The following is a 72089-nucleotide window of genomic DNA, read 5'->3' on the forward strand; positions in this document are numbered from 1 at the left end:
TTAATTCATAAGGTTAGGTTGAGGCAGAGAGAGAGAGAGAGAGAGAGAGAGAGAGAGAGAGAGAGAGAGAGAGAGAGAGAGAGAGAGAGAGAGAGAGAGAGAGAGAGAGAGATTGATTAGGTTATGTATTCTAATAAAAAGTGTCCATCATATCCACCAATCCTTGTCTCCATCCCATCCTCTTTCTACATCACTCCCTCTCTCTCATTTTCTATCTTTATCTTATCTCCATCTCTCTTTCTCTTGTCCCATCTCTCTCTCTCACACTCTTTATATTGTATCCCCTAATTTCTCTCTCTCTCTCTCTCTCTCTCTCTCTCTCTCTCTCTCTCTCTCTCTCTCTCTCTCTCTCCATCCCCCTCCCTCTTTCTGTTATCCCCCCCTCTCTCTCTCTCTCTCTCTCTCACACACACACACACACACACACACACACACACACACACACACACACACACACACACACACACTCTCTTTCTATCATTTCCCCATTGGGTTATTTGTCCATATAGACAATGCAATTAGGACTAAATAACCCAATCAGGTTATACAAAACTCGATCAGGTTATTGAAAACTATAAATAAAATAACTTGTCAATGATTATTATGTTGTTTCAATGCAGTCTAGGCTAGATTCTACTACTATTCACATGTATTTGTATACCTAGTATGCGAGTTTAAGGTTTTTTGTGTGTGGAAATGCTAAATTTGATATTTTTCATGTGCCAACATCTTATTTTATGTTAGTATCTTATGATTGAGCATAAAATAATAATGTTAGTATCTTATTGTTTATTTTATTCATGTTATTATTTGTAGGGTAATTTGCATCTACAATCATGGGAAAGAACACAAGAGGAACAATTGAAAAATGAGAGGCAACAAAGGCAAAAACAAGGGAGCATATGAGGAGATTATGTGAAGGTACATCATCAAATGTTTCCAATGCAAGTGATGAAAATCTACTTATTGATATCGATGTCGAAATGCACCTAATTTGACAAACAAAAATGTTCAACATACCCCAATTGAAATGATTATGACAAATACACTTACGCCACCTGATGCTCCTAATGTGACATCTCAAGTTGAAATGATGAATGCACATGATGTAAGTAATGAAAATATAGAGAATGGGTGTACATCAACATTTCCTATAATAATTCCTAAAAAACCAAAGTTTCTAATTGACATTGATAAAAATATTTTGAAGCCAATGCATTATAAAATGTTAGAAAAAAATTGTAGGAGAATTGTTCGAAAGATTTGGAATAACTATTCTGAAAATTTAAATCAAAGTAGAAGATGCCAAATTCTTGTTGAAATGGTTAAAAATTTAAATTTTAGAGGGACAATGAGAATTTTGGGGTTAAGAACATTTAAAAATAGTAGTGAAAGAACCATTGTTAGAAATCTCTTTGATGCATACAAATCCATTGGTTCAAAAACATGTACTAATGATGCTAATACAAATCGATGGGTCCTCACATCTACCATAATGGGAAAGGAAATGGAAAAAACTCGTATGGTAAGAAAAACATGTAAATCATTAAGGATAAGTAGAACAACGTTAGTCAAAGCCTTAGTAGAATTCTAATGAGACTTCTTTTTGGTCATTCCAAGACAGACTCCCACATAAGGATAAAGTTACTCTTGATGCACTAAGAAAATTAATAGAAAACTTTTGGCATGACAACATAAGGGATTCACCAAACCAAAAAGATATTGTCAAAAGACTATTTGGAAAAACAAACCGTGAACCACATGCAAAAATTTATTTTGGATATGATTCAAACATAATTTTATGAAAGGTTTCTTCAAAGATTTCCTCAAATTAAAACCAGCCAAAGGTTTTTTGAGATGACAAAACCATTCTACATTAAGATAAATCATATACACACTACATGTTGTTGTAGGGTTCATGTTAAGTTTTCTAAGCATTATGATGTTTATCATTATGTATGTTGCACTTTGCATACTAATGAAATATTGTAGGAATGTGGTCTACAATTACCTCCTAAGTCACTAAGAGAATTTATTGTAAGTGTACTATGTAAAAAAGATGATGGGTGCATTTATTATAAGTCCATGTGTTTGAAAGGTTTTTGCCCTCAATGTGGTGGTTTGCAAAAGTTGCATAGATACCTACATCTAGATAGCACACATAAAATTGGTAAGACACTAGTTTCTCTTGGAAAGTAAAAATTAGTTATATATGGTGTTAAAGATGGAAAATAATTAAAGAGGTGTGAATTAGTGAAAAGTGATGTATGCGTAGCTACTTTTATGAAATTATTTCAAGAAAAAATAGTTTATGACTACATAGGTCATACACATAGAGCTAGATGGTTAGATGAGCAATTCAAGTTGTGTTAGGAAACTTTTCCCTTGGATACAATTGTGTCAGTTGTTAACTTCACTAAAAACTATACAATAAAACCTCAAAATGAAGTGCAACCAATGTATTACAACTCTATACAAGTGTTAATTTTTGTACACATAGCATTTATTCATGTACATGATAGCTCAAAGGATGATAGAAAAATATTAAGAGAGTATCACTTCTATATCAGTGATGATTGAACTCATTCATCAGAGTTTGTGCAAGGATGTTTTAGAGTTTTCTATGACAATTTGAGGGAAGAGATGAAAGATACAATCAACACATTATATGGCCAAACAATTGCACTGCACAATTCAAGAATGCAAGGATGTTCTATTGGTTGAGTAGGATACATGTGACAAGTGGAGTGCAATATTTTTGGAATTTCATTAAGGCAAGACATGGAAAGGGAGAGCATGATGGTGTTGGAGCATGTGTGAAAAGAGCCCTTAGTAGAGAGGAATTAAAGTATGAAGGTGGCAAAATATTAGAAAATGCTAAAACAATTGTCCAATGGTGAAATTCTATGATGGGGCTAGGTAATATAGGTAAGTCTATGGTTTCTGTATATTTTTGGTTGATGGTGAACTTAACATTGAAAATTTGCAAGATCATTGTAAACTTATAGGATCAAGTGAGATGCATTCATTTCAAAGTTCAAATGCAGCATCACTAGGTATTCATACTAGAAAAATTGCATTTTTTTTTCTCTTTGTGTATGCATCATTTATGGGATGAATGTGAATCAAAAGAGTGGGTTGACCAATGGTTTTGTAGACCTTTGCATCTAATTGATTCATATCAACTTCCTACAACACTACAACTCAACCAAGTTGAAACATCAATAGATTTTGAGCATGTATCTGACCTAGTTGAACTAGGTACTAAGTTATCAATTTAGTACTTGGTTAAAATATATTATTTTCAATTATTTTTATTATTTTATCCTTCTATATAATGGAGGTCATGTATGTATGTAGTTATTGCATATGAGAATAATGATGAAGGAACATGCTACTTTCTATGTTGGTTTATTGAGCCCAAAAAGAAATTGATAGTTGTAGTCATTGATGGTAAGGATATTGAGTACCCAATAGGATCAGTCGTTATGATAGGCACATGACTTAGAAGGTAGTATATTTTTGTCCCACACTACCATGAATATCTATTTAAGTCAATTTATCATGTATAATGTATTGAAATTCTGACTTTAAATTGTCTTTACAATTAAATGTAGGTACCCTATCAAGAAATCTACCATGTGGTTATTTGAGGATTTTGAGACACACAGACATATTCTTCATTACTCTAACCTTATTGTTGCAACAAATATTCAATTAATACCATATCATGGTAGGCCTCTTAACAAGAAGTTGTGGAAAGTATGTGAATCTGATCACAAGGAAATACTTGATAGAATAAGGGTTAGAGATGATCTAGAAGGCTCCCTTGATTGATTGTGTGCTATATAGTTGAATCATTCTACATATGGTAGAATATTTTTGAAAATTTTGTATATATGTTATGTGAAATGTTGCAACTTCGCAGTAATGTGCATATGTAGATGCCAAATTTTGTATTTAAAAAAGAGAAGACATCTAACATGTGCATCTTTCTATGCCATATTTTGTATAAAAATATGCTAAGAAAATGTCACATGTCCATATTTAGATGCCATATTTTGTATACAAAAAAGAGAAAGAATGTAACTTGTGCATATTTCGATGCCATATTTTGTATAAAAATCTGATAATAGATGTCACATGTGCATATTTAGATGCCAAATTTTGTATATAAAAAAGAGAAAATATGTAACATGTGCATATTTGTATGTCATATAATCATTTTTTGTTGGTTTGATGATATCCTTAAAAAAATATTAATTGTCTTCAACTTATATGGATTTAGTTAAGATTGGACTAGGACATATTAAGTAACCTAATACCTTAGTTGCCCATCCAGAACAACTTTTAACCTATTCAACAATTTTTGGCTCATTGAGCAACTTTTTACCAACTTAGGACCAAATCAACAATTTTGGTTTTTCATAGCAATCCACATCTATTCTATTAGCTCTAGTTGGTTGGGTTGAGGCTAGGACCAACCTTGTTTTAGCCACAACTTCCCTCTAATAGTATCGACCACAATGAATAGTATTGACCACATACAATCCAAGTGCTAATGCGAGCTCAACCTTGAAAGATCACTTTCTAAGACATCCCGACAACACATTAGAATGACAATTGCCATTGAACCATTCCCTATGTTATGCTGATCAAGTTGCAAAGAGGCGACCTTAGGGAGCTCCCCTAAGCACCATCAAGCTATGATATATTTGATCAAACATTTCTCTGAGCTCGTTCAAGGTATTGATAAACTGTCAGGTGCTACAGGATTATGTTATCCAGGCCTACAACAACACATCTTAGTTTTTAGAGATTTGACTTTGTTTGGATTTGGCATTTGTATCTCACCTATTGTCAAAAGTTACAATGTTGCTTAGTTAAAATGAGTAAGGTTGTCTTTGTTTCAAACTATTGGTCCTAGGATTGAATCGTCTACTCCATTAGCTCTAGTTGGTTGGTTTAATCCTGGAACCAACCTCATTTCAGCCACAATGTCCCTCCGACAATATCAACCACACTAAATGGAAGCATCCCTATGGGTCTCTAAGCACCATCAGGTTGTGATATTTGATCAGGCATTTCTTTGATCATACAAGGTATTGATAAATAGTTAAGTGCTACAAGATTGCATTATCTTGGCCTACAATAGCCTATCTCAATTTCTAGAGATTTGACTTTGTTTGTTTTTGGCATCCATATCTTGCCTATTGCCAAAAGTTGTAATGTTGCTTAGTTAAAATGAACAAGATTGTGTATATTTCAAACCACTAGTCCTAGGATCAAATTGTCTACTCCAATTGGTCAGGTTTAACCTAGGACCAACCTCATATCAGCCACAATGTCCCTTTAGTGGTATCAACCACACTAAATGGAAGTGCCCCTAAGGGTCTCTAAACACCATTGGAATACAATCTTTGATCGAATGTTTCTTTGACCTTGTGCAAGGTATTGACAAACTTTCAAGTGCTACAGGATTATGTTATCTAGGCCTACAACAACCTATCTTATTTTTTAGAAAAACACCAATTGTTTATGATTAACACTATGAGTTGGATGTCAATCACCTAATTGTCAATAACCTTTTCTAGTTTATAGGCCTTCATCTCTAAGATCTAATTTCCAAGCAATTAACCTTCTTTAAGAGAACCAATGCTTTGATACCAATTTTTGATAGATGGAAGTATAAATAGGATAACAAGATACCGAAGGGGGAGGGGGTGAATCAAAATCTTAAGCACTTTTACTTTTCAAAAATTCATTAACCAATTGTCTTATGCATGTAACATTTGTAAGAGTAAACTTTCTTTAACATGTTAATCTAATTTCTATCACATGCATGAAAATAAATAAATAATACAATATTTGTTACCCAGAAACCCTCCAAGGTGAAGATAAAACTAGTGTGGGGATGACACCCACAAATCTTCATTAATACTATAATAAAGTTATCCTATTAGGGTTACAATGTTTGATCATAATATATGATCTACCCTATGAGGGGTCTGCCTTGTTAAAAGAATTTGAGAATGTTAGATCTCACCTTGTTCTAGAGGATTTATCACTTACAACAAAGTAAGAAATCTGTTAGGATATTTACAAATATTTGTTAAGACCACTTTGTTAAGAGATTTACCCTAATTCAATTTGATTAAAATTGATCTAGTACTTGGTTCTCAATATGCTCTATAAGCTATTTTCAAGTCTTCTCTTTGCAAACTGATCCTCTCCTCTCTTTCGATAAAACCTTTCTTCCCCTTCACTACATTGATTATGTCACTTTCTCTACTAAAAGATAAATGAACACTTCCATTGACTTCTAATTTTATCTTAATTCATTCACATATCCCTTTTCTTACTCTCTTTTCTTTGATCTAGGTTAAAACCTTCTCTATTTAAACAATTTTATAAAGAGTTTTCTAGATGCTTCCATATTTTTCCTCTTCATCTAAATTGTTTATCACTAAACATAGGCATCTATGATCCATATTATAAACACATAGAACTCTTTGTAACAATATGTAAAAATATTGAATGTTTCTTCCATGTTGGCTTCAAAATGATTTATGTGAAATTCTATATCATTTCTGACTTTTATGTAAACTCTCCATCACTTGACACTTACTATTTTTTAGTACTTAACATTGCTAATGCTCAGTCTGTATTGTTCTTAGCACTTACTAAGTAACTCAACACTTATATTCTTGAACTTCTTAGTAGGTGTTGAACTTAGCTTGTATAGAAAATACAAGTAGTGAATGCACAAAGTTGGGTCACAATTCCACGAAAGTCAATTCCATGGAATGAGACCTCTTTAGACTATAATGGTTTGGGTGCCTGATCCATATTCAAAAATTAGGCACTTGATTTTTGAATACGGATTGGGTAGCCAAATGGTGATTGAAAAATATGACACTCAATTTTCAAAAAGCATATAACCCATTTTTTGTGTGGGTTTTATGTCATTTTCATCTCATTGTAGAATGTGAGCCCGATTTATGCTTGGAAATGAGATCCCATTTTGTGTTTTCTACTAACCCTCGACTATTGATTTTCACTCTACCAGGTGTTTTACTTTGTTTTCTATTATTTTATTTCATTGTTTTTAGTTTTTTGCTTTATAATTCCATCAATTTATTGCTTTTTTCATGTTTACTTGTTTTGTATATGTAAAATTCTGTACATTTCCATTTTTAATAGTTTAATATTTAGATTATGATTAATTTAAAATCTTCACAAATTAAAATGTCATATTTTTTGATAGTTAGATGTTCATTTGAATTTTTGTTTTGTAGATGGTTCATTTAAAAATTATTATTTTAGATGTTTCGATGTATTTAATTAAAGTTAAAGTGATGGATGATTAGATAGATGCATTAGATGTTTAGATTGTTTAAACGTGTAGCTAACCATGCAATCCAATTTTAACTAGAATGATAGTAAAATTGACCTTAATTGATGTACATCGTAAGTAAAACCTACGTAATGCACATAATCTAAAACCCCTACTTCAATCCTACATCTAACTCTAAACCTTAAATTCCTAGCCTAAACCTTAAATGCCTAGCTCTAGATAATAAGTTAAGTTTCAAACCTTATATTTGTAAGCCTACCATATAGACACTAAATTCTAAACATAAATGTAAACCATGTGATTTTAGCTACCCATATCCATACCCTAATAATAAACCTAGAACCAAGTTTAATGAACTCATACCCTAAAATGTTATTTCTAAAACTTAACCATGTAACCCTAATCTTGTAGTTTAAGGTAATGTACATGTATGATTGAATTTAATGCAAGTTTAATATTTTATGTAGACATTAAATTTATAAAAAATGGTAAGTGTTGCAGTCTCTCAATTATTCACATATGTTGACATGTAAGAATTGATAATGTTATATATGGAAAAATCAAGTTAGAATTTATTTTAATTTTTAAATAATAAATTATCAATCTTTATGTATTAAAATAAATTCTAAATTCAATATATCAAATAATAGAAAAAGTAATTTACCTATATATCAAATGACCTTGATCACAAATATGAAATCATAATGGTAAACAAGGTACAAAATCTTAATAGTAATCATGACATAGACCTAAACCATTATCCTAAGCCTAACACTATTAAAAATCATAACTTCAACCATGAAACTAACTATATTCCTAAGTCTAACCTCAACCTAACCATAACTATACAATACAAATCTAAGCCCTAAACATAAAACTAAGTATAATGTGCTCCCTTACCTTAAAACCATAATTTTAACGATTCATGTAACTCTAATCCTAAGATCAACTCTAATCCTAACATTAAGTAAAACCCTAATCATAAACAATAATAACCAAATCCTTAACACAACCTTAGCCCTAATTATGACATAAACCTAGACTCTTAAATTTTATTTGTGATTTGCAATAACTCATGTTTTCCTTCCAAATCAAATGTAAAATTTTAAATCCCCTACTCCAAATTATGTGTTATCATATCCATTTATTATTCCATTATTTAGTTAGATAAATAATACAACATTTTTAATAATTTAATGGCCATATCTTTTTTGATAAAACTACACACTAGTCCGTATTAACCTTGATGTAAAATCTCACTCTCACCATAATTCTAAGCCCAACCCTAACACTAATTAAAATTTTAATCATTATTTAAATAATGAGAAACCTAACCCTAATCATTAATTCCAAATCCTAATACAAGTATCCTAATCCATTTCCTAAATGATAAACCTAATCCTAAACGTTAAACCCTAATTCTAATTATAACTTCAAATCTTAAACCTAACACTTGAACCCTAACCCTAACCATAACAATAACCATGATGGAAAGTAATCTTAATCCTCACCATAATTAAAAATCCTAATCCTTAAAGCTAACACATGATCCTAAAATATAAATCGTAATTCAAATCCTAATTTTTAAACACTAATTCTAAGTGCTAAATTCCAATCTTAAATTATCATCCATAAATCCTAAACCTTAACCTAAACCATAATTCTAAATTCTAATGCCTAATCTTAAATATTGCTACTCATCTAAATAGATTTCTCTTATCAAATGATTGGAAGTTGAGTTGCTCAGATATTTCCTCAGAAATCCTTACATTGCTAGGATTTGATCATTTTCCTATATCTTTAAGCCTCATTTGCAATAACAAATGTTTGGAACAACACTTTCATTCTTCATTCAAATTTGAAAGTATGTGGCTCTGGCATCCAAAATTTCTACATAGTATCCAATAGTAGTGGAATGAAGTTCCTATGGAAGGTCTTAGAATGCATCAGTTTGCTATGAAGCTAAAATATGTCAAATCCCAAATTAGAATCTAGAATCAAAAGGTTTTCAAAAATGTGTTCCACCAAAAGGCAGAAGTCAAGGAATAGTTAGAAGAAGTATATAATTAGATCATCTAGTAGGGAATGAATGAAGAAACATATTCTTCTCAAAAGAATCTACAATCACAATGGGAGGACCTGTGTGCTAAAGAAGAGATGTACTGGAGACAAAAATCTCGAGAATTATGGCTCCAAGATGGAGACAGAAATATAAAGTTTTTCCATCCTTCAGCTAAGCAAAAAAGAATTAATAGTACAATATTCCATATCAAAGATGCTACCTCTGGTGATCTCCTGTCCAATGAAAATCTTATTAGAAATGAAGGTGTCAATTTTTTTAAAAACCTTCTTGTGCCTGACGTTTTTCCTAATCCTTCTGTATCACAAGTGGATGAACTTCTTGACTCTATTCCAAAATTGATTACAAAACAAGACAATGATATTCTGATGGCTCCCTTCCCTATTCAATAAATTCGAAAGGTTGTATTTTTATTTCTACCTGACAAATTCCTAGGTCTAGATGGTTTTACTGCATTGTTCTACCAAAGTTGCTGGAATATAATTGGATGGGATTTATTGGCGGCTGTTGAAGAATCTAGAAGATCTAAACATATGTTGAAATATTTTAACACTACCAATATTTCCATTATTCCAAAAATTAAGGATCCCCAAACTTTTGTAGATTTTTGATCAATTTCTTTATGCAATTTATCCTATAAGATTATAACTAAAGCCATATATCTTAGGATTCAACATCTTATTCCAAGTATTATTTCTCCAGAACAAGGTGGATTTGTCTCGGGAAGGGAAACCATGGAAGGGGCTCTCGTGGCTCATGAAGTTCTCCACTCTATTAATTCAAGCAATTCTTCAAACTTTGTTATTAAACTAGATACGATGAAAGCTTATGATAGAGTTTGTTGGAAATTTTTGCTTCAAGTTCTTGATAAAATGGGTTTTTCAAAAAATTGGTGCAAATGGATTAAGGCATGTATTTCAGGAGTTTGGTTTTCACTGATCATTAATGGTAAGCTTGTGGGTTTTTTTCCTTCTACACAAGGGATTAGACAAGGGGATCCTTTATCCCCAGCCTTATTTATTATCATGGCTGAAGTGTTTAGTAGGGCCATTTCACACCAACATGTGTTGCAGAAATCGAAAGGAGCTCTTATTTTAGGTACAAACATATCTATTACACATTCTCTTTTTGTGGATGACACTCTTTTGTTTGGGTTGTCAGATGTCCAGGAAGCTCGCCATATTCTTTATACCCTTGATCTCTACTCAGATGTGTCTGGTCAAGCTATTAATGCTCAGAAATCCAAGATTTATTTCTTCAATACTAAGAAAATGGTTTCTGACAAAGTTAAACAGATCTTGGGTTTTTCGGAAGACTTTCTTCCCTCAGTATATTTGGGTATTCCTTTCTTCATGGGTTCAAATAGATCTTCATATTGGTCTTTGATTATTCAACGTATTCAGAGTAGAATTGCATCTTGGAAAGTTAGATGGTTGTCACTAGCCAGAAGAATTTTGTTAATCAAATCAGTTCTAGCCACAATTCCTAATTATTTCATTGTTGTCCTCAAGATCCCACCTAAAGTGTTACTTACAATTCAAAAATTGATTAAGGGTTTCCTTTGGTCGGGTGATATGAATGAATCTCGTAAGATTCCACTTATTTCATTACAAGATATGTCACAGATTCCAAGTGTTGGAGGGGTAGGAATTCATGATCTATCTATTAGAAATGAAGCATTTGGTGGGAAATTGATTTGGCACATGTATTGTAAGTTTTAGTCTATTTGGTGCAAAATTATGCAGCAAAAATATCTAGATAAAAATGATCCTTCTAGAATCCTTACTATTTCAAATCCTCCAAAAGGCTCGGTTATTCAAGATTTCATGATAGCTTCTCACAAAATCATAGAAGACTACATCTCTTGGGAAGTCAATAATGGCTTAAATATTAATTTTTGGAATGATTCTTGGAATGGTCAAATTCCACTTTCTAAGAGTGCAATCTCATTGAATGTTATCCAAGTTGCTAAGCTTCACTGGAGATCCCAATTAAATCATTATGTGGAATATGTCTATGTATTTCCAAAGAAAATAGTTTGGAAGGATCCCACTAAATTACCTCTGTCACTTCAAGAAATCACTCAATTTCAAAATATTTTGAATTCAAGGCAAGTTTTTTTTTTTCTGAAGTCCAACATTAGATTTTTTGGGCTCTAGCTAAGGATGGAAATTATTCAATGAAAGAGGGGTACAAAATTTTACAACATAATGGTTTGAATAAACCTACTTCTAGATCTTTTTTATTTTGTTGGAATCCTGTTGTTCTTCCTAAAGCAGGTTGTTTCTCATGGCTAGCACTTAAACACATGATTTTAACTAGTGACAGATTGAATAGACTACATGTTGCTCCTCCTTTTAAATGTGTTCTTTGTGAGGAACAAGAAGAAACTATGGATCACCTATTTGTTACATGTTTATTTGCTTATCAATGTTGGTGCTTTATTTTGAGTAAACTTAATTATCTTACTCCTTTGCCAAACAATCTTTGGGATCTCTTTCAAGCCTGGCCACTTCTTTATCAAAAAGCATTGTTTGCAAATCTTTGGAAATGCATACCAACCTTGGTAGTTTGGGCTATTTGGTGGGAACGTAATAAGTGTTTTTTCAGAAAGGAATGCCTACCATTAGACATTGTTTTGATTGGTATTGAAAAATTAATCTCAAAAGTGACTAATTCCAGTCTAAAAGTGATTAAATTCAACCTGATTGTGACCCATTGGGATTCCCAAATTGTCCAACATTGGAAACAAATATTCATACCAAATGGGTGGAAAATTAGCTACTCACCCACATATCTCTTACCTAGAGAGAATTTTTGGAGACCCCCATCATATGGTTTTTGGAAGTTGAACTTTGATGGAGCTTCAAGAGGAAATCTAGGTCCATTGGATTTTGGAGCATGTATTAGAAATCCCTCTGGTCAGGTTGTGGCCATCACAGTTTCTCCTTTTCCCATTGATACTAATAACATAGCGGAGGCTCATGCCCTATTGGTCGGGCTTATTTTAGCTAAACAAGGCTATTTCCATAGGTTACATATATAAGGGGATTCTTCAATTATTATTGATGCTTGTATCCATAGGTGCATCATTTCTTGGAAACTAAAATATGTTCTTAACCAAATTTGGAGACTTCTTGATGAATGTTTGGATATTTTCATTTTGCATATTTATCGAGAAGGGAATAAAGTTGCAGATTTTTTATCAAATTTGGGTTGTGTTGGGGTTATTGCCTCTACTTTTCATCCTTTACCTTTTATTGAGAAACACAAGGTTCTACAAAATCTTATTCAAGATGACTTGGAAGCCTCTACCTGTTCGGCATCTGAAGTTCATACTTCAGGTGCTGAGTCCAATAAGAAGGTAATTGATGCTGAGTAATGCGGATTAATATCAAATGTTGAGATAGTCTTTAGGTGCTGAGCAGAGCAAGCTATATTTAGGTGCAGAGTAAGCTATGTTTTGGCACTGAGTAAAGAAAAATTGTATCAGGTGTTGAGTTGGTCAGTACAGAGATGGTTGCCGAGTTCAACAAGAAGGTAATTGAAGTGGAGTAATGCTGATAAGTATTAGATGCCTACGTTTAGGTGCCGAGTGAAGCAAAATTGTATTAGGTGCCGAATTGTCTAGAAAACATAGCTGATCCTATTCTGGTATGAATGTAATATATGCTGAGTGAAAAATAATAGGTGCCAAGAATATTTGATATCCTTTAGGTGCCGAGTTAAGGTGCTGAGTTTAGCAGGATTGTTTCAGGTGCCGAGCAGAGTAGATTTTTTCAGATGCCGAGTCAAGGTAATAAGTATTAGGTGCCAAGTTGCCCTAGAAATAGAGTACAATTAGAAATATAGTGATAACCAAGCAAAGCAAGCTCACATTTCCCATTTCAAATTGTAAAGCATTCATCAACTATTTGTACACCTTTTACTCAAAGCTCATTAATGTCGAATTATTTTATCAGAAGCATTTATGATGACACGACATACACAATATATTTTGAGTGTTTCAAATCTATTTATTCTTTGATGACATTTAATTTTTGTTATTGTGATTTGATTTCCTCATGTGGCTAAATCCAAGTCATTAAAATGCATCGTCATTAGTACTCTTTCCAGCTCTTTCAAGGACATTTTTTGTGCGAGCATAGATGGCTTATATCATGTTGCACTATGTAATTTATTGCATGAGGAATGACATCTTCATTTATCTCAACCTTCAATTGTACATATATGAAAGAGTTCGATTCTGTGATCCATGTTCATGTTTGTGTTACAAGATGAATTATGGGTGGGATATTGCTCTGGCTTGTGAAATGTGTCACAAATAGCATTTTGTCATCATGCCAAAGACTTCTCATATCTGCTTGCCACCAGCATTGGAGGAAACTATGTTATCGAGTATTATTACGGATGAGGTGTTGAACCAAATGTTTTTAATTTATTCACTCATAGTCCAAAGAGCTATTCGGCATATCATTGGTGAAGAGTTTTTATATCCTTCAACACTTCTATTTTTCTACCCGTCTCAGCTCATTTCAATTTTCCTTTCCAATGCTATGGATCTCCTGTAGTCTCTTGAAATGCTTCAAGCTTTGGCCCATAAGGTAATCTAACCTCACTACTTGGTTGATAAAAAATCGATTTTGGCTTTGAAAAAGTATGGCTTATGGAATGGAGTGGCATTAGTTGGTGGTTTGTTCTCACATTTTCAACTTCTGCACAAACATGAATTTTATGTTGTTTTTGAGGCACTTAAGCAAGCTATAGACACTAACAGTTTCATTTATTTAAAACATGCTCTGCCACCTGAACCAAGATTAATGGGTGTTCAATTGGTAGAACAAATAAAGATAGTGGGTCAGGCTATGATTGATTTGCAGAAGGAATCTAATATTTCAAACTCGAGGGGTATGAATGTAGCTTCTGTGCAGCCGATTGAACATAATTTTTCGGATTTAATTGATGAGGTTAACTCAGATTTGGATTCGATTCATGGCACTTCAGAGTTATGTTCTAGCTAGGGACCTCTTCCTGGTGAGCTAGGGTCAATTGAAGGTGGATTTGTGTCTGATTAGGAAGATTTGCAAGATAAGTGCTAGTTGCTAGGATAAGCTTTTCATGAAGATAGTGCTTGGAAAAGACCAAAGAAATCAATGTCAAGGCACTCTTTGGTTAATTGATGTGTGATAGTTGATACAACCTTTGTAATTATTTGCTTAAACTATATAAATCTATGTATATATTAAGGATGATTCTGGGTTTTCTTCACTGATTCTTTCCCAGTTGACCTCGTCGAATCAGAATTAATAAAATATTATAGTGGCTTGCCACTTTTTCTTTAAAAGAATAAAATAAAAAATAAAATCTTAAATGATAAGCCAAAATACTAGCCATAATCCTAGAAATTTTATATTTTGTGCCCTGATCATAATGTTAATTACTTTACCCTAATTCTAAATGGAAAACTCTAAATCCTAACCTAAACCACAATCTTAAATGTTAAATCGTAATTGTTAATATTGAACCTTAATCAGAAATGCTAAGACATAATCCTAAACATAAATATAAATGTCAAACACTCATATTAAATCCTAGAAAATACATAGCATAATCCCAATCATATTTCTAATTGTGATGTAAACTCATACCATAATCTTTAGCCTAGCCCTAATTCTAAATGCCAAACGATGATTATAGATACTAGACCCTAATTGCTCAATAATTGTCCTAAATGCTGAAATCTAAATTACTAAACACTAAATCCCAATCTTAACCATAATTAAAAATCCTAATCCTTAAAGCTAGCATGTGATCATAAAATATAAACCCTGATTCTAATCTTAATTTTTAAACACTAATTCTAAGTGCTAAACTCTAATCTTAAACTATCATCCATAAATCCTAAATCTTAACCTAAACCATAATTCTAAATTCTAATGCCTAATCTTAAATGATAAGCCAAAATACTAGCCGTAATCATAGAAATCTTATATTTTGTGCCCCAATCATAATGTTAATTACTCTACCCTAATTCTAAATGGATAATCCTAAATCCTAACTCAAACCACAATCTTAAATGTTAAATCTTAATTGTTAATATTGAACCTTAATCATAAATGCTAAGATATAATCCTAAATATAAATATAAATGCTAAACACTCATATTGAATCCTAGTAAATACATACCCTAATCCTAATCAATGATATAAACCCATACCATAATCTTTACCCTAGCCCTAGCTTTAAATGCCAAAATATGATTATTAATGCTAGACCCTAATTGCTCAATAATTGCCATAAATGCTAAAATCTAAATTGCTAGACACTAAATTCCAATCTTAACCATAATAAAAAATCCTAATCCTTAAAGCTAGCACATGATGCTAAAATGTAAACCCTAATTTTAATCCTAATTTTTTAAACACCAATTCTAAGTGCTAAACTCTAATCTTAAATTATTCTTGATAAATCCTAAATCTTATTTTTTAAATTTAAATTTAAGTTGATTTATTAATAGTTTTTTGGAGTATTATTTTATAATTAAGCTTAAATTTGGTTAAGTTAACTTAAGTGAACTTATTATTTTAGTAGTGTTTACTTAAGTGTTTAACTTTATTTTAGTGTTAGTGTTCTGGTTCTATTTGGTGTAGATTAAGATTAAATTAAATTTATTATTAGAGTCTGTTTTTAGATTTATTTTTTTGGATTAATTTAGATTCCAAGAAATGACATTTAACATTCACTTTTATTTAGTCTTCATTTTCAATATTATTTAAGATGATATTTAATTTCATATAATGTTAAAGTAGGTTTTGTTTACTATACTTTGTAGAGTTATGCATGTTTACATGATGTCAACAATGTTTCTTTAATCTAAATATATTCTCTCATCTTTTTGTTATATTCAAGTAGTTAAATACATATTAGATGTAAATTGATATGCTTTTAAAGATGTATATTTATATAATTGATATTTTAAATTTATTTTTTAAATAGTAATTTTATGAATTTTTATTTTGTTTACATATATGTAGATTATATTTGATGGATGCACCCTCACCCCACCCCCTATCCCACCCTTGCCTCCACCCCCTCCATCTCTACCTCCACCTCCACACCCACCTCTGTGACCATCTAGTCCTTCTCCAACACCTACCATAGAGGATCTTAGGGAGAGCATGAGGCACGACCTTCATGACCTCATGCAAGAAATTCAAAGCATTAGGTGCGAGGGCCATCACACCTTCCCTATTGGGCATTTTGATAGTGACATCAATAGCTTTAGACTATGGAGGCAAAACATGTGTGCCTTCTATTCTGATGACCTATCATATAAAGAGGTCCATCAACTCAAATTACAAAAAGGACATTTTAAAAGATATTTTATAAACCTAAAGATAGGTCTTGAGATAAGAGATAAGAAACCTTGCATATCTGTTATATATCTATTATATGGTGCACACATCCTTGTCTATCACAACACTTTTGGGAGAAAAAATACGGCAATGTCTATACAGCCACGAAAATGCACTTCCATACGAAGGAGAGGACTTAGTCAATTTTTTAAAAAGTTAGAAAAAGCAATGTAAAAGAAGTGCATTTTCGTGGCTGTATAGCCACGGGCAAAAAATACCATCCAGGTGCCCATGTACTTCCTTAAGAAACTAATGGCTGAGTTTGAAACCCAATTTTTTGATATTAGAGCATTTCAAGAGTTGGTGGAAGGATGCCTTAGGATAGCCTAGGGAAAAGCTTAGTGATAATACAAGGAATCACAAATGTCCTCAGCCTTTTGTTCCTCTACTTGCACCAGTTGTCCCAACACCTCTCCATCATCAAGTAGTGTCATATGCTCTTACTTCATTGAGTTCCCTTTTAGGAAATTTAGTAGGCAAGTGGATGCAGGTGACATATATTCATCCACTTGGACATGTTTGTACCAATTGTGGAGGTATATGCAAAGGCCCCAGGGCAATGCCAATGCAACACAAGATGGCCATGATGTTGAGGGAACTAGTTTTGATTATGAGGCATACACTTCTCATGGTGGCAGTAGTGATGAGATTGATGTTGAGTCATCTTTTGACCTTGTTTGTGGAGAGGTAGAGAGCTAGGAGAAGTAGGTAAAGATTTAATTTTAAAATTTATAGAGTACATTATTATTTTCTTTCTACATATATGCATAATTGTATTAACCATATTAATGTATGTTGATTTTCAATTAACAGAGGATGGATGATACTAATCCTCCTAGGAGATAGTATAGCCTTTTTTCGATACCTTCAAATGTTGGCATCCCTCATACAGTATGGAATTTGAATTACACTATGAATAATGTACATTGGAACTCAACTTTAATAACATGTGCTCATATATTCTTTTTATTTAATTTTGTAGGGATTTTGATTTGTTACATAGTCTGATGCTTGTACATGTCTTGATCCATCAACCACTGAGGCACAACCTCAAATACCTACAGTATGATATTTTGAAGACAAATAATTTGTACTATTTTTTTGTACACATTGTTATTAACTTATCTTCAACTTTGATTAGAATGTATAATAATATATTTTTGTTTTACGAATAGGAGATGGATCATACTTTTCCATATAGGCTCCAATATAGTTTATTTTTGACTCCTTCATCTTTTGCCCATTTTAGACATGTTGATGATCATCATGGTAGCATATCTCTAGACATATTTGTGACACTGGCTACTACTCAAGTATGATATATATATTTTTATTTCAAAAAAATGTAGTGTAAATTATGTACTTTTAAAATTACATACTTTGTAATTTAGGTATATATAATTTTGACTCAAGGTTTATGTATCCATGATTTTAGGACTATGTTGCCATGGGTGTTGCTAGGACTACAGGACTAAGCCAGATGGAGGTACAAACATCATCCTTTTAGGTTAGTATTGTGATTTATACATAGTTCATTATGATCTAAGTTATCAAATTTTTAAAATTTATGTACTCTATTATAGGACCTTGCCATTGCCACACTTGGTAGCTTTGATAGTGCACCTCTTCTTGTTATAGAGGGACACATATCTCAGGTGATATTATTTTGAATAAGTACTCAATATTTTAATTTATTTGCAAGCTAGATTTTGAAATTCATTTTAATTAAGCTTGTACATATTGTCTTCTTAGGATATGACACATGATTCCAACAGTATGCCTTGCATGATGAGACACGTCATGTTACACATGATGATCCATTTTAGTCCTCTTTGCATTGAGTAAAGAGGACTGCAAATCAGATAGATTAGGTCTTTTGGCACCTTTAGATTGTGTTTTATGACACATACTATTTATTCCAATACACTTTGTATTAGCGCGCGCGCGCACACACACACACACACAAAAGCACACACACACACACACACACACACACACACACACACACACACACACACACACACACACACACACACACACACACACACACACACACACACACACACACAAACTTCATAGATCATGTTATGGCATGTTAAACCATGTTATATATGTTTACAACTTAGATTATCATGCTAGTGTATCTAGTATAGATTATTATGTTATCATGTTGTAAGTATGAACCATTTTCTTTATTCTGACATATTTTATTCATGTTATGACACATTTTGTTAGTATATGGTATATCAACAATAATTTTAATGATTTTAATTAGATATAGGATCATTAATTTAAACACGTTTGAATGTAAAAGTAATGGAAAAATATAGGTCATTACTTCAATTGACAAAAAAATTTATATCAAGTGCACGCCTTTAACTTTCAAATACAAGTGAACTCCTATATTTTACACAATTGAACTCATATATTATTTAAAAAAGTGAAGTCATATAAATTTAAAATAAGTGAAGTCATATATATGTAACACAATGTGAAGGACATAAATAGAAGTGAACTCCTATTTTTAAATGTTTACAACATGTTTCAATTTCAAAATTAAATTTTTTCTTGAACACATTTATTCAAATGAGGTCCTACAAAATAAAATTTTAAAAGAATAACACAATTTGAACTATTAATAAAAGCATAAATTAATAAGAGCTATATGTATTATGTAAATATGTGTAATGTATGTACTCACTATATGTAATTGCACAAGATGTTGATGTTGGACCCACCATAAACATTTTAATTTGCATAAGTTCTACTTGAGACCTAAAAAGGAGGTATATAAGTTCTCTAATTTTCTATTGACAATGCATACACACATTTAAATTATATAAATACATATATATAAAAAGAGCACAATAAAGAGAAAACTTACATGTGTGTATGTTTTAGTCACCTCACTGTACCATTTGCATCCTCTCTCTTTTGCAATGCATCTATGATTGCCTCGTGGTCATCCATTGAAATTGTCCATAATACCTTATTGGTAGGTCTCCCTTTGTATCTTTCTAATTTGAAATTCATTCCCACAACCAAATGGGAATAGTGTAAAATCTTCTTTTCTGATTGGTAGTCTTCAAATGTTGGTAAACCATTTCTTCTTATTAGGTATCTATATAGCTAGGTGCTAGCTACAATGACAGACTCAATTGGATACTCAAAACCATCATTATCTACTTGATGCCATATCAATTTTTTCTTAGGTTCCACACATCTAGCTAGCCAATACTTAGTTTGTTCATCATTATCATTAGGTGCAATAACAACATAAACATGTCCTACAAGAGAAGTTAAAGTACCTAAACAATTTAATCACATGTGTGCATAAATAAATAATATATTAATGACATGTAGTTGAAATATATTAATGTCATGTACATAAATGAATAATATAAATTTCAAGAAGCATGATCACAACAAAATTTAATTAAATTGTGCATACTAGGTTGTATGAGGTCTGGTATACGACCATAGTCTTCTAATGCAAATGTAGCATTTGGGCCTTCATTTACTATATCATCTTGAAAATGTGTGTCAATAGGTGCAAATGATTTATATTGTCAATCTTCAACCCATTCTATATTCTTGCATTCTTCCCATTCACCCACAAGACAAAACTAACAAAAAAAAGCAAGCTCCCTAGTCCATATAGTCCAAGTATTAGAATCCAAACTCCTAAATGAATGTCATTTAGCTGACCAGCTAATTGTGTCAAAGTCGTATCTTGAAAAGATATTCTTCTCTTCAGTTAGGCAAAAGAAATGTTTGATTGTAGAGTTTTGACTTGATCCTATGTATAAATATTTGTTACACTATTCCACAATCTCATGTGCATCTTTGAATTTGGCTTTTTCCCCAAATTTTAATTTCTCTCTGCAAAGGGCTCTCTTAACGCATGCACCAACACCACCATGTTCTCCTTTACCATGTATAGCCTCAAAAAAACTCCACACATGTTGGATATTAGTTTGCCTATGTGTCCCACTCAACCAATAGAACATTCTACCATTATTGAATTGTCTAATGTTGTGCCATTTGAATTTGTCTCTCTTTTAAATTATCATTAAAGATCTTGAAACAATATTGAACAAACTTAGATGAATGAAGTTTATTATCACTCATATATAAATGACACTCTCTTAATTTTTTTGATCCTCCTCTATACTATTAGGTGCAAGCCTATAAACAATATGAACATAAATTGCTACTTGCATTGAATTGTAATATCATGGTTGTACCTCATCTTGTGGTGCACATGTGTAGTTCTATTCAAAGTCAACAACTGAAAGTATAGTACCAATTGGAACAATATTCTTACATATGTGAAATTGTCCATCAAGCCACCTAGCATATTAATATTGTTTAACATATTTTGGTGTATCACACTCTTAAAATCATCCATAAATGCATGAAAACTAACTTTGTCTATAACTAGATCACACCTTCTTCCAATCTTCCCTTCCTTTAATGGATATTCAATAGTTTTGGATCTTTTTATATCAACTAATGGTTGTCCAAAGGTAGTCAAAGAATTTTCATACAAACATTCATCTAACAAAGAAAGATTGGCACACATGTCACATGTACTAGAAATACATGCATTGAAAAGAAAATACTGGTCATTAGGTGGCTTACACAACAAATCTCATATAAAATCCTTTCTAGTTTTCCTACAACATTTCTTTACTATGCATGGTACCACGTATAGATCGAAATACATCATAATGGTAATGAAATTGAACATGAGTTTTACAGCAAAATGTGATTCTTTCCTTGTTAATCCATGAATACCATGGTTTACACTTTTCAAAAAATCTTTGTGTTGGAAATATTCAAGATAAGGTAGGTTACTGAGAGGGGAGGGGTGAATCAGTAACTTATAAAACTTTTATCCTATTCGGCATTTTAACTTTTCACCATTCATTCATCTAAACTACTGCATAACTGAAGAAACAAACATTCATTACACATGTACACAAAGATTTGGTGACCCAGAAACCTTTCAAATAGAAAGTAAAATTGGGGTGGGGATGATACACACAAAACTTCAATACTGCAGTATAAAGTTGGCCCAGGTTAAGGCTTACAATGATCACTTCTGGTGATCTGCCCTGTTAGGAGCAAGTAAGACTACTAGATCCACCCCGATAGAGGATTTACAAACATACAGTGAAGTATGCACTCTGTTAGGAGATTTACAAAAAGACTATTAGGTCCACCTAGTTAAAGGATTTATGAATTGATTCACCTATTAGGATGAAGCAGTGGATCTATCTACAACTGTTTTCTGATAAGATCCTTATTGCATTGATCACCTAATGTGATAGGTATAGCTTTTCTGCTCCTATGTTAACTTTGCTGTATTCCCTTTTATTCTACTGTTGATTCGCTTTCACTTTTCTCAAAATATATCAATACCTTCTTCATATGCGAATATTACTCTTATTTCTACACATCATACCATACTATAAATGATATCATAAATTTCATATATACCATTCCAATATTTACAACTACAAGGTCAGCTAAAACATAAGTGAACAAAACATTACTGAGTCGGCCAGATAGTAGAAAACTTGGGTTCCTCAAGCTGACTTGGTGACCTTATGATACTCGACATCTACTGTATTACTCAACATCATCATGCACTCAGTAGAAGTAGAGGCTCAATTCATACTAGCCACACAATACTGCTTGGGACTTGGTAACCATTGGTGACTCGATAGATATAGTGTCACTTGGTAAAAGCTAACTTCTTCATTTACCTTGTTGTGCTCGGTGAACACTGAGTCCTTCATTTACCTTCCTATGCTTGGTGAACACTGATTTCTTTATTTATCTTCCTTTTTCTGGTGAACACTGAGTTCTTTATTTACCTTCCTTTACTCGGTGAACACTGAGTTCTTTATTTACCTTCCTTTACTCGGTGAACACTGAGTTCTTCATTTACCTTCCTTTGCTCGGTGAACTTGAGTTCTTCATTTACCTTGCTTTGCTTGATGAACATTGAGTTCTTCATTTACCATGCTTTTCTCGGTGAACACTAAGTTCTTCATTTACCTTGCTTTGCTCGATGAACACTGAGTTCTTCATTTACCTTGCTTTTCTCGATGAACATTGCTGAACTGCCCATTCACTCGGTAACCTCTAGAATGCTCGGTGAGAACTGTTTACCTGCTGAACTTATAAGGTAACCATTGAATGCTTGGTATATACTATAGACTAAGTGATGAGCTTGGTAAGCATTTAGAACTAAATAATTGTTTGCACTAATGACAAATATATCATAATTCCAACAATCTCCCCCTTTGGCATTAGTGACAAAAACACTTATGAGCCAAAACTTATGTGCAAAATTTGACGTCTTGATTTACATATATCTCCCCCATACAATATGCACATAGTATTTGCAAATATGTTTATCTTTACACATGGCTTCCTTATTTACATATGTCTCTATTTCTTCTTTTGGTACTCTATCTACCCCTTTTTGACAATAATGCCAAAGTAAACAATATGTATTTACATAGAAACACCAAAATAAGAGATAAACTCAAAATGTACCTTGAGAATAAGAGCCAAAGTCTTATCCCAATTTTCTTGCAAATTTTTGCAGGTGGAGAGTGCTATCTAAACTTTAGTTGAAACTTCAATCACATGATCTGCAACTGAGAAATTTTTGTCATGGATCAATGTTTTGGAGTAGGCAATATGTTTTTGCATTGTGTCCATGATAGGAAGAATCATATTCTAAATGTCAATCAATGTAGATCTGATCCTTGCTTCCTCTCTCAACAATTCTGCCTACTTTTCTGACAAAAAATTGATTTTGAGATGATGGGATGAACTTGAATTGGGGTCAAGTTGCAGCATTTGGGTACTGACCTTCATATCCTCATCAATTTTATTCAAATTTTCTTTGATTTCCTTGGTGTACTCGGTAACATCACAAATTTTGGCAAAAAGTGAAGTTACATTATTAAAAGAATTTTCAATATTGACCAAAATTGTGGACAATTCTACTTATTTTATTGCAATATGCTGAGCAATGTGCTCAAGCACCTTATTCTCAAATTTTCTTTTAGTCTTTTCAATCAATTTTTCTTGGCCAGAGGTGTCCTCGTTGAATTTATTTACAACCTCTTCTAACTGAATCAAAATGTGTTGAGTAGAATCTACTTCAACACCTATAGCTTCTGTAATTATATTTTTGTGATGACTGGATTGACCTTGGGAATAGACACAATAGTGGAGATGGAAGGACTAGCAGTGAAAACTGGAATACTTGAGGATTGAGTGCCAATAGGAGTATTTATCGAATAAAAAATTGGAACATTTCCCAAAAATGATGGTACACTTGATAACATAGTATCTGATCTAACTGGATTTGAAGTAGATGCAGATAATGTAGACAAAATTGTAGAACAAGCTGGAATATTTATAATGGGAGGACTAACTGGTGAAAAAATTGGTGCTAATGTAGTTGACAAAATTGTGGAACTTACTACTATACCGATTGAAGATGATGGAGTTGAGGAGGTTGGCTCAGTAGCTGAAGGAGAGGGCTACAGCTCGGTAGATGAAGTGGTAGACACTTCCATTGATGATACCTGGAGCTGTGATGAGGTAGGTGTAGATGATAAATCTGATGTGGATGTTATCAAACCTGCTGAATTGACTCCAAGCTTGATGATGTGACAATTTTAGGTGGAGAGTGAGGAAGGGATGCAATGACTGCTGCTGCAATTTTTACTCGATCATCTTCCTCCTTGTCTTCTCCCATTAATGCATGTAGCTCACCTGGTGAAACTGTGATAGATGGAGAGCCATCAATGTCCTCACTATCACTATTGTCATCATCCTTGATTTCTACTGGGTCTTCACTGGGCTTATGCAGATGATAGATGTTTTTCCTTATGTTTGTAGCATCATTTAAAACATGCTCAATGTCTTTGATCAAAATTAAACATGTGTGAAATCTGATCATCATTTTGCCTTCATGGTTTTTCATTGCAGTTTTTACTTCTGCTCCAGTGAGACTTGGTTGAAGATTCTTCAGAGATTGCTCATATATGTCTTTTACTATTTGGGTTGCTGACTCCCATCTCGATTGCAATCTCTCCAGTAGTTCCTTTGAGATTTCAGAGGTAAGCTAGTCTGGGGAGTATTTTCATTTACCCATCTTGTTTAGTACCAGTTCCTCTATCTACATTTTCTTAGCATCTATTCTAGTTTCAAATTTCAATGCTTTGAAATTTGTGATGCCAACTCCTTCTTCCAATTGTTTGAGCCTTTCCTCAAATGTAGCTGTAGGCTTGACCAATATAGGTTCCTGCTTACCTTTTCTAGTCCTTCTGGTAAATACTGCAGTGGGCTTCCTTTTAGGTTTGGTAATTATTACCTTACCTTTCTTCTTCGAAGGTTCTTCTTTAGTTTCTTGTTCTTCTTTTTCTTCTTCACCTCCTTCTTCTTCATTATCTCCTTCGTCCTCACCTTTTCCTTCTATTAGCATAAGAGGGCCAGATGCAGTTTTCAATTTTGCTATCTTCCTCTTACCTTTTCTTATGGCTTGTGGTAGCTTGATTTCAAGCTCAATTCTGGCCTTTGCTTCATCATAGGTTCCAAAAATTTGTAGCCCTGGGTCTACTAGCTCATTTACCAGTGCTTCTATGATGTCTCTGGCTTCATCAATATTTACCTCATAGGGAAGAGGTTTTACCCATGCAACTCGGGGTCTGACTACTTGGATGTACACCTTATCACAGTCAACCATGAAGCATACATCATCTTTGTAATCTTCAACTAACTTTGGTGGAATCCAGAACCTATTATTCATTCTCTTCTTGAAATCTTTAAAATAGTTGTCCATGATGCTATCAAAATTTTCACCCATCTCTGCTATAAACTCATTTATTTGATATAAAATTGGAATGTCTTTTCTCCATACGACAGTTCCTTTAGATGGAAAGAATTTTTGAATGTAGAAAAATAAACAAATCAATAGAGAACCAAATTTACAAGAGTTTTTCTTAGAAGTCCTTATACTATCCATATTTTTATTCAATTATTTTAGCAATACCTCGGACAGATCAAGTTCAAGGTTTTTCTTTACAACCTTGAGGGCTAAATCCATAGCTTCACAAGGTACACTATTCAATCTACTGGAACTGTATAATTTGTATGCAATTACATGAATGCCGAATCTTAGTTTGACATCAGATAGAGTGTTTACCTTTAAACCTCTACCGTCCCATTCAGTTAGGGTTTTCCTTTGTAACTCCTCCAGACTTAGGTTTTTGGTGGTTTTGGCTTTGTTGAGCATAGGGAGACCCATGATTTTGTGAATCATTTTCTTAGTGATTAGCACTGGCTGCTCTAACCATAATTGTCCATTATGTACCCGAATCAAGATATACCTAATCTATTTGGTTTGGAAGTTTCTCGGCATATGCAAGATATGAGTCAATCCTTTGGTTTCAAGATGTTTGAATTCAGGTTTCAAAGAGCCATCTACACTCATTTCACCTAGGGCACTGTCCATTTCTAGGTTTCTAATTTCTTGAATAGAACATTTGAAATGAGTACGAATATCATTGATAAGAAGTACCTTAGGGGGTATTTGTGATTGAGCTCTAGTTGGGTCAAGTGATTCTGTAATGGTTGGAACAATCTTGGAATTGGGCATTTTCCATTCTGTACCCTTTACTAACATCTCTGAACCTCTTTTTGCCTTGCTGTTATTGGTGCTTATGGATGCCATAGCTGCTCGGTAAATATAAGAAAATCTTGAACAAATCCTCCGCTTGAAATTCGCTTGGAATCACTTGGGATTTTCTCTAGATTCACTGGAAATCTTTTAGCTTTGAGTATTCTTAGGTCACAGTGAAAAATGAAATCGAATTCTGCCCTTTTGATGAAAATGTTGTCATTAATGCTCGATACGAAGGTAGATGAGATGACATAGTGCTTGCCAGTCTATCATCGCTCTACTCGGTAAAGTTTTGCAACTTGGTGATCAAACAAAATCTTTGATACTCCTGACCTAGCTCGATAAAGTCTTTAACCAACCTTGCTTGGTAAATGCAACACGGTGAATGATAACTTTCCTTTGGTTCTTGAACCTGAAATACTGATTTGATCATTTGTACTCTTTCACTCTAGAACTGCTTGAGATATGGCTTGATGATGTAGTTCTTGATTCTTCTTACATCTAATAGGAAATGGTGGAGTCACCCATTTCTTGAGTGACATAACCATCATTTGAACTGTCTTGCTTGGTAGATTTAGGAATCCATTGTTGTCTCATCTGCTTTCGAATGTTATCAGCTTTAGCTTTCTTTTCATCTTCAATTCTTTCAGTATTCATGCAATTCTTGGCTATATGACCAAGTTCTGTACATGTATAACATCTTATTGTTGTGTCTCTTTTCCTTAAGTGATGCCTTGAGCAATCTTTTCCAACATGTCCATATTCTCCAAAATAGTGACATCTGCACCAAGTATTGTAGTCCCATCCAAAGATTGTTTTGACAAGTTGTTCAACTGGATTGAATGATTTGGATCTGCATTGGAATGCCTTGTGACCATGTTTCTTGCATTTGTGACATTTTCCTTAAAATTTTGGTTTTTCTTTGCATTCATTAGCTTTGTGACCATGCTGATTGCAGTTGAAGCATTTGCCATTGAATTTTCATTTTTCATTACTCCAACATTTGTTTGATGTATGACCTATCTTGCCATAGTGATTGCAAGTGGGTCTTTGATTCCCTTGGGCACCTTGTTTGGAGGATTCACCTTCTTCCTTGTATCCAAGACCAGCTTTACCTTTTTGTCTATGAAGATTCTGCTCATGTTGTTGATTCAATTGGTTGATGTCTGTTTGAGATTTCATCATTCTTTCATTGACTTTCCTTCCAGTGATCAAGTCATTTTCCAAGCTTTCATTGATTTGTCTCTCAGATCTCAAATCACTTTGTAAGCTTGCATTGATTTGTCTTTTAGTGATTAAATCATTTCTTAAACTTTCATTCTTAGATCTTAGATTCATAACTTCTTCATTTGCATTAGATAGTTGACCTACAAGATTTTCATGCTGAAGGAATTGATTATTTCTTACCTCCAGGTCTTCATTTGCCTTGTTTCTCTACTCCAAAACTTCACATAGCCTGATGGATTGGATTTCTTGTTCTCTTTTAAGCTTCCTTACTTCTTCCTATAGAGAACCATTTTTGGCTAGGAGTTCCTTGATTGCTTCATTAGCTTCATTTGAACCGCTTGAAGGTAAAAGGTCTTCAATCTTTTCTTCAACATACTGATGATCATTCATTTGTCTTGCAAGTTCCTTCCTTCTTTTTAGAGATTGAGAAAGATGCTCCTTTTCTTCTTTGATTTGAGCCATGGCCATTTCCAGATCTAGCTTTTCATTTTCAGTAGATTTGTCAAGTCTGAATATCTCCATTGTCCTTGATCTTTGCTCAAGCTATCAAAATTTATCCTGAGAACCACAAAGCTCTGATACCAATTGTTGAAAATATTCAAGATAAGGTAGGTTACTGAGAGGGGTGGGGTGAATTAGTAACTTATAAAACTTTTATCCTATTTAGCATTTTAACCTTTCACCATTCATTCATCTAAACTATTGCATAACTGAAGAAACAAACATTAATTGCACATGTACACAAAGATTTGGTGACCCAAAAACCTTCCAAATAGAAAGTAAAACTGGGGTGGGGATGATACACACAAAACTTCAATACTGTAGTATAAAGTTGGCCTGTTAAGGCTTACAATGATCACTTCTGGTGATCTACCCTGTTAGGAGCAAGTAGGACTACTAGATCCACCTCGTTAGAGGATTTACAAACATACAGTGAAGTATGCACTCTGTTAGGAGATTTACAAAAAGACTGTTAGGTCCACCCGGTTAAAGGATTTATGAACTGATTCACCTATTAGGATGAAGTAGTGGATCTGCCTACAACTATTTGCTAATAATATCCTTGTTGCATTGATCACCTGATGTGATAGGTATAGATTTTCTTCTCCTATGTTGACCTTGTTGTATTCCCTTTTATTCTGCTGTTGATTCGCTTTCACTTATCTCAAAATATATCAATACCTTCTTCATATGCGAATATTACTCTTATTTCTACACATCATACCATACTACAAATGATATCATACATTTCATATATACCATTCCAATATTTACAACTACAAGGTCGGCTAAAACATAAGTGAACAAAACATTACTGAGTTGGCCAGATAGTAGAAAACTCGGGTTCCTCAAGCTGACTTGGTGACCTTCTAATACTCAACATCTACTATATTACTCGATATCGTCATGCACTTGATAGAAGTAGAGGCTCGGTAACCATTGGTGACTCGGTAGATATAGTGTCACTTGGTAAAAGCTAACTTCTTCGTTTACCTTGCTGTGCTCGGTGAACACTGAGTCCTTCATTTACCTTCCTGTGCTTGGTGAACATTGAGTTCTTTATTTATCTTCCTTTGCTCGGTGAACACTGAGTTCTTTATTTACCTTCCTTTACTCGGTGAACACTGAGTTCTTTATTTACCTTCCTTTGCTTGGTGAACACTTAGTTCTTCATTTACCTTGCTTTGCTCGGTGAACACTGAGTTCTTCATTTACCTTGCTTTGCTCGGTGAACACTGAGTTCTTAATTTACCTTTCTTTTCTTGGTGAACACTGAGTTCTTCATTTACCTTGCTTTTCTCAGTGAACACTGAGTTCTTCATTTACCTTGCTTTGCTCGGTGAACACTGCTGAACTGCCCATTCACTCAGTAACCTCTGAAATGCTCGGTGAGAACTATTTACCTGTTGAACTTATAAGGTAACCATTGAATGCTTGGTATATACTATAGACTAAGTGATGAGCTCGGTAAGCATTCAGAACCAAATAAGTGTTTGCACTAATGACAAATATATCATAATTCCAACACTTTGACTAATGGTAATATTTAACACCTTATCATCTAAAGAATTTTCGAACAATTTAGTTTGAGTCATGTCCAAAAGGTGTTTAACATGTGGATAATATATTTTTGAGTCAACTCTCAATCTAAGAACATCTCTTGAATTAGGTGATACTCTTGTATTATCATGCCAAAATATTTCAACCAAACTTTTTACTTCATTAGTAAGTTTCATATTAGATCTCTGGAGTCTACCACTAGAAGTCCACAAACTATTTGCTAGATCACATTGAAAGTTAACCCATCTCTTTACAATTCTTTCTAAAGTCTTAGGATTCAAATTAAGATATCCACTTATGTTACTAATCAATCTTTTTTCAATAGTTGATTTTTTAACTAAAGTTGTTGTTATTGCTCGTCATGCTACATACTTATCTTTAGAGTGACTTCTCTTTTCGATAACATCAAAGGCACTAGCAATAGTTGGTACAACTTATTTTAAAGAATGATTTTTATTCTTGGGTTTTTCAAATATTCCTAACCTTTTTATTACTTTTCACATTTTAAATATTTCAATTAGTTGCAACATCAACTAATATTTAAACCCAAATTTCATATTATAAAAAAATATCTATATAATCTATTAAAGCATATGTCCTAATTTGTCTCCATGAAACCAATCCATGAAGATTATTTAGCACATCATTAGAAAAATGATAATTATGTTTACACACTTTAGTATCATTAAGACAGGTTTGTTCAGTACTTGGTGTTTCCATATCTACATTCATACCATTGTCATTCTCAATTCGCATTTCATTTTCAATGTTATTTGGAATTTGAATCTCATTTTCATTTTTTCTTGGTATTTCTTTCAGGGCTTGCATTTCCATTGGAGTTTGTTGTGCATGATAATTTGGCAATCTATTCTCATGATGAAAACCTAAATCATTTAAATTGTAATCTACTTCTACAAAATCACCAATTTCATCATGAGAAAAAACTCAAGAGTTTGGAGAAACACATGTATTGAATGTTTGATTAGAATGTGCACCTGAATCTCCTTGTATTGGGTTCTCTTCTTCAACCTCTTCATCTATCATGGTATCCTCAATGTCTATCTCTTTTGAAACATTTCTCACCTCTCTAATTCTTTATCTTTTCTCTCATTGAAATTGCACTTCATTCTCTTCATTTGTTACAATCTCTTCATTTGTCAGAACTTTTATTTTCTTCTTTCTTCATTGTTTTGATCCCATGTTTGCTCCAATTTTTAATTCAAATCAATAGCTTAAGAATTGTAGAAGATAACAAGAAAAAAAAATAATTGTGATAAAACTTCACTGTTGCAACTCAAAACTGTCATTCAATCATTGCAATGATTGAAAAGTGCTTTGTGGGGCATCTTTTGGGGCCCAACAAGTAATCTAGAATTGGGTACTCGATTTTTAAACAATTGGGTACCCGATATTTAAACAATCAGGTACCTAATTCTAAATTGGGCACCCAATTTTCAAATAATTGAGTATTGAATTGCTTAAATATTAGGTGCTTGATTCTAATAATGACTAAATTAGAACCACGAATCTGACTTTTGAATTGCAAATCGGGTGCCTAATTCTAATGCCATGGGTGAGAATTTCCCTTTGCCATCAGGATTTTCCTTAGGGAAAGGCAGGCCATAGGATTGGTGGGACCAAGTCTATGCCTTTATGAACCAAATTTATTCTTAAGGCATTTAATTGACAATTTTAGGGATTGTCATAATTTTTATACAGTCGTGCCATTGAATTTTTTGACAAAACAAAAACCCATCATAGGTCATACTACTCTAATTTCAAAAATGTAAATTTTATATTGTTATGAGTTCATTTACTATTTTTGTATTATTTATTAATCAAAAATGTCTTTTAAACATAAAATAGTGAGATTCAATAAAAAATTTAATAACTTTTTTTTTATTTTTCATATTTCTTGAATTAATTTACATGTCATCAATCTTCAAACAATTCTTTTGAAGTCAAAAATAAATTTTTATAAATTTTTTAATATTGATTAAATTATGGTGTCTGTACACAAGAGGTTTTATAAATTAGCTTAATCATCAATTAAAAATTAATTTAAAGTATTCATTAAAAAATTTAAGAAAAGTATTCTCATCAATCTTTGGTGTGTTGTAATTTCATTCAAAAGAATTCACAAAAAACCATTTAGCTGTGTCAAATTATGGTGTCTATACACGAGTGTGGCATGGTTCTGAAACAAACATTTTGAAAAAGTGAATTTTAAAGATCCATACCAAAAAAAAATGTATCATATGGGTATACAAATAAATTACATATTCATAAAGGAGATTCCAAGCACTACAATTTTTATTTTTGAAGTTTTTTAATATCTAAATGCCTCAAATTTTGGCATCAATTGACAATATAATTCAAAAATAGGAAAAACACTTCCACTTTTTGGCTAAAAGTGAGACCCAACTTCTTGCACTAACCCCTCGATGACTATTGGTGTAATTAAATATTCACTAATTACAGTTAAGCTTACTTAGGATATGCATTGCATAGTAGTCTGTGATTGAGACACTTAGGAGTTTGCACCTCAATTAAACACATGGGGTAGGAGAATTCCACTCTAGGTGGTCATAGTTGGTATCTCATTCCACCTTTAGTGCACATATCACATTAGCATCCTCATCATCGCACATACTGCATTGCATAATGAAGGATGATCCACCTTTTGTGGACATGTGATTCCACCTTGTGTGGGTGATAACTTATTTTCTCCTTATCGTTGTCTCTTATCGCCTCTCTTATATAAGGAGACCTATTATGTACATTTCAAATCAATCCATTGGATGTCAATCAAGTCCATTATCAATAATAGCATTCATGCATCTTCATGCATTGTCTTGCCATTCTCTTGTGGAAGTTATCTTGGTCTTTCATCTAACCTTGGGGGTGTTGTAGAGTCACCTAAAACTCTAACAGTGACAACACACTTGCTCAGGTCCTATAGAGCTTGGTACATACATACTTATGTACATGAATTAACCTATATAGAGTAGCTTGATCACAGTCATGACCATCTAACTTTTCCTAGTAAATGACTAAGTGTTTAACACTAATAGACAACAATAGTTAGAGATACTAACATTCATTACTTGGCTAATCAACACACATGCATCATGTGAACTCTTTACTTTGAAACTTGATTCACACTTTCCTCTATTTGATATATATTGTTATGTTCTTTTCTTGGCTATCACCTTATATCAATAGTTGTCATCTTCTTCCTTATCCTTTATATAGGCATTGTTTTACCGATTAACCTCATTCATTAGGTTTTTCTTGAATTATCTCGAGCACCCATTCTATAACATGTCAACTTAGATACAATGTATCTAAAATTTGGTAAAATGTTTTATGTATCGTGCTAGCTATAATTCACCTTGAAAATTGAATTTTTCTCAAATCACAAACCTTTCCTTAAATATCTTCAATTAGATCTTACCTAGCTAATTTAATCTGTAGATTTCAATAAAAAAATTCTTCCCTTTCTTAGAATGTTCTATATTTATCCAGCTTCTTTATGACATGCACATCTTTATAACTCATCACCAAGTCATGTAAACAACAATCAAACCAATATTACCTTGTTAAAGAATGATTCATCAATCACCCACTGAATCTCATACACTTAAAATTAATTCATCATTTCATATTCTAACTAAATTACCCACTTTTTCTTTTCTCAACACCACATTCTAAAAATAATTTGGAAACTTGCATAAATTAGTAGGTCAGTGGTTTTCACATAAATGACAAAAAAAAAACCAATCTAATTCTCCTACTTTCCTTTCAGTGATTGGTTTGCTAACCTCATTCACCATCAACACTAGCTTATTAGTTGTAGTAACAATCTGATCTAGAATTTGTTCATGTGTTTCAAAGATGTCATGTGCACTTCTACAGTAATTGCATTTTAATCACCCGATATACTTCCATTAAGCCAATTCAACAAATACATAATCCAATTGAATCAATAGAAACATTAAATGGAATACACAATAATACAAAGATATCCTCTAAGTGTACATGTTTGAAAGGAGTTAGGTTTACCATTGTCACACCTTATATCCATTTGGAGTTAGGCTAATCTAATTTGGGTCCTTTTGGAAGGTTATGCATGAAGGTCTATATTTTCCTTTCCCAAATATACATATAATATTGGGGGATCGATATAAACATTATCCTACATGTATCATTGTGACACTGATTTTTATGTTACAAATATATAGGGATAGATGTGACAAATATATTGTACATTTATGATGAGTTTGATCATTGTGCATTGATTTGGGTTTTTACACCATATGTTGTGCTCAATGCCGGAGGGGTAGATTGATGGATTTCATTGGGATTATTATAGAGGAGATTGCTTTAGCATTAATATTTTTTTCATTGATGTCAACATATTTCTTTTCCTCACAATGTTTACATTTCATTGTGTGGAGAGATTGGATTGATGTGATTTCTTTATTTTAAGTTAGAAAGTGCTCAATTATAGATGGATTAATGGATATATTTATATGAACGCTCTTGGATTGAATTTGTTAATATCAAAATTTTAGTGAGCAACAATGAGCTAGTCAATGTTATGTTTGTATGTCTTTTCTAGTTATTTTGGTAATGACAATGGTGTAGTATTTAGATCAGTTATGCAATATATCTTGTTGCTACCCTAGTGGTATGTTCATGATTCAATATGTGTTCTTATCTAGAGTACTTCATGATTTTGAGACATGTAAGTTATTTTTATTTCATGATAGGTATTGCCTAGCAATGTTCATGATGAATAGTGTATAGTTGATAATGGATTTAAAAACAAAAATGTTTTTGTTTCTATTATGATATTCAATTGTTCTTCTTATTATTTATAAATAGTGTTACATTATTATTATTGGATTGCATTGGCTTATGTGAATGGATTTGGAAGATTTCATGTAGTGTGTTGATGTATTCTTGGCTAAATTGGTTGGTTAGCATTTTTATTTAGATTGGAAGCACATGATCTATAGATTATGTAATGTTGGAGATTATTTGTTTGTCATATCTATCTCCTAATGGACATATCTTGGATAACATTAGTTGTGGAATATTATTTTGGCTATGGTCTTAATCTTGGTCGACTCCATTTATGTTGATATATTATATAAAAGGATGAAAATATTATGTCTTTCCAAGTGAATGATGATGATGAGAGTATGAGATGTGAAGATGTACTTTATTGGAACAATATATTTATATTGACATATATAATTTAGTTCATAAATTAGTGAATTTTCTCCAGAATGTATTGTTGTCCATTTTAGGGTTATTGCCCTTGTTGTATCCTCAAGGTTGTTACCCTCTTGTGTTTTGAGTAGCATGCTCCATACATCACTCATATTTTACCTTTAAAGTTGTTTACATGCTAGTAAAATATCTAGTAGGTTTGACTACCATGATTGTTTATCCTTAATAGAGTATCCACACAAAACAATATTTTGTTTTGTGTGCTTCTTTCTTTTCTTTAATATTTTGAATTAATGCTAAAATAGGTTTTGAGGGGACCTGAAACCCCTTACAAAAACATAAGATATACAACTAGGTTTTACAAGGACCTAAAACTCAAAGTTCATAGTAAAGTGTAAAAAACAAAGTTTATAGGGATCTGAAATCATAATTTAAACAAAATACTAACCCGGGTTTTACAAGGACCTGGAAGTTGGAGTTAAAATTGTAAAAAGATGAAAATAACAACAACAACAAAAAATAGAACCAAAAAACTGACCAGAGACCAGACACCTATAAACCAGACCAACAACTAGATTAGCTCTTTAACAAATTTTGCTAATTTCTTGCCAGGCTTTGTTGTACTCTGAAGGATCTCTTTTTTAGTAAACTAGGAACCTCACCAACTGCCTTCTTAGTACTCTATCTTGTTCTTTTGCTCGGCCCACTAGGGATCTTTTCCACCATAGCCTTAGGAGACACAATCTCCTCATTACTCTTTCCCCCTGAACTAGCAGCCATGATGCATAAGCTAGAAGTCACCATCTCCATTTTTTGCTGGCTGTCTTTGACCAGCTGCCGAAGTTCCATTTCAAACTCTTTTAGTTTCTTAAGAATATTCCCAACTTGATTTTCTAGTTGGGTTCTCTTAGCTCTTTCTTCTTCCAGATCTTTTTGCATTTCACCCATTTTCTTCTTAAGCATGACTATTTCATTATAGAGCTAGGAGTCTACTTAGAGGGAAGCATCCACTTTCATCTTGGCTTTATAAAGGAGGGATATCTTGACCGAGTTAGTTTTATCTCTAATCTCATCACTACACTTTTTACTAGAATCATTGGTAATTTCTTGATTTTCCTTGAGATAGATCTGATTCTTAGAAATTGTTCCCTTTTATTCCATTATCTCCTTCTGATTCTCTTTATTCAGGCATTGGTCTTTAATGACAAGGGCTCTTCTTAGTTTCTATATCCTCAAGACTCTTAGCATCAAAAGCATCCTTTTCAGTGGGAGTAGGATGATCATTCTAGTTCCCCTCGTTCTGCTCTGAGGTTTCAAAGAAATATTTTGACTCCACATTCCTATCTTTACTACTCTCCCCCTCATGCTTAACTGTAGAAATACCCCTACTACCAGAATAACTATCCAGATTAGAGCTCAAATCCCCCATTTTCGTATTATCCTCTTCATCTCCAGTTTTCTTAGACTCTATATTTTCCTTAATACTTTTCTTCTTTTTCTCCCTCTTAATCTCATTCTTAGAACTCTTGCTATCACTAAAACCCTCCTCAGTTTTAACCTTAATTTTCTTAGCACTCATCATTTGATGAGGCTCATTACTGAATGATTTACGCTTCTTCTCTATTAAAGGAGAGGGTTTTCAACTAAAAGAGGGGTACAAATTTTATTGAATACCAGAGAAAATAGAATAAAAGAAGAAACAAAGAGAACTACAGAGGTTTATCCTAGTCCACAAGTTGATCCAGCATTTGAGATAAATCAAGGGGAAGCATCCTGTGATCAGTAATGTTCCAATCCGGCACATGCTTAGAGTCCCATTTAGCCAAACAATCAGCCACACCGTTCCACTCATGAGAGATATGCACAAAAGACACAAAATCCAAAGAATTTCATAATTGAATGATCTGCTGAATAACTAGAGCCAAATGCTAGTCCACATCCACAACCACCTACAAGTCCGTCTCACAGATAATTCTTCTCCAGCCATGTTTTTTTTTTTTCCATGTTGACAACACTGTTACTTCATTATTTTTATAGTAATTTTCAATTAATAAAATAAGCTCCTCATGGAGCACTGGTCTAGATTCCTGCTTCCTATGGGCCTAAAGATTATGAAGTAGAGAGAACTTCAAATAAAAACGGAAAGACATCCTATCTTTATACCAGAAATGGTTTAAATATACAAAATAAAATTTTATGTACTCTTTTTGGTCCTTTGTCAAGAATGAAGTATTCGGAAGTTTTCGGAAGTTTCTTGAAAGCTACATTCGAAATACTTATTTCCTTTCTGAATTTTAACCCACACATTGCAAGATCGGTAATCTCCACTTTGAAATCATCTGTCATATTCACTGTAACTCCATACATAGTAACCCTTTCTTCAGTCCAATTCTTAAAAGAAGTACTCAGTGATATTTAGTTAGTGAATTGTTTTATGGATCATGATTCATTGTAAAATAGATTCACCCTCACCCCACCCCACAGATGTGAGTGTTGTCATGATATTCCAAATAGCATTGGAGCATGTGTTCCAAATAACATTTGGAGAATGTGTTTTACTAGAAGGCTAAAAAGGCCCGATACGATTGAGCACTCCTCAGTTGTTGTACCATCAATTGAGCACGACATTGTAACACATTTTTTAAAATTTAAGAAGGATGTGATAAATGGTTGTTTCTTTTACACAAGTTAGTATTCATTGAAATTAGTCAGAACCACTAGTTGTGGACACGCAGCTCCTATTTTTCTGACTATTGAAAAATGAATAAGGAAAAGCAGCATCAAACAGCAAGCTTGTATGCTGATTGAAATAATTGTTTATGTTTGAAACCTTCTGTTTACAGTTTCTAATTGTCTTCCCAATTTATCTCATTAAAATATAAACTAAAACATTCTCTAATAAACATTAATTGGAAACTATCATTTTAACTCATTAATTGAAAACTGCTTTTTAAAAACTTATAGTACACTCAATCGATGCGTCCATTACCTCTGCGGGTGTGTCTGCTGCAATCTTATTTCAGATATAATAATATAAGTAACCAAGCTTGGAGGAACATAAATGAACATATTTATCTAGGTTTATAATATTATTTCAAATCATCGTGCTTAAAAATTTGGCCGGTACTTTTATCTATGTCAGGAATGGAGGCTCAGAAATCAGGAATGGTTTCGCAGAATAATTTAAATGGACTGACCTGCAAAATTCTAAATAGAAATTGTTATGGTGGTGGCGAGCTTGGTCATTTTGTAATGGATTGCCCCATGAAGAGGAGGAATAATACTGGTGCAGTACTGTTCAAGCCTAAGAACCAACAAAAATATTATTATTTGCATCAGAAATCAAATGTAATGGCAGAAACCAAGCAAATTAAAGAACAATCCAGAGATTTAAAAGAACCCAGGGAATGTTTTGATTCTCATATAGAATATATCAGTGATTATTTCCCACTAACATTGAATCTTCACTTTCTTTCCGTGAGCTAGAAAATGTTAATGCCTTCCATACAGTGGATGGAAATGCAGACTTTAAATTAGATTCTAGTTGGGAACAGATTTTCTTAAAAGATGGTTTAGTGACTGAAAATGTTGAAGTTGGACGTACTGTGGAGGAAAATCCAAGTTTGGAGTTAGACTCAAATTGGGAACATATCAACTTCAGCGAGGAAGATCATATTTAATTCTCTCAAAAAAAAAATCATTTATAGCATTCCTTACATTAGCTTCAGAGCGCTCATTCCATCTTCATTAAAGTCTTAATCTCTTACTCATCATATTGTTTAAATATTCTACACTAAAACTTATAGTAGGTTTCAACTTTGTTAAAAAGTTCAATAGTTCTTGGAAAACTATCATTTAACTTTGAATTTTAGATTAAAGACAATTGGGATAATTTATCATTTAAAACAAAACAATTTAAATGGAAATTTTTAAATGCTTATATACTTTTCTAATGAATTTAAGAATATTTTATAATTTTTGAAAAAATTATATTTTCTAATGAATTAATCTTGTACCAAAACAACTCCTCTAGCACATTCAAATTCATAGCCAATTTATCCTTTAATATATATCAAAATTAAAAGTGTTGTAATGGATTATACTACACTAGCACTTGTCATGGATTAAAAACGTTGACAACCATTATTATCAATAATAATAGATCACAAAATAGAAACATATATAAATCAAAATTCATTTAAAATTGAGAAATATACAAAATTCTTTGTACAATATTAAAATTGATTAATTTAAACACTTGTTTTTTTGGCTGCCAAAATGAGGACTACATCATTTTTTCACTAAGATAAGCTTATACACTACCCACTTATTACAAAGAAAAAAATTGTTTTCCAAGAGGCATCTACAATCGTAAGAAATATTAAAAAAACTCTTTAAATATCCTCTATAAGATAGATATGATCTGTTAATTGAGGGTTACAGATATTTTGAATGTGGTAAAACAAACCCTTGAAGTTTGTAACATCTACAAATTATTTAGAAAATGCATCTTTTGCTTTTTTTTTAACAAAGTTTAATATCAACACTTGTCATGTGGACAATGGTGTATTGTCTCATTATGGATCAACATATTATGGCTTCTGATTGTGGTTATCTTGCTAGCACGCAAATTAATCTGTAAATGAATGCAAAATGCTATATAAATTTGTTTCACTAAAAGAATTTGATTACCTTTCTCTTTATTTGAGCATATAGATTTATTTACGAATTTTCCATGTTGATAATCCAAGTCTATGCGGGGGAAGGTGTAAGAACCATGTCCTACTTGACAATTACCACATCATACAATTGTCAGAATTAACAAAGTAGAAACTTGGTTTGAAAAGTTATGAACCATTCGTTAACCAATAATCGAGATAAACAATTGAATTCTCCATAACCAAAAGTAATTTATAATATTTTTCCAAAGATGCCGATCACTATATCATACATCCATCAAATGTGTAATTAAATAATATATCAAGATCAATAAGGTTCGGTCTCCAAAGCCATTAGACATTGTCCATTTGCTATCTAAGATGGGAGTGTGGCCTAAGCACTTTTACAATACCAACCATGGAGTGTTTAGCTCGTTTGGGTCCTTCTTAACACGAAGAATGCCTTGAACCTAACACAAGAAGCCTAGCAACTTGAAAGAAGAGGATCGGATGGAACTGGTGTAGCTGTGTGATATATTAGTTTACATATATGTGTAAGTAGCTTAAACACAAAATGTGGCAAGGAAAAACATAACAACATATATATATATATATATATATATATATATATATATATATATATATATATATATATATATATATATATATATATATATATATATATATATATATATATATATATATATATATTGTAGAAGAAATCATAGCATGTCTATTCATATGCAAGAATAAAATCTTAGCATATCTACTCATATGCAGAAAAGTAAAGTATGACATAGAAACAAAGTGTGATGTATTTATTCAATTAGAACTAATGGTAAGAGAGAAACAAAGCATAATATATCCATCTCTAACCCTCCCTTTTAAGCCACATTACACCTAACCATGAAGGAGTCTAAAATTCACCTAGTATAGAAATTACATGTTTAAGAGTGCATTAATCCATAGAACCTTTTGCTAACTTAAGGAGTAAGTTCAGTTCAACCTAATACTCATCTACATTTGAGCATTTTAAAAGTTTCCAAAAGGGTATTCATTCTTTGAGTTTCACAATATCACAATGAATTAAGACATAATAGGATTAATCAAAATCCCATCCATACTTGCGAACAAGCTATACTTTTTACATCACTTATCAATTTAGACAAAACCACCTATACTACCATCAAATCTCAGAAGTAGCAATGGATTCAATGCACCAGATAATAAAATTTGCACATGACAATCTTATATCATATTCATTCAATGCCTCAGACATTAGGAGTTAAGGAAAGAAATTTGAACAAAGAAGTTAAAAAAATAAAACTACTTAACCAATTTATTCTCTTCCAATCTATAACCAATTGGATCATACATCTTAAATTTAGGCACCTGATTTCTAATATAAAATGATGCATTTTCTATCCATGATAGTTAATACATCCTTGAAGTGTGTTTATTCTAGTTTTAGTGTTCAAGCTAGATTCAAAATTCTTGGCAGTGTTTGCTCAATAGTTTAATGATCTCCTTACATTTCTTCTAGATTATAATTTCTACCAAAGGACAATTGGAAGAGAAAAACATTGTGTTCAAGACATCTAGAGGAATATTTTCTATAGAGGTCTCAACATGCGATTTGCATACATGGTAGTAGTAATACACATCAAGCACTAGTGATTGAAATGTGTAAATTTATGTTTATATCATGTACATCTAATAGGAAAATTCTTCCTAATGTTCACTAGTCTAAGTTAATGAGAGAATTCAAACTCCAATCAGTTACTTCACTAGCCTACCTTCTCTTTTAAAAATAAAAGATTTTCTACTCATATAAGAATGGTTTTTCTAGATGTGTAAGGGTTAATGGTATTCCACAAAATCTACTATGGTAGAGTCATTCATATGTTAAGTTCTAGAGCCATTAAATCTTCATAAATTCACATGCGTTATGGCTCACTAAGAATGGATGTAGCAAGGAGAGGGGGAAGATACACTCAAGGTTATTTTAGTTACACACATTTCTCACACACAGCTAATGCATTACAGAAGTATTTAGGCATATAAGACCATCACATCCATTTCATTAAGCTACATTTAACCAAGCTTATATAGATTTATTCTCAAATTGAAACTAAAGAAATTTATGTAAAAAATAAATCACAAACTCAAAAAAATTTCTCAGCACAAGAAGGTACCGATTGATAGTTTTCTCGACACGCAATGGATGCCAAGTGATAGGTAGTAGGTGACGAGTGAACTCGGTACATGAAGGAGCCAAGTAGCTTGGTACTAAGGGCAACTCGGCATAAGAGTGCATTGAGTGAGATCGATCAAAAAAAGAGAAGGTGGAGCTCAACTCAATGGTCACTGAGTGAACTTGGTCAACAAGGATATCGATTGAACTCAGTATGAACTATAAAATAGAGAACTCGGTTAAAGAGTAAGATGAGTGTGTTGTTTAATAGACTTACATTCTGGACATTATGGCCATTAAAACATAGAGGGGATAACTTTAAAACTTGCAAGTATAAATATCTTAAATGAAAACTATGTAATATCTAATAGAAGGGAGACAACAATGAGCCAAGTATGGTTGTTTGCTTGCTTGATTTTCTATTCAAGTAAGTTAAAACTATTACAAAATCTAGGAGCATTCAACTTCAACCAAAAAACCCTAATAAATTCAAATTGATACAACTTTAAACTTTAAACTTACAACACAAATGATTGCATACAACAATGCTTGGAGAAATCACTACTTCTTAGGACATAACAATATGAAATTATAGAATAAAAAAAGGATTCAACACGTGTCGAAACTTCCTTCTATCTTATGAACTTTCTACACTTTCTTAGACTCTACTCTGATTTGTTGATCTACTCCTTTTCTGCTTTATGCTCTACTCTGCTCTCTTCTCTTCTCTTCAATTGGTCGAATGAATTAGATTCATTTCTTTGGTCTTTCAACAAATTTTTTCCCCTCTCATTTCAAATTCAAACTCACCTACCTACATTCAATATTTCTGATTGTTGTTACTATAGGTCGTTAGGGTGGTAAGTGGGCATTTGACTCAAGGGGCAACCACTCACGCATGAGATATTTCAACACTCCCCCTTCATCCTGAGCCAAAAAAAAAAAAAATCAATCTTGATCCAAATTAACTACACCAATACACTCTCTTTGGTGCACAAAAGTTCTAATGCCTAAGGGCTTAGTAAAGATGTCTTCTAGCTACTACTTAGACCTGCAAAATTCCATTTTGATATCCCCATTCTCCACCAACTCTCTAATGAAGTGATCTTTGATCTCTATATGCTTGCTTCTCCCATGGAAGATTGGATTCTTAGACAATGCAATTTAGGAGATGTTGTCACAAAAGATTGTGGTTCCATTCTCTTCCCTTTCATTCAAATCTGTTAAGATCTTTCTTAACTAAATAGCTTGACATGCTATTGCATTTGCTACTATATATTCAATCTCTACTATAGATTGAGAAACATTAGGTTGCTTCTTGGATGCCCATGAAATAACACCCAATCCTATATAGAACATGTATATGGAAGTGCTATCATCTAAACTTCTAGCCCAATCACTATCTGTGTAACCAACCAACTTGAAATCATTATATGTAGTATATAAAATCTAAAATCCCTTGGTACCATTCACATACCTTAGGATTGTATTTCCAACTTGCCAATGGGAAGCCTTTAGTGTTTCCATAAATTTGGAAATCAAACTTACTGCATGCGTCATGTCTGGCCGAGTTATAGTCAGATACATCAAAATTCCAACCATACTCTTGTATAATGTTGAATCACTAGTACATTTAAGACCATTTTTCGACCATTATTGGTTGAAATTTTGACCCAATTTTTGACCAAACTTCGACCAAATTCGACCAACCCATTGGTCGGAATTTTTTCGATCGAAATTTCGACCAACCTTCTGGTTGGTCAAAATTTTGACCAATAGGTTGGTCAAAAAACCTCCATAGCCATGGTGCAAGTTCTGTCAGAAACTGGTCGAAATTTCGACCAATGAAGGTAGAAAATTTTGACCAATAAAGGTAGAAATTTCGACCAATGAAGGAAAAAAATTTTGACCAATAAAGGTAAAAATTTCGACCAATGAAAGTCAAAAATTTCGACCAATAAAGTAGAAATTTCGACCAATGAAGGTCAAAAATTTTGACCAATGAAGGTAGAAATTTCGACCAATGAAGGTCAAAAATTTTGACCAATGAAGGTAGAAATTTCTACCAACAGGTAGGTGTAAATTTTTTTCAGGCATTCTATAAAACAGTCACATGCCTTGCGTAGGATATGACATTTTGCATGCATCCTGCACTCATCCGGCTGATGATGGATTACAGAGAGTGATCTAAAACCATGATACTAAAAAACACACACAATCAAATCCAAAACGAGCTTGCATTACAAATGGATTGTGGAAATCTGAAATTGTTAATTTTGCATGCATGTCTACCAGGACAAATATATGTTTAAGTTGTGATTGTCCTGGTAGACATGCATGCAATTTTACCAATATCAGATTTCCACAATCCATTTTTAGTGCAAGTTCATTTTGGATTTGATTGTGTGTTTTTTAGCATCATGGTTTTAGATCACTCTACGTAATCCATCATTAGCTAGATGAGAGAGAGTGCAGGATGCATGCAAAATGTCATATCATACGTAAGGCATGTGAACTGTTTTATAGAATGCTTGAAAAACACTAACAGTAACTAATATGAAAAATATATAATTAGTTATATGATTGAGACAAATCATGTACCAGTGAGTTGGTCAAAATTTTGACCAGAAAAATTTTGACCAATGGGTTGGTCCAATTTGGTCAAAAATTGGGTCGAAAATTTGATCAATGAAGGTCAAAAAATGAACCCAAATGCACTAGTGCAAGTATGCTCGCCAAGTTGACTCTTTGAGTTCAATCATCAAGTCACCCCACCAAAGTGCCTCATCAAGGTCAGTCTTTAGGTCTACTCATCAAGCTTGCTCACCAAGTTAGCTCGCCATGTCACGTCTCTAAGTGGCCTCGCTAAGTCGGCTCACCAACTTGCCCCACCAAGTTGCCACTTTAAGCCCACTCACCATGTTAGATCGCCAGGCCGACTCCCCAAGTTAGCTCGCCAAGCTGACAATTGAAGTATGCTCACCAAATTGACTCTCTAAGTTCGCTCGCCAAGTCTGCCCCCTAGGCCAACTCTCCAGGTCAGCTCACCAAGTCACCCCCACCCAGTCACCTCAACAAGTTGACTCATTAAGTCAACTCACGAAGTTGACTCACCTAGTGGTTTTACCACCTTGCCCCAGCAAGTGGGCTCACTCCGTGTGCTTATGAAGTTGCCCCATAGAGTTGCTTCTCTAAGCTCGCTCACCATGTAAACTCACTTGGTCGGCACGCCAAGTTGACACTTTAAGTTTTCTCATCAAGTCACCCAACCAAAGCACCTCATCAAGGCCAGTCTTTAAGTACACTTAGTAGGTCAGTTCACCAAGTTGCTTCACAAAGTCGCCTCACCAAGTGACCTCGATAATTCAGCTCACCAACTTGCACCACCAAGTTGCCACTTTAAGTCGACTCGCCATATCAACTTGCCAAGCTGACTCCCATAGTCAGCTCACCAAGCTGACAATTCAAGTACGCTCACCAAGTCAACTCTTTAAGTTCGCTCACCAAGTCCGCCCCCTAGGTCAACTCTCCAGGTTAGCCCACCAAGTCACCCCTACCAAGTCACCTCAATGAGTTGACTCTTTAAGTCAGCTCACCAAGTCTACTGTTCAAATACACACACCAGGTCGGCTCGCCAAGCCCACCAAGTCATGTCACCAAGTCAATTGTTTGAGTACACTCACAAAGTTGACTCTTTAAGGTTGGATCACCAAGCCAGCCCACCAATTCATGTCACCAAGTCGCCTCACCAAGTTGGCTCGCCCACATGTCCCACCAAGTCCTCAAGTCTGCTCGCCAAGCCGACAATTCAAGTGCGCTCACCAAGTCGACTCTAAGTTTTCTCACCAAGCCCATCCCCTAGGTCAACTCTCCAGGTCAGCTCACCAAGTCACTCCCACCCAGTCACTTCAATGAGTTGACTCTTTTAGTCAGCTCACCAAGTCTACTATTCAAGTACGCATGCTAGGTTGGCTCGCCAAGCCAGCCCACCAAGTCATGTCACCAAGTCGATTGTTCGAGTACGCTCAAAAAGTTGACTCTTTAAGTTTGCTCATCAAGTCGCCCCACCAAAGCACCTCATCAAGGTCAGTATTTAAGTCTGCTCACCAAGTCAGCTCGCCAAGTCGCTGCACCAAGTTGACTCACCTCTCGCCTCACCAAGTGGACTCACTAAGTCAGCTCGCCAACTTGCCCCACCAAGTTGACTATTCAAGTATGCTCGCCAAGTTGACTCTTTGAGTTCGATCATCAAGTCACCCCACCAAAGTGCCTCATCAAGGTCAGTCTTTAGGTCTGCTCATCGAGCTTTCTCACCAAGTCAGCTCACTATGTCATGTCTCTAAGTGGCCTTGCTAATTTGATTCGCCAACTTGCCCCACCAAGTTGCCACTTTAAGCCCACTCACCATGTTAGATCACCAGGCCGGCTCCCCAAGTCAGCTCGCCAAGCTGATAATTGAAGTATGCTCACCAAGTCGACTCTCTAAGTTCACTCACCAAGTCTGCCCTATAGGCCAACTCTCCAGGTCAACTCACCAAGTCACCCCCACTTGCCCCACCAACTCGCCACTTTAAGTCGACTCGCCATGTCAGCTTGCCAGGCCGACTCTCCTAGTCATCTCGCCAAGCCGACAATTCAAGTACGCTCACCAACTAGACTCTTTATGTTCGCTCACCAAGTCCACCCCCTAGGTCAGCTCACCAAGTCACCCCCACCCAGTGCTTATTGTGAACAAACCAATCTGGATCATAAGAGAAGTGATTAGAGATTATTATGAAAGGGTGCGATTGAAAAGAGAGATAACTCACGTCATTTACAACATGACTAATCATTTCTAATGAAAGCTATAAAAAGGTAGTCCTATCATTCAACTCAGGATGATTGGAAGAACTTATTATATTTTGTATCTCACAATGATCACTCTGTAAGAGAGCATATTGCCTTTGGCACCCATTCAGTGCAGGCATATAAAGTCCACCATCAGAAATGGCATCATCTTTGAGTATATTTATATTGTCATATCAGACAACTTATCACATTATTTAGAGCATAAATATAAAGTTATATCAGAGATGGCCTGCATATTTGCAAATTCTTACTTGTATATCGGACACAACAAACAGTACAAGGTACTGAGAATTTCCTCAATCATTGCATGTAATTTCCTGTATATCAGAAATAGAAAATATATATCATCTTGATTGTTATGCAATCATAATTATTTTGATCTGAACCATACTGTATATGCATTTGGAATTAAGAATCATTCAAATATTACTTTAATACAAGAAACTATTTCTATATTCATTGAATTGTGAAGAATTCAAGTAGTATCTCATAATCAGAAACATAAGGAAATTACAACCACCAAATTATGTGACTGAGAAGTGAGTCTGTAGTTGCTCATTTTACTATAGACAACATTTTCCTAAGAAGCTTTACCCCAGTCAGGAATTGATACTCCAATGACACATACTCACAACCACTAGTTTTCTGTCCACCAGGGTCCCTGCCAGTATTTGAAGGTTGCATATGATGCATGACTACTACTAGGATTTTCTCCACAAAAATAAATTCATGTTTTCATAAAAGCTATTGTCTAGTAACATCCTAGCAAATCTCATGCCTCTAAATTTCTAATGATGTCTGTATATGTCAGATCCCAATTGTGACAGTCACAAATAACACATTACATATCTTCCTGGAATGTTCTTGACAGGAAGAGATCCCCTGTTTTAAAATAAGACAAATCAGAGTCAGTCCATTTAAAATTCAGATATACAAATATAGGTGGCACACAGTCTATTAGAAACTTAAGCTTCCACTCTACTTACCAAACATGAGAGTCACAGTTGTTGTTCTAGTTATCGACCATCACAAAAACATAGCCATGAGGCACATGCTGTAAATGGATATAACATGAAATGTAGAGATTTTAGTTAACTTTATTGATCATGTAATCAATGAATAACAAAAGGATATGTGATGTGTGAAACCTCTATCTTTATGGATATTGTAACTTTAATTCCCATATGAGTATTGTTTCCAGTGTATCAAATTATGTTAATTCATTAGGATTCAACTGTGAGGAGGGTTTGAGTCAAAACTTATACATTTAGCATATTTTGCAGCGGGACCATTGTCTTCTACACCCAATATAACATGTCAACAAGCTCTTCACCATATGCAGCAAGAACATAAAAATATAATTTCTTGGATTCAATCAACAGTAAAGAAAAATTGCATATTTACTTGAAACTACTTTGAAGCCTCTATGATAAACTTGTAAATCTTTAAATGGCACTACAATTTATTACTGAGAGACTTGGTCCAGAAAGATAAGATGGATGACTGAATAGATTTTCCCCAACTAACAATTTGCTTTTCTGAGACTTCAGGAAATGCTATCAAGATCCTTTACAAATCAAAATTGGGGCAATTATATTATTTGATGAGAACCTGACTTTGCCCTCAATAATTAGACATTTTTCCCTTCACAAACTCCTTACATTCTCAATTTTGACTCCTTAAACATAGACATAGCTTTGATTTTCATTGTTTCCCACATCAAGGTAACATCAATGGCCATAAGCAGTGATGTTCAAATTAAATTTAAAAAGGACCAATAATTATGGCAAGGTAGTTAACTAAGTCCAACCCCAAGCCTTCCTCCAACAAAACCTAATATGACATCCATAACTTGATTTTGGAGTAAAAATAATGACTATTACAGCACTATATATTTCTTTCACAAATAAAATACCAACAAGATAGGTATCAAATGACAGTGGTCATGAATCAATTTGTCAAGATGCCAAATGCATCTAGTCACCATATACTCTAAAAGCTTAATTGCCCTGAGACAAGATTCATGGGCAGGAAAATAGCCAGTATACAAATTGAGAAGAACTGAAATATTAGGCAGAATCTACAAAATAGCAAGTAAACTAGATTTCAAAAAGTTTGCTATCAATATGTATGGCATGTGCCATATAGCAAGCAACGTAGCAGCATCCCCAACACAAGTGGTAATTCTGTGGGAAGGAACACTGATATCAAATATAAAATTTGATAAGAAAGAGACAAAACTCATTTTGATATTTCTTATGAAGGCTTGACCATGAAATCGTAATAGGGGAACCCATATCAATTGGACCATCAAATTGTGAGAATACTTGCTCAAATACCCAACAAATCACAAACTTTCCAACAAACTCAAACTCTTTGCAAAAATAAGGTTGGGGACTTATCTAGGCATGTGTGCAATTGTGTTAACTAATCAAATATTGTTATACAAGAATACATTGCAATTTTGGCTTGTAGAAGAATATTAAATGGGTTGGTGGTAAGAAACTCTTTCAAGTTACTCCTGATTACATGTATGCTTGACTACCCTCTGCGGATTGGTGCAATTAATTGAACCTCCTATGAGGTCTTCATGATTCTAGGAATGTTTGGGCTAAGAGACAAGAATTTGGTCTAATTATCTACCTAAAAAAGTCATTTTTTCAGATAGTTTTGTTGCTTAATAAATTGGTTGTAGGGGATAACTCTTCTAAGTCTATCTAGATGCCACATTATCTATTGTTGTGAATAATGTGGCAATGCAGGTTCATAAAGATAAAGATGATGGTAAGAAGTTCTGTCCAGATGGGGACTCCTATTCTTTATGCTAAGTGTCAGAGAAGTCTTTCAAAAGGTGCAAGTAAATGTTAGAGGTATTATCTTTGAGACAAACTCTATTCAAACAATTTGATGCACCTTAGGCATATAGCTTGTGCCAGCCCTTGCAAAGAAATGGTTATTTAAAAATTTTGAGCCAATGATACTATTGTAGACTTAGAAAGTATATGTTGGTTTTCTTAGATCATATCTGTACAGAATATTCCTTTGCTTCAACTATTTTTAGTTGCAAAATGTAGCTAGGAGTAGAGAAAAATGACATCACTAACAAAAAAAATAATCTCAATATATTTTTCTCTACATGGATGGTTCCTCAAATGTGATGATCCCTCTCAATATCTGCTATAATTTTTCTTATCGTTTTGGTTTTGATTTATTGTGATTGAATATTCATTAAAAACATATATTAAAATGCAAGTGCAATTCTGTTTGACAACAAAAATGAACATCATATATCTTCACAATAAAATACTGTTATAAAGAACATTAAGCAGATATGAAGCTTCTAAATATAATGGAGGTTACAGATCTACTGTAACAATTCTCCCTTTATATGAAGTTGTATATAGATATAAACATTATAAGAAATTAAATATATTATTCAATTACTATGAAAAGAAACATTTCACTTAACAAAAACTAATATATCAAGTACCTCCATTTGAAGAAAAATTATCACTTGTTGCTTGAACATCATGGATACTTAATTGATGAGTAAGTCTTGACAATAAAGATGCCTATTTTTTGAATCTCTCACATTTCCTTTTTGCATTCTGATCTTCTTGGAGAAGTTCTTCAATCTTTGTTGTACCCTGAGAGCTGTTTGAAGTAGAATTGAAAAATAATATATGAGGAACATAGAAAACAAATATAACTAGTACCATGGCCATATTAGCCACATGTAATTAACCTTCACCTGACAGAGCTATAAAGTTGAGTCAGCATTTCCTTTTTGGCTTTCTCAACTTGGCAGAGCACCACAACCTGTCAATCATTGAAGGACAAGTTAATACTCATGAGAACCATACAGAAGAACACCTATTTCTGTAGTGCTTTAATGCAATGATGTTCTAAGGTTCTTACTTTGGGTACATTTGCAGCAAGACTATTCAAAACAACTTCCACATAACCACATACTTCCTGAGACATCAACCTCAACTCCTCCTCTGGATCAACTGGTCACCTGGCCATTGTATCCTAATTACAAAGAACATGAATAAACTGAACATTAGCTTTGCCTCAATATTTAATTTGTGTCTTGTTAGATAAATTAAGACGCATCATGATCAATCAACCTTACAGAAGGAAAAAACCACTCCTAGCATTTTCATTAAATAATTAATAGAAAACCAGCACAAATGTTTTTTACCACATTACATAAGTTTGTTTTAAGAATGCAGACTGTAAAGCGTAGAGCTACTACAATTTTATTGTAAAGAAACTATGAGAAATAAATTGGCACATTGTTGAAAAGTCATCTAAGCTCCATATGAATGGATATTCCTAATAGTACATGAGTCTGTGTCTCATCTCACATTCAAACTCAGTGACCTTCATTACCTAAGTTGAATTCCTTCTAAAAGGTAGCAACTAAGAGATAAAAAGATTTGTATGGTTGATAATTGACAATAGTTCCATAGGGCAGACTAAAGGGGAATCTATTTGTCCATCTCACATTCAAACTAAGGTTTTGTATATCATCTCCATAGTTTCTATTTATCACTTCGGCTAAGATATATTATAATATTAATGAAGTTGCACAGACCATAGTCAAGGTACCTAGTCCATTAAGAAATTTATAAAATTAACTAAAACATTTACAAGGTAGTTATCTTGAACTAAGATACATGGCATGTACATCGGCAAAGATTTTTAATTTTTTACATTAATCTTCTTAACTATAAAGGTCAAAACTTTGCATGGGCATCCTATACTGTATTTCAATATAGTTATGCTTATATTGATCTATCTTATTATTTTAGTTAGATACCTAAGTTACTTGCGGCAAAAAAATGTCTTCCAGTTGATGTCAAAAGCATTGACAAAATATGCAAGCTCATCATCCTTTATCTGCAAGAGTCATTCGATGAAAATTCCTACAAAAATAACAAAGTTCCAGATACAAGTAAACAATAATGTGCTACTCATCTTGCATACTATGCCTTCGCACACCTGAGATATTAATATCTTTAATTTATGAAATAGTAAATGCTACCACCAAAATCTCTTCAAATTCTCAAGCTACCAACTAGTAGTTTGTATAATATTTCTGCACTTCGATTCTCATTCAGCCACCTCAAGCTACAAGAGCCTCTTCTCATATAAAAAGAATGTTACCTTTAAAAAATTAAATTATGCCTCTCAAAGCTTGATTCTATTCCAAGCTATGGCAGCCTCGTGATCACATATATGTATGCCATAGAGATGTGTTAAAGAGACATCATACTAAGACAGCTTTGTAGTCTACTACTCAAACCATAGTAAGGTCTCACAAACAAAAGATTAGACTTTACTATTAGAGACTAAAATTTTACAGTAAAAAATCTGACTATTATACTTACAGTTTAATAATAGGATGAGCCACGACCACTTAAGTATCCACCACCCATGCCACGACTTGAATACAAAGATGAGTAAGAACCTCCACCAATCTGAATACAACAGGAACTAGTTAATATTGTTACAAAATTAAACAAATCAAAACAGAAAGATATCAAGTTACATAGATTAGCACCGCTAGATGAAAAATAGTCAAACACATCACAACCTTTGTTTTCACGCTGAGAAGATGCAGCATAGGAGATGACAAAATAAAGGAATTAAGTCAGTAATATACTAATGTTATATTTTTAGGAATTAAGATGACATATACTTTCAATATAGATGATATGAACTTTTAAAATGGAACCACTAATGTTAACAAATAGTGTGAGATGAAAATACATAATTTCTCTACAACCAAACTCTTTTAACACCTGCAAGCTATATTCTCTTAGCTCCTCATCAGTTTCAGATGCACTTTTACAATAGTTAATAAGTAGGGGAATAGTTTCATTTAGATGTGGTCCAAACTTGTACGCAACAGCTTGACTGCATGGGGAAAGGACATATATTAGAATAAGACTATAGCTTATATAGCTAAAGGCCATTGATGATACATTGATGAACACGTGGAGTACAAGATTAAAAAATGGAAACAAAATATAGAATCGCATTTTTAAGTAACATAAAATTTCACAAATATTATATTTTTTTTATATTTTCTATATCAGTTACAATATTCAATTATTTTTCAAAAGGCCTTCACTTTTTTAGCTTCTAAAACCATTTTTCCCATAAGAACCAACCATCAACTACCCAACACGGCAATATATTATTAGTAAGTAGAAGATATTTTCCACAGCAAGTCAAATTATGATATTGCTATGCGGATTCAACTTTTTAGATTTTAAGTTAAACTCATTCACCCATGTTTCATGAGTAATAGTTCACAAGGACTCATCTTTCATGAGAATGAATGGAACACTTAGCATTCATTGCAATTAGATGATGCTCATAGGTGGTGGATAAGATAATATTATAATTTATTAACTATAAACTAACACTATGGATCATAAACAAACAAAAGACTAGTAGACTGAAAATGTGTTCTTAGCAAAAATAGTTGTCTATTTATTTAATGTGACAAGAATGTATTCAGAGCCATGCATGAGAATCTCAAAAGAAGTTCAGCCTTCACTGTTTGACTGTCATGGCTATACTAGGATAACTGTGGTACAAGGGGTGAATTGATAAATGTGTCCCTACAATTGGGACTGACAATAGCAACAAATAAATAAGCAATATTTGAGAGAGATTTAAACAACATAGATCACCTGGAAGGCTCTTAAGGTTGGTGCTACATGACAAAATTAGAGGTTTGAAAAGCATACTTGAATTACTAGTCACAATGGGAAATAGAGGCTTGTTGCCTAGCGCTTGGAGAGCTAATGTGGATCCAGAACTGTAACATTTCTCATTCCTATAGATGTGATTTGAGATATAACAATGCCTTAATATTGACTATGAAACTCAGTCTTTGCTTCTTTATAGTTAGTTCTGCAATTTATATTGCCAAAGCATTGATGAGAAATATCATTCAGTGTGAATCTGTGATTTTCTCAAGTAATCTGGTTCCAGATGTTTGGTGTAACAGGATCACAATGTACTAGTCATTTGAGTTCTTAGTTTTCAATATTGGAATCAAATTAAAAAATCAAATTATAGTGTCATTCAAACTTACCATATCTGAAGGGATATAGTGGCTGAAAGTGCATATTAGATTCGTGGCACTGAATATAATGGCTGGAAATTGCATATCAAACCTGTGTAGGATAATATCAGTCTTTCTGTTGCAGATCATACTTCATATTATACCTTAAAGTGGTCATTTACTAGTCCCAAAGTGGTCTACAGAAGCCTACAATAGCTAGCTAACATCTGGATGTGATACATGTTGATTATATGGCATTAAAACCTATGGATTGAATTGTTACAGTTTGATTTGTGACTGATAATAGGTCTGTAATCTCTCTTTTCAGTCTTAGCAGTAAACAATAAAGTCATATTTTGCCATATCATTTAGCTATACATGTTTTCATTCATTGCATAGTCATTTCCTTTAATCATTTGTAATCTGTTATCATAAACAAGCATCAAAGTGAACTCAGCCAAAGTCAGATCAGAATTGCCAAACTTTGAAACATCACCATTCCTAGGAGTCCAAAACATACATCAAACCAAACAAAATGGAAAAATTGGATTGGGTTTGGGTGGGGATCTTTCACAATTACTTATTGATGCTTAATCTATCTTGTGGTCTTGAGGATTTGCAAAACTTCATGGAAATCAAACTACCATGTTTGAATTAGAAAAGAATCGATGTATAAAATAATAGCAATAAAGAATATAATAGAAAGTAACTGGTATGCAAGTATTCTTCTATTAATCTCCATATAAATTTGTTAAGAAGATGCAGTAGTAATGGTCGTCCCTCGTCAAGTATGCCAATCGCGAGATGGATGGACTAAGGGTTCTACTCAGAGGCTCATTCCATGCCCTTGGCCTTGGTTGAGGAAGAATATCTTTGATCCTCTTAACAAGGAACATAAGATTAATAATTATTTATCTGATTTCCATCAAACATCATATTTGGGATCAATTTGAAAATGTTTGATAGAAAGATGCACCGGTACTGGTTCTGTCATTAAATACAACAACTACAAGATGATAGATGTCCTGCCATTCTCATGGCCCAAGGGGCCATATGACTTGGACACTCATTATGTGCCCTTGAGTTTAATTGAGGAGGATAGTCTCAACTCTCCTAGCATCCTATCAAGCTTTTCCACCGAATTCCTAATATGGTCAACTATTAGAAGTATGCAGTGAAATGGATACAAGTGAATTTAGGGTGTTCTGTTTTCAATATCATTTGTATAATGATCATAAATTCTTGACAAAATTTTCTCTAAATTGAATTGCAATTACGTATTTTATATATAGAATACTATTTATAAATAACTTGTGTTGTGGGACTTGTTATTTTTGGGCAAAATCCAATATATCCCATAAAGAGATCATTATGCTGCTTGTGTAGGAGCCCCATCATTCTGAAGAATCATACCATTTTTTGTAGGCACCTAAAAGGAAATTTCCATAAGGAGTTGATGCCTTCCATTGGTTAAGATAAAAACTTAAAATAGATGTTTGAGGAGTGACTGCAGAAGATACTTGAGCAACCGTAACACAATTATTGTTGTTTTCTAGAAAGCCTTAAAGCATCTACAAATGTAGCAAACTGAGGCAGGCAATCACATTTTAATATGCAATAACAAACAATTCATGCACTCTCTTAGGTTACCATACTCAAGGCCCTAGAGCCACTGGGCTCTAAAATGACAAATAAAACTTCAAACTAAGAACATGCAGCATGAAATTAATTACTAACTAATGTCATTATGCCAACATCACTACTACACTGCATCCTGGAATAGTTTAACAATATACACTACTTCCAAATGGCATTTAAAGTATGCGAGCTAGAAAGCAAATCTAGGTAACAAAAATGAGGGTCAATGTTTTACCCTGCCATTTGGCAGAGTCAGTCAAATATATTCAACCTACCCTTGAAAAACATGAGATTTGTTGAACATCCTTAAGATTCATTTTATTTTTTTCCTTACCTGTAACTCGTGGTATGCAGAATAATATTGTGGATATCTTCCATTTGACCCCCCAAAAGCTTCCTTCCATGTATCTAGCAGGACCAAGATCTTTTCTCTAACATTTAAATCAGGCTACAAAATAAAATACAAATAAAACCCACATAAAGGATTGCTGAAAATATGCACTAAGAGCACAAACCGAAAATTGTTTAAGCTACAACCCAAAAAAACATGTGCAAGTTACACAAAAGATTTTTTTATAGACCTTTTTCTTTACTATCTTGACCATTTCATGTAGCACATCTCTCTCGACAACTTGCAAGTGAACGTTATCACCACAATTTTTTGTAAGTGTCTCTAATAGTTGCAAAAATAACTAGGAAAATATTAAATCAAAGTTACCCATCAAAGTCAATCATAAATGAATTCTTACTATAGTAAATTTTTTGCACTCAGAATTCAACCAAATATCTCAGTAATGATATCTTAAAATAAATCAAAATGTATATAGAAATTTATAATATCATTCAATACTAACCATCAGAGAAAGAATTTGGATCTTAGGATTCTTATTGGCAATGCGTTTCTTAATTGCTTTGATTACTTCCTTTGCTTGTCTGTTCCAACACAATCATATTGACCAATATAGACCCTTCATTACTATCACCATATCCAAATGTCCATTTATAAGAAAGAACTTAGAAGACAGAGCTGTTAACCTACTTTATAAAAACCATACCAACATCTCTTATGCGAACTCTATTCATATAAAAAAGATGGGATTAAATTCTTCGAACATGGACTACCATTAATGCATAATACAGAGCAACTACCAATAAAATAATGTCAAATTGGATTTACAAAAGAGGATAACAGTGTATCAATATTTGCAAAGCATAATCAAGAAATCTGAACCTAAGGTGGATTAAAGCAATTTAGCATGATTCTATGCCTTGTAACTCAGAGATGAAGGTATTTCCAAATATTTTGTATGACTTCTCATGTTAGAAAAAAGATTATACAGACACATCTTATAAATATAGCCAAGATAGAATATATGACAAAAGGAGTAAGATTTCTTTGTGCCATTCAAGGTTCTTGGATAGGCAGCATGAATAAAATGAAATGCTTTCATTTCCTTAAAAATTCTTGAAATCCATGTTTGATTGTGACTACCATACATGTTGATCTGAGCATGCCTGGCTCCCAGTTACTGCTATGATATAGTTTAAGATTACTACTGTAACTGATAAGTGGTGATGTAGAGGAGCAAATTTGGATAACAGTTTCTATATGTTAGGTGTCGAGAAGCTTCACTTTAGAATTTAAAAAATGGTTCTACCATACATGTTGTTTTATTTTGTGTCATCTTGGAAAACATTGGATCATTCATGTAAACAAACCTAACAAGCTCTCTTGTGTGTTTATACTTAAGTTCTAACGTTTCTTTTCCAGCCTGCACTAGAAGACTCTTCTGAAAAGTAATTCAACATTATAACATAATTATGAGCTACGAAAGCATCAACTGTATCAAATCCTTTCATAGCTGAAAACTATATAAACCATCACTAAAAAGTGATCAATATTACTCAAAAGATGCATTTTTTAAAACCATTGATTGATCAAAAGATGCACATCTTGTTTCCAACTCGTACTGTTTCCATTTCTTAATCTATTAATTCTCTGAGCTTGATTGTTCTAACACTGTGCATAATGATTTTATTGTTCCTTCCTAAATAGGCTTTGAAAGGTATTAGAGAGAAGGTGCATATTATAACTAAGTTTGGATTGACTTGGAGTAATGGAGAATTTGGTGTGAAGGGAGATCCTGCATATGTCAGGGCTGCTTGTGAAACAAGCCTCAAGAGGCTTGATATAGACTATATTGATCTTTATTAATAGCACAAGGTGGATATTACTGTACCCATAGAAGCTACTATAAGTCTTCGGATTCCAAACCCTTAACCTTGCACCAAAATACTATTTTGTCATGGTGCTGTAAGTTTTAAGATTCAAAATCTGTACTACTGTGACAGGTTTTTTATTTTAATCTTATTTATAAAATTTTGGGCAATGGTTTTTCTCCAAAAACTACATAGTTGAATCTTGAATTTGATTTGATGTGAGAAATATATTTTACATATCAATTCTTGAGATTGATAAGTATGAAATATTTTCTACAGCAAGTCAAATTGTGATTTTACTACAAGGATTCAACTGTGTGGTTTTCTAGTGAAACACATTGACACAAGTTATTTTAATAGTGGTTCACAAGAACTCATTTTTCATAAGAATGAATGGAACACGTAGTACTCATTACATTTAGATGATGCTCATAAGGTGAAGCATTAAGCCTTTCCAGAAGGTTACTAAGTGCAATACTACTCCAACTTATTGTCATGAGAGATGAGTTCTTATGAAGCTAATGTAACATGAGTCAATGAATTTGTCTCAGAAACAAAAAAATCAAAATTTCAAACCTCTAATTTCACTAGAAAATATGTGTCTAATAATCAAGGTTGTATGGCTTTGGAGGGCAAGATTGTATCCCTCTGGCTCTTTACCGACGCCTAGCAAAACATAAGAAATCTTATAACAAGCAAATCAATTTTCCTTTTATACAGATGGGTGAACTGAAGAAGTTGGTAGAAGAGGGAAATATAAAATATGTGGGTCTATTTGAAGCCTCTACTTCAACAATCCGTAGGGCCCATGCAGTGCATCCAATCACTGTTGTGCAACTTGAATGGTCTCTCTGGAGTAGGGATTCTGAGGCCCAAATTATTCCCAACTCTAGGTAAACGTTGTGACGATATAATACCTCAACAGTCAGTGATTCAATGTTTACTTTATAGATTGCAGAGAACTGAGAATAAATATTTGTGAATTGGGTTCACAGTATATACCAAAAGTTGAAGTTTTTAATAAGATTTTTTTTGAACTTTGTTCCATTTGAACTTAGATAAGGAATACAAGCTTACTTATATTTATTTTATTTCATTTTATTCCATTCATAGGGAGTTGGGGATTGGGATTGTTCCATACAGTCCTTTAGGCATGGGTTTCTTCAGCACAGGAGGAAAACTTCTTCAAAGTGTGACAGATAATGACTTCGTAAGGTAAAGGATAGGATTTTTTTTTTCCATTTAATAATTGTACCATTTTAAAGATGATCTGATGTTGAGTTCAAACATTGAGACTGAACAACAAAGTAAAATCTAAACAAAAATCTACATGACAAGACTGAAAATAAAGGTAAAAATTAATTTGATTTGATTTTGTCATTGTTGATTGTTTCATATCATAATAATTGATTTGTTAAATAGGGGAATCCGAGGTTTTAAGGTGAGAATCTTGAGCGGAACCAAGATCTATTACTAAAGCTAAGTAAGATCAGTTTAAGAAAAGGGTGCAGCCCAAGCCAGGTTGCTCTTGCATGGGTTTAAGACCAGGGAAATGATGTTGTCCCCATTCCTGGAACCACCAAGATGAAGAACCTGGATGATAATATCTTCTCTCTCGGTAAAATTGACAGCAGATGACATGAATGAAATCAAAGCCATCTTTCCTGTAGATGCTGCAGCTGGAGACCGACACAAAGCTGTTGATTTGCAATTGACCTGAATAAATTTATAAATGCCCCCATACAACACTCTCCATTGAATTAAAGCATGTAAATGTTTGTGTTCCAAAGCAGAACATTTGCAATTGAGCTAGATGAATAAAGGGCTCTGAAGAGTTAGCAGCGTTAAAAAAAAAAGAATCTAAATAAATGGATTTTTTAGCCTTGTACTATATCAGTTATAAATGTTTATTATTGAAAATGTAGTATTTTTAAAGTCTATTAATAGATTATTTTCAAAGCCTATTAATAGAACGCTTTTGGTAAATGACTCTATAAAGAGTTTTATAAACCTGGCGGAAATATATTTCGTTAATAGTAATGATACTGGAATTTTAACATTTATGCATGACAATATTTATGGACTAGTGATAAACCCAAACCCTTCCACATGGATCTTAAGTAGGAGTTAGTAATAAAGATCCAATAAATGAGTCGTAATGTCTCCAAGGTTCTCTCAGAGACTTTGATATTCAACCATTGTTACTCCACATAACTTGTGGGCTTGGACATCAGGATAACAATATGCCATTTATTATCAGTGCATGCCAAGGATACATTAGAGGTTTTCACCCCATATGTCAACAAATTCATGTTTCAAAGTAGATAATCTAGAATGTCCATCCGGTGCCAATTCATGTTTTATTATCAAGACAAAGCACAAGAACCGGTAGCTACAAATAAATCCAAATTTCCTTGAATTTCCTTGAAACAATATGAAACACACTCAAAGAAGTGGTATAACATTGAATAAGACCCATATTACATTACAAAAACCATATAAAAATCTCAAAGTCTTTCTAATACAAATTTCAAACTCGTTTATGATCATATTAATTTAAACAAAAATAAGTATATAATGGTAAGAAGTTGCATGCAGAAATTATTTATAATATTGCATTCAAATTCATTGATATACACAGAAGTAGTGCCATGTAGAGTGTGGGAAGGGTCTACGTTGTATGGGTATGTCTCTCTTGATACAGAGGTGTGACACCTAAGAAAGAAATGGTAGCCCTCGTTCACTATGTTGTGTACACAGATGTCACTTTTCTTGATACTTTAGAGTCTTAGACACTAATAAAATTATTGTAGGGAAATTCAGTCAACTTACTAAATCTATTATGACACCTCCATTCTAAACGACATTATCATATTAGACTTTGTGATCCAACGTATTGAAGAAATTACCTTAATATTGAAGAATTAATACAAGTGATGTTGCAAGTGTAGTGAGATTGCTTCCAAATTCTGACTCTTCCACAATACCACTCTAAATATATAGTCCATGTCTAGTTCCTTTGTGCTCATTCCATTAGGAAGACTCCAGTCGAAGGAGTGAACCAGTGAAGCCAAAATTAAATGAAGCATCTTATCAGCCAGAGGAAGCCCTAGGCATATTCTTCTCCCTACTCCAAATGGTATAAGCTCAAAATCTTGTCCCTTAAAGTCCACAGTAGCTCCCTCTCCCTCTAAAAACCTCTCTTGCATAAATTTGGAAGGCTCCTTCCAACACAACAGGATCCCTCACAATCGCCCACACATTAACTCATACTTGTGTGTCTTTGGGGATCACAAACCCCCTATTTCACAAGATCTTGATGCTTTATGAGGGATCAAAAGAGGACCAGGAGGATACAGTCGAAGCACTTCTTTCACCATTGCATGAAGGTAAGGTAGATGATCAATATCAGATTCCTCCACTCTTCTACTATGACCTACAACCTCCTCTAACTCCCCTTGAACTTTTTCCATTTTATCTAGATTATGAATGAGTTTTACCATTGCCCATTCTATTGTTGCACTAGTGATGTCGAAACTAGCAATTAATAGATCCTGCATTATCAAAACACCCCATCCTCATTAACCAACACCACCACTCTCATCTTCAGCCCTAACTTGGCCTCCTCATTAGCAGACGACAACATTGATTGCAAGGATTTCATTAACACCGTCGCTGCCACACCCGTCTCCATGCACCCCCTATACATAGATGCCCCTTTCTCAAAAACCTTCGCCTTTGCCTCCTCCAGCCTATGAAACCCTTCCTCCATTTTCGTCCTCAACAACAATGAGTTTTTCCCACTTTTAAAAAAAATTTAACATATGAAGCCCGTGTTGGTCGAAAATTTGACCAACACGGGCATGGATTTAAAAAAAAAGATATTTTTCCTTGCATATTTTGACCAATCTAAAACATTTTAATAGATGGTCAAAAATTTTGGTCGAAAATTGGGGTCAAATGTACTAGTGAATTCACACTTTTGTTGCAATCTTCCTTGCTCAACTTTAGACCTACTACTATTGGTGTTGGGGTTGCCTTGTTGTTCTACATTTTGAATCTCTCCAAGATCTTCCTTGCATAATTTTCTTGAGAGATGGAAATGCCATCATGCATTTTTTTTACTTCTATGCCAAAAAAGTACTTCAAGAGACCTAGGTCTATTATTTAAAATTCATTTTCCATGGCCTCTTTGAACTCACCAATTAGGAAATGATTATTTCTAGTGAATATTAAGTCATCTACATAAAAGACAACAATCAACACTTTATCACTTATTGCCTTGATGTAGAGAGTGAGCTCACCATCACTTTTGCTAAAGCCATTTCTCATCAAATATGAGTCAATATTGTTGTAACATGCCCTTGGAGCTTTCTTAAGCCCTAAAAGAGCTCTTTTCAATCTATACACTTTGTGTTATTCATGTGAAACTTTATAACTAGGTGGCTGCTCCACATAAACCTCTTCTTTCAATACACCATTCAAGAAGGCAGACTTCACATCCATTTGATATACCTTCCATTTGTGCTAGGTTGCAATTGCTATGACAAAAAACATGATTTCCATTCTTGCAAATGGGGCATATGTCTCATCATAATCTCTGTTGTATTGCTGCTTGTACCCCTTAACCACTAATCATGCCTTATGCCTAGCTATTTTTCCTTCAACATTGCACTTTGTCTTGCAGACCCATTTCACTCCAATTACTTGTTTCTTAGGAGGAAAAGTAGTTAACTCCCATGTCTCATTTCTTTCAATAACATCTATTTCCTCATCCATGGCATTATAACATTTCTTTTTATTCATAGTTTCCTCAAATTAAATTGGATTACTATGAGAAAAAAATGCAAAATTTAAACTCTCATCATAATCTTCCTCATGCCTTTCATCTTGGTATATCTCCCTTAGAATTTTAGTCTTTCTTGACAATAGGGAGGTAAGAGTGGGATCTGAATTTTATGTATTGCTGCTGCTACTATTTTTCATAGTAGCTAGTAGCTCGGGGCTTTCTTGATGTGCTTGGAGTTGTTGCTCGGCATGTTATGGGCTACTTGCCCTTTTTCCTTTTTCTACAATCTATGTTTTATGCTCCATCACCTTGCTAATCACCAAGGTCATCTTCTTCCTCTTCAATAGTAGGCACTTTACTTGAAGTGCTTGAGGATTCATCTATCGAGTGATCTCATAACCAATTTCTAAGAAACTTCACATCTCTTGAGATGATGATCTTCTTGTTAATTGGATCATATAGTTTATACGCCTTTTATTTTGAGCTATAACCAATGAAGATGCACTTCACACCTTTGCCATCTAGCTTTTACCTTTGTTCCTTAGGCACATGTGCATATGCTACGCATCTGAACACTCTGAAGTGTTCAACTATCCATCTATTCCTTGACCATGCCTCAAGAGGAATCTTGTCACAAACTGATTTTGTAGGACACCTAGTGATCAAGTGAACTGCTATTGCTACAACCTCTCCCCAATATTCAGTTGGGAGTCCTTTTTCTTTCATCATGCTTCTTTCCATCTTAACAATGATCTTGTTCTTCCTTTCAACCAATCCAATTTGCTACAAAATATAGTTGGCCGCAAGCTCTTTCTTGATGTCATTTTACTTGCAAAAATTCACAAACATATTGGAGGTATACTCCCCTCCTCTATCTGATCTAAGGACCTTTACATAGTGTCCACATTCTTTTTTAGCTAGGGCTTTAAATTCAACAAATTTATCAAATCCTTCAGATTTGTTCTTCAAAAAATAGACCCATGTCCTACAACTGAAATCATCTATCAATGTCATAAAATAAGTACTCCTCCCAATAGAAGTAGTTTTCATAGGGCCTACTAAATCAAAATGTACCAATTCTAATTGTGCTCTAGCCCTTTTAGAATTTCCAGAATTAAAGAGAAGCTTATGTTGCTTACCCAAAATAAAAGCCTTACACTTGTCATATGAATCTACTATGCTTAGTAAACCATCTACCATTCTATTCTTGGACAACAAATTTAAACAAGAAAAACCAAGATGTCCATACCTGAGATGCCAAAGCTTGGAGGAATTTTCAATCATGCTCCTAAGAGATAATTGCTGATGTATTATTGTACATACATGCTTGGGGATGCAACACTAACTTGAGAAGAGAAACATGTCTCCATCCTCAATGGGAACATCCTATTCTTTATCATTTGGACTTTTGCAAGTAATTTATTACTCCCATCCTTCTCATAAATGACACACTTGTCATTTTCCATCAGCACCTTGTATCCTCTTCGAATATTTTCCAACACTCATCAAGTTGGCTTCATACTAGGGGAAAAATACACATTCTGTATCTCCTTCTTCTCACCTTGCTTGGTGTGGACCATGATGGATCCTTTGCCCACTATGGGAATGGTTCCATTATTTCCCATCTTAATTTTAGACTTAAATTCTTGTCAATGAAAGAAAATAAAATTTCATTATGACTCATGTGGTTGTTAAAACCACTATCTTGGTACCATACCTTAGGGCTACCTTCTTTGCCAATGTTGCACATGATGAAGGCTGTGGGATTGTTTGCATTTCCCATGTTCACATCAGCCACATTAGCATTCTACTTTTATTTATCACCCTACTTCTTCAAGCATTCACTTGCATAATGCCCATACTTATGATAGTGGTAGCACTCAACATTGCTCTTATTTGAGTTATAATACTTCTTACCTCCTCTAGAGCTATTTTGAGAGGTGCTTGCTCTCTCTTGGTTGCTTGTTCATCCTAAGCTTTCTACACTAGCATTCCTTTGTACATTCCTTCTATGACCTCTACTTCTTGAGCCTCTACCAGAGCCATTTCTTCCTCTCCCCCTACCTCTTGAATTCTCTTGAGCCTTGAAAGACTACTCTTGGGAAGTTGTTCCTAATTTGTTGATATGGTGCTCATGGGTTTGAAGAGTTTCCATCAACTCATCCATGGTCAATATGGAAAGGTCCTTTACTTCCTCTATTCTCATCATGAGGCTGTCATATTTTTGAGGTAATCTCCTTAATATCTTTTCCACAATCCTCTGCTCTTCATAGTCTTCTCAATTGGATTTGAGTTGGTTTATCAAAGTGGAAATTTGTGAGTTGAAATCTACAATAGGTTCATTTTCCCTCATCTAAAGGTTCTCAAACTCTCTTTTGATCATTTTTAGCTTTACTACTCTAACCTTATCAGTCCCATTGAAGTTCATCTCAAGAATATCACATGCTTCCTTTGCATAATTTGCTGCTGCAATCTTAAAGAAGACTATTTCTATCATTGTTGCCTCAATCAGACTTAATGCCTTAGCATCCTTTCTCCTTGACTCTTTCAATTGAGTCTTTTTTGGGTTTGTGAGGGTATCATACACTGTTGGAGCTATAACATCATTAAACCCATTGATCACAAATTCCCACAAGTCATTAGCTACCATTATAGTTTTCATCTTCTTTGCCCATGTATCATAATTTTGTCCATTAAAGGATGGTAGTTGCTGCCATATCTTTCTTGCATCTCTTGCCATGTCAAATATCCCATAAAATAAATTCCCTAACTCACTATGGATGTGGGGCCTCAAAGCTCTCATACCATGTGAAAAATAAATCACAAACTAAAATATTTTTTTCAACACAAGAAGGTGTCGAGTGACAGTTCACTCAGCATGTAATGGATGCCAAGTGATAGGCAGTAGGTGCTGAGTGAACTCAACACATGAAGGAGCTAAGTAGCTCAATACTATACTAAGGGAAACTTGACACAAGAGGGTGTTGAGTGAGCTCAATCACCAAAGAGAAGGTGGTGATCAGCTTAGTGATTGTTGAGTGAACTCGGTCAACAAGTATACCAAGTGAACTCAGTATGAACTATAGAATAGAGAACTTAGTTAAAGAGTAAGCTGAGTGAATTATTTAATAGACTTACAATCCAAAAATTTTGGCCATTAAAACATAGAGGGGATAACTTTAAACTTTCAAGTATGAATATCTTAAATGCAAAGCATGTAATGTCAAATAGAAGGGAGGCAAGAATGAGCCAAGTATGCCTGTGTGCTTGTTTTCTTTTCTATTCAACTAAGTTAAAAACTATTACAAAATTTGAGAGCATTTAGCTTCAACCAAAAAAACTCTAATAAATTCAAACTAATAAAACTTTAAAATTCAAACTTATAGCACTAATGGCTACATGGGTGAAATGCACCAAGTTGTGGTTCCAAAAAGATGACACATTTTTTTCTTCAAAATTTCCAATAGCACACACACACTATAGACCATACATACTAGAGCACACAGACACTATGGCCTGGGTATAGGCTATTTAAGCCCATGCCCATAGCACATGCACACTATGGAAAAATGGATTTTCTCAATAACATGTATGCATTATGGAAAAATGAATTTCTCAATAGTGTGCATGTACTATAGCACGTACACACTATTGGAAATTACATACAAAATAGAAACCCCTACTCTCTCTCTCCCCCCTCTCTCTTCCTCTGCTCGTCTCTCTATTTCTCCCTCCCTCTCTCCCTACCTCATCCTCTCTCTCTGTATCCTATCCTGTACTCTTTCCCTCCTTCCTCTCCCTCCCCCCCCTCTCTCTCTCCCCCTACTTCTATCATCGACTACTCTATGTCCCCTTCTCTCTCTCTCTCTTTATTAACTTCCTATCCTCATTACTCTTTGAACCCTCATTCCTCTCTCTTTTTCCTCCCTCTATCGTCCACTACTCTATGTCCCTCTATGTCTCTCTGTCTCTATCTCCCTTGATCCCTCCCTACTTCCCTCTCCATTACCCTCTCTTCATTTCTCCCTCCCTCTCTCCCTACTTCATCCTCTCTCTCTCTCTCTCTCTCCCTCTCTCCCCCCCCCCATACTCTCTCTCTGTCTTTGCATCATATCTCATACTCCTTCCCTCATCCCCCTCTCTCTCTCACCTCTCTCTCTCTCTCTCTCTATCTATCCCAACATCCCACCCTCTCATATCCCCTACTATGTGTCCCTCCCTCTCTTTCTATGCATCGTATCCCATGTACTCTTTTGATCCCCCCATCCTCTACTCCCTCCCTCCCTCTCTTTCTCTCTCTCTCTCTATCTGCCTATCCCACTCCCATCCCCTACTCTATGTCTCTCTCTCTCTTTCTATGAATCCTATTAAATGTAATCTTTGAACCCCCATCCTATACCCCCCTATCAATCTCACCCTCTCTCTTTCCTATCCACTACGCTCTCTCTCTCTCTCTCTCTCTCTCTCTCTCTCTCTCTCGTCTCTCTCTCTCTCTCTCTCTCTCGCCATCCCCTACTCTATGTCCCATTCTATGAATCCTATCCCATGTATGCTTTGAACTCCCATCCCCTACTCTCTCTCTCTCTCTCTCTCTCTCTCTATCTCTCTCTCTCCCTCCCTCACTCCCTCTCTCCTTTCCTCTCCATTCCTCCCTCCCTCTCTCCCCATTTCTCCCTCCCTCCCTCCCTACCCCATCCTCTCTTTCTCTCTCCCTCTCCCTCCCTCTCCCTCTCCCTCTCCCTCTCCCTCTCCCTCTATCATCCAATACTTTATCTCTATATCTCTCTCTCTCCCCTTCTATATCTCTCTCTCCCCCTCTTTTCCTTACCCCGTCCTCTCTCTCTTTCTTTGCATCCTATCTCATACTCTTTCCCTCATCCCCCTTCTCTCTCTCTCTCTCTCTCTCTCTCTCTCTCTCTCTCTCTCTCCAACCCTAATCTATTTCCCTTTCTCTCTTTCTATGAATCCTATCCTGTGTACTCAACCCCCATCCTCTACTCCCTATCAATCTCTCCGCCCCGTTCTCTCTCTCTCTCTCTCCTCTCTCTCTCTCTCTCTCTCTCTCTCTCTCTCTCTCTCTCTCTCCCTCTCCCTCTCCCTCTCTCTCCTCCTCTCCCTCTATCATCCAATACTTTATGTCCCTCTCTCTATATATATGCATCCTATTCCATGTATGCTTTTAACCACCATTCCTCTCTCTCTCTCTCTCTCTCTCTCTCTCTCTCTCTCTCTCTCTCTCTCTCTCTCTATTCCAATCCCAGACTCTCAATCCCCTACTGTGTGTCCCTCCCTCTCTTTCTATACATCATATCCTATGTACCCCTCTCTCTCTCTCATCTCTCTATCTCTCTATCCCAATCCCCACCCTCTCACATCCCCTATTGTGTGTCCCTTCCTCTCTTCCTATGCATCATGTCTCATGTACCCTTTGATCCCCCATCCTCTACTCTCCCTCTCTCTCTCTCTCCCCCTCTCCCCCTCTCCATCCCCTACTCTATGTCCCTCTCTCTTTCTATGTATCTTATCCCATGTATGCCTTGAACTCCCATCCCCTACTCTCTCTCTCTATACCTCTTTCCTTCTCTCTCCCTCCCTCTCTTCCTCCCTCCTTCCCTTTCCATTCCCTCTCTCTCCATTTCTCCCTCCTCTCTCCCTACCCCATCCTGTCTCTCCCTCTCTCTCTCTCTCTTTCTCTCTCCTACCTCTCTATCTATCTATCCCAATCTGACCCTCTCACATTCCCTACTATGTGTCCTTACCTCTCTTTCCATGCATCATATCCCATGTACCATTTGATCACCCATCCTCTGACTCCCTCTCTCTCTCTCTCCCTCTCTCTCCCTCCCTCTTCCTATCCCACTCCCATCCCCTACTCTATGTCCCTCTCTCTATTTCTATGCATCCAATTCCATGTACTCTTTGAACCACCATTCCTCTCTCTCTCTCTCTCTCTCTCTCTCTCTCTCTCTCCTTCTCTCTCTCTCTCTCTCTCTCTCTCTCTCTCTCTCTCTCTCTCTCTCTCTCTCCCTCTCCCTCTCCCTCTCCAATCCCCTACTCTATGTCCCTCTCACTTTCTATGAATCCTATCCCATGTATGCTTTGAAATCCCATCCCCTACTCTATGTCCCTCTCTCTATTTCTATGCATCCAATTCCATGTACTCTTTGAACCACCATTCCTCTCCCTCTCTCTCTCTCTCTCTCACACACACACACACACACACTCACTCTCCCTTTCTCCCTCTCCATCCCCTACTCTATGCCCCTCTCTCTTTCTATGCATCCTAGCCCACGTACACTTTGAACTCCCATCCCCTACTCTCTCTCTCTCTCTCCTCCCCCCTCTCTCTCTCCCCCTCTCCCTCTCTCTACCTCCCTCCTTCCATCCATCCCTCTCTCCCTACCCCATCCTCTCTCTCCCTCTCCCTCTCCCATACTCTATGTCCCTCTATGCATCCTATCCCACGTATGCTTTGAACTCCTCTCTCTCTCTCTCTCTCTCTCTCTCTCTCTCTCTCTCTCCTTTGCTCCCTCCTTCCTTCCCTCTCCATTTCTCCCTCCCTCTCTCCCTACCCCATCCTCTTTGTCTCCTTGTCTCTCTCTATCTCTCTCTCCCTTCCCTACCTTAATTATTTATTATTCATTTAATTTATGTGAACTCTTTCTCTCTCTCTCTCTCTCTCTCTCTCTCTCTCTCTCTCTCTCTCTCTCTCTCTCTCTCTCTCTCTCTCTCTCTCTCTCTATGCTTTTTCCCCATTCCCTTCTATCTTTCTATTCTTCTCTGTCACTCTACATCATATCCCCTACTCTCTCCCCAACCTCTAATCTCTCTCTCACTCTTTACCCTCTCTCCCTTTCTACCTCTCTCCTTCCCTCTCTCCTTATACATTCTCTCTGTTAAAATTGAAGGCTTAAATAGTGCGTACACACTATTTAAGTCTTCAATTTAAAAAGGGTTTAAATAACACACACACATTATAGTGCATACGAGCTATTTAAGCCTTGAATTAAAAAATTCTTTAAATAGCACACACACACTATAGTGCGTACACACTATTACATGCACACACTATCTAAATCATTAGATACCACCAAGTCTAAGGCTTGGATTTTCCTTGGGGATCCAACCCAAAGGTTTGGAGGCTCTAAACTAGTCTAAGACATGTTTTGTAGCAAGCACACAAAAATGGTTGTTTTTTCTTCTGTTGCTCTCCTTCAAGTCTTCCTGTGGTTGAGAATCAATGAAATTAGGTTCAATAGTATTATAGATATCTGTGTTAGCTTATATAACCATATAATTTATTTCAAATTCATATTATTTCAAGTCTTTCAACTATAATTTCTTTTGAATGTATGTCCAATTTCTCTCAAAAACCAACGTGGTACTAATTGGGGTATAGATTTTAGCTCATTCATGAAATTTTGCAAAAAGTTAGTTTTTTAGAAACTAGACTCCATTCTACACACTTTGAAAAAAAGAAGTTTTTATTTTGGATTAGTTTTTCAATAATTTCTAGGGGGAGCACATAGATATTTCATGTTTTTGGGATGTGTCCACTCACAATATTCATTAAAAAAATACACATTATAAAATTACCAAAATTTTTTGGGATAAACTAGATGATGTTAGGTACTTTTGACCAAAGCGATTTAAAGAATTTCAAAATAAAAGTAAAATTTTAGAGGGGCCCACACTTTGCACTATGTTATGTATTTTTCTAAAAAAATAGTACCTCTTTCTATGACTCCCTTTTTTTGGTGGCCTAAAAACTAAACCATTTTGAAAAAAAATTAGTAGTTTAGAAATTAGATCTCAAAGGACTACTACTTTTGTTTTTGTCCATATCTTAAAATTTTGAGTGTAACTATCTTCAAACTCTTGTCGAAGTTTAGAAAATTGTTGATTTTAGAAAAAATGTGTTCCACTTATTACCCCCCTTTTGGCACCATAACCTTGGTGCACTTAACCACATACAACAATGCCTGAAACAATCACTACTTCTTAGGAGAAAATAATATGAACTTATAGAATAAAAAAAGGATTCAAACGCATGCTAAAACTTCCTTCTATCTTCTAAAATTTTCTGCACTTTCTTCCTTTACTCTGATTTGCTGATCTAATTCTTTTCTTCTCTGTGCTCAACTCTTCTCTCTTCTCTTCTCTTCAACTAGTCAAATGAATCAGATTACATTCCTTTTGTCATTAGCAAAATTTTTTTTTCCCTCTCATTTCAAATTCAAACTCAACCTATTGGCATTCAATATTTTTGACTATTGTTACTGTAGGTTGTCAGGGTGGTAGGTTGGGTATTTTTCTCAAGGGGCTACCACTCACACATGAGATATTTCAACAATTTAGCACAAAGCTTAATGAACAAAGAATGCAAGATTTGGGAACTTGTGAAAGCCAATAGAGAATTTGTCTCCCTTCTGTGATGCTTTCACAAAGATGCTCCTTCCTTTAGCCTCTGTTCTCCAGCTACTAAAGTCCCCAAATTGGAAAAATAATTTTTTATTATAATCAATGGAATTTATAATTGACCCAATTCTTGCCTCTTAATCACTACCTTTTAGATACTACATAAAAATTAATTTTTTTTCAAAGGTAAGGATTAACGTCTCTTTTTAATTACTATCATTTACCCCTACTGATAAATAAACAAAGAACTCCATTACATAAAACACTCAGTGCATCTAGTTTATTACCAATTTTTTTCTTTCTATTTTCATGACATTTTATCATTAATTAATATCTTAATTCTATCTTGAATGTAACATTATTTACAAACTTAAAGAAGAGATAAAAATAAAATCTAAAATTAATCACATGTAACATCTAAGTGGTGTGTGCCCTACAAGGGCTATTCAACCATCCCCTTCGAGGATTTAACCTTCTCTACCTTGATCACCCTCTAGTCTTGGCATCTTTGTATGGGTCAGTATCTACATGAAAATATCATCATCATGAGAACATTAATATAATCATGAATATCATTACATAATCATAATGAAGTGTGACATCCCATAAAACAATATATCAATGCATCAAAATAATCATTAATCATATTAATTAATTGATCACATTTAGTCACATAATTATCTATAATCAACTCTAGTTTCCTTAATCAATGTTTTAAAAAAAATTTGACCAATTATATAACTATGATGGAGTGTGGAAATCTGATTGCATTAAAATTTGACCAGGGAAAAATCAATCTGATTGCCACATAAAAAAGTAACTAGGAAATTTGACAAGCGAGACATGACAGAAGGGTCAAAGGGATTGAGAGACTTAGACTGATGACTTGTGCTCTGATATCATGTAGATTTTTTCATCACACCAAAAGAACATGGTGGTTGAGAGGTCTCATTAGGGATATAGTCTCTACACCAACAACATTGAAATCAACACATACATGTGAATCACCGTAACTCTACGCTTAATTGATGAGTTTTTGTAAATTACTAATCAAACAAGAGATCAAGCTATTGTTAGAATTACTAATGCTAATGACCCCCCTTAATTTTAACTAAGGAGAATAGAAGAAAATGAAGAA

The 72089-nt window shown here is 34.3% G+C and overlaps 1 pseudogene; it reads left to right on the plus strand.

Annotated features, from left to right (window-relative positions):
• The first annotated feature begins 10462 nt into the window (after positions 1–10462).
• LOC149531400 (putative aldo-keto reductase 3) lies at positions 10463–59464 on the plus strand (annotated as a pseudogene).
• The last annotated feature ends 12625 nt before the right edge of the window (positions 59465–72089 follow it).

The sequence above is a fragment of the Cupressus sempervirens genome, chromosome 11, assembly GCF_028749045.1.
Source record: "Cupressus sempervirens isolate cs-2001-9-10 chromosome 11, ASM2874904v1, whole genome shotgun sequence".
NCBI classification, from domain to species: Eukaryota; Viridiplantae; Streptophyta; class Pinopsida; order Cupressales; family Cupressaceae; genus Cupressus; species Cupressus sempervirens.